The following is a 72089-nucleotide window of genomic DNA, read 5'->3' as shown; positions in this document are numbered from 1 at the left end:
AGTTACTTTCACACTGAAATATGCGTTTTTAATACTGGTATAGCGGTCTAACAATACAAAGTGTTATGAACAAAGTAACATACAGATTCAAAAAAATATTAAGTGTATAGAGCCAACTCTAATCGTTTATATTGCGTTTCAACAAATAAACAAGGTAATTCATAGAAAAGAATGGCATGTTAAAAAAATGTAGTCATGATTCAGTGATACACTACCCTCTGAGGGTCACTCTAACGTAAGTAACATTTTTGTTAGCACGTATTTGAAACACGTTTAGGTCAATTTAATGTGTGTATGCTTGTGCGATTAGCTAAATAACCGAACAAGAAACAGTTATTAAGTTTAGCAATAATAAAGTACCCTGTGTCGTTTCAATCCGGTTTCAATGAGAAATTATTTATTGTTAAATCTGAATAAACAAATTACAAATTCATAACATCACCTCCACTCTTTTATTGGATCTCTTATATTCATGACATTCCTTGATAATGAACCAAATTGTGCATCCAATAGCAATCGCCTGAGAATAGAGTTACAATAGATTGTTAAGATAACATATTTATCTGATCTGGTAGTGATGCCAATGACTTTCATCGAATGCGCCATCTTCGAATTACAAAAAGAATTATGCGTTTCTTACCCATAGTAACACACGCAACAAATCGAACGGAAATTCATAACATCCACGAGCATGAGGTTTTATCATTGCTAAATTCCACCACAACATAGCAAATATTATGTTGAAGATTAAATCTTTTATTGCTTCCCTCCTAAAAGAAACAATAAAACACTAGTTATTTTGATGATTCACAATTCAAATTCATTTATTATTATACATCTGTCACCGTAACGCCATAAGTTACAGCGTGCTGTAATTTTACGGGGTATTTTCATCCTGCCAGATAAGGAAATGCGAATTCCAAATATGAAATGAATACACGCGTAAGCGTCCTCTAATAATAAAAACAAACATGGCTACCACCAGGGTTTGACTGAACTCCACAAAAAGAAGTTCGCTTGTTCTGTTCTAAACTTTTTGCATTCTCATAATATATTCTTGAGGGAAAAGATGCGCGTCGGTAGATACTCCCGATGTACTCTCTTCGTTCAACCTTTAAGGTATTCTATTAACCTCTTATTATCCTGAAAAAAATTGCTGGGAACTCGTCGTACCGAATTTCTGCCATGCATACATCTGGGGAACGCCATCGTAAGAATGTGATGGTAATTTGAGGAGATATTATATAAATGACAGCCTAGCGTCTTCCACGGAGAATTTGGAGAATGCCGTAGTGAGAACATGGTGAAAACACAGTAAAGAATTACCAGGCAAACTTTTTCCACTTCCGTTTACTAATTTGTTTTATAACGGGATGATCGATGAGTTCAAAGAGATTATTATCAACAATAACTTGCAGCTGCAAAAAAAGAAATATGACATGTAATATCACAGTCTATTATATAATAACATATAATAACAAAGCCTGGTACCGCGATACAAAACATAGATTAGTAGAAAATGAGCTATTGATTAGGTTGTACCATTGTACACTAGTATGTGGTAAATAATGATCAAGTTATTATCAAATGTATAAGTCGAAACTAATAACTCAAATATTTCATACCGGGCTTCGTGCATAACCTGAAACGAAATCGAAAATATTTAGATTGTTAATAACACCAACATCCAACATAACTTAATAAACCAATCAACACTGATTCGTACACATACAGTAGTGGAGTACAAAATTTCATTTAAAATATAGCTACTTGATAGCTACTTACAAATTACGAAACAACGAATGGTTTAGCCACGTTACCTTTTAGTCCACCCACTCGCCAAACTAAACCTCTATACATTCACAATACTGAATAGGTATTCCAATAGAAAATGATATAGTTTGGGTGAATTGAATCACTTAAAATTTAGTCACAAAGTTGGGACCCATTCTATGTTTGAACTTAATAGATAAATAGATTTTCATAGATTGCATTATTTTTTCCTTCGATATGCTAAAACCAGGACTATAAGACGCATTATCAATGAAAAATTACACCCTAAAAATAAATACTAAAATAAAGTAACAAAACACAGAGATGTTATAGAGAATATATTGAAATGTTTTTTTTAGTATGTAACTAAAAATTATCACTCACCTTTCTTATTTTTCCTTTCCGGTTCCAATATATCTAGCTGATATTTCTGACAACGTTTATCAGAATCCTTCACATGCAGCTTGTTCAATGCACGTTTTGCCTACGTACATAACATTTCATCACGGTAAATTACAACGGTAAAAAAACTGAAAATAACGTATCTATCGCCACGCATAACGATATATATATATAGTCCTTACCAGTTTCAAAACAAATATTGGAAATTTGCTTTCATTGGCATTTGACATTTGACTACGCTGCCACTTAATTATTTGTAATCAGTGCGTGTGAAGCAAGATTTAATACGACAATAACATATAGTTTTAGACACTGTTTACAATTTGTCAAACACAATAACTGATAAATATCTAAGGAGCACAATGTCGGCTGCACATGACTAATATTTATTTCTATAAAGTTACGCTGTCGTGTGTTAGTGTTCGAGTAATTGGTGTTAATGTACAAATTTAAATTGACTTAAGATTGGGCATCACTATAAGATAAATCTAAAGGAAACTTAAAGACACAAATAGCTTACCATGTGTACCATATTCGCATTTAACATAAAAGTAATACATGACTCGTTGTTTTCATCAATTATGTCTACGTTGGCCCCGTTGTCTAGCAGCAGCCTGCAAACCTTAGTGTGATCTGTGAAATAAAAAAAAGAGTAGTTGCAAAAAAAATTCTCGTTATGCGAGTTTATTTTTTTATTGCAACTGGGTACAAGAAATACAATTTATATCTACATAAAATGCACCAACTCAAAGCCAAAACAAATCAAAACGAAGAAATCAATTAGCTTATCCCTGCTGGTCACGATATTGAAGTATCCATGCCAATCACTTACCCACCCCTAGAGATAACTATTATACAGATCCACCTACTTTTAATGGCTGCAAGCATCAATGGTGTTCGACCATGTTTATCTTGCGCATCGATTTTTTCTGTTTTCAACAGTGTAATTATGTTGTCATATTCACCATTATATGCTGCCCGATGGAGTGAATCTGGTTCCTTATCTATATGGAATTCTATGTACATAGAAAACTGTTAGGAATCAGGCGATTATCTACGACGTGACATTTTAAAATTACTCGTTGTAGTAAAAACAAAATGAAATTTCATACACATTTTGCGTCCATTGACATCTGCCCGTGTATGAAAATCAAAATCTATCAATATTTCAAATGACAATTGTGCATGAAACTAAAACGGCGCATGCAGTGATGCCTTTCGCAATTTTAATCCACCGTTCTATACAATTTCTTGTAGAGTTATTTATGTATTGCATTAATAAATGATACTGAATGCGAATTTAAATGGTATTAATGAACAAAATAGAAAATCCGTCGATTTGTTTCATTTGTAAATGAAAACAAATCATTGGTTGCATGTTTAACAAATCCACAACCATCTTCTATATGCGTTGTGTTGACTCAAAAATGTAATGCATATATTTCAAAAACTTGACGATATGCATACATTTTGAAATATTTTAGTTATTATGATATCAGAATAATGTATTTGCCATTTATTACTTATTAATAAATTACCTGGATTGGTTATTGTTGACCTCGTTGACTGCCAGTACCAGTCTGCTATGTTTACTATTGCAAGTATCGGTGTAATTGAATGGGTTTCATAAATAAGTACATTCAACATGTGTTATAATGCTTCTTACTATTTGATTTAAAAAATAGTCTAATTATATATTTTTTTTTAAAGTTGACCTTACTTTTCAAATTTTAAAACTGTCATCTAATGGGAGTTGAATTCAATGTGCGACATTACTCAACATAAGAATTGATTTACAACATCGTTAATGGTAGAGATGTATTTACCTGACTGTATCTTTGTTTCGTTTTGTCTTTCTTCTTCCGGTTCGTTATTATCGTCATCCGGTGATACTTTACTACCTTTCATCATGCTGTTGCTTCTATTGATTCTAGAAAACAATTTCTTTTTGTGTTATAGTCATAGCAACGTGGTTAATCTACATAAATATGAACGAGAATATTGAAATGTTTAATATTTATTTATTGTTTACTTGTAGATGAGTTTACGGATGCGACATTGTGCGCGGATGACAGATTTGTAAATTACTGGTATGACAGATGACTAAGAACCTGAATTTGATTTCAGGAAGGCTACTGTATGCCGATATTGTCTCGAATATTGTAAACAAATTATAACTACATCAACGCCTCAGTAATGATGGGGATTTATGTTAGTAAGGCATGGACTTTATCATCATTTATTATCATTGTTCTGTGTGACGTATGTGTATTTTCATTATTGTCTTTATCTAGATTGTAAATCGCGAATGCTGTATTAACCCCGATATGTTTATCAGATGAACTACCAGGAATTTTAGATCGACTTTTTACTCGACCGAGAAAAGCCGGAGATTGGTGTTGCGACAAATTGTATTTTATGCATGTGTCAGGTGGGCAATTTAGATCACAATCGACACCTGAGCTTGGGTATCGGCTAATATTTCAACGCAAACGGGGTCACTCAACATTCGCACGCTAGCAGCAGCAACTAGACTGTACAAATTGTATAACAATCGGAAATTTAATGTTAAACTTTGTTATCGTCTCTTGCATTTGCGCTACCGAACATGTCCAACGATATTTATAGTTTCAGTAAGATAAATGTACTCCAAACAACATAAATGGGAAATATAAAACGCCAGGCGATTTATGGGAACAAATACGTTTCAGCAATCTTTGTACTCATATATTTTAGCCCCGATTGAACCCCGAACAATGCTACAATTCCAAACCTGGAATAGACACATAGACAATGTTGGTGTTATATACACAGTAATGTAATCCATTTTATTGTAATACTACTCACCTCAAATTCGCACTTTATATGAAACAACGTAGGATCATCAGTTGCGTAAAGTCTGCGCGCATTCGACCATTGTGCCCCAGCCTGAATATGTTTTCTTGGTACAGACACGTGCATTTAAAAAAAAAAATGTTTGTCTGTTGCCATAGTGAGAGCAGCCATAATACATGCTGATTGGCTATTACGGGGCACCTATGAATGCCAATAAAAACATTACATGGAGTAATATACATTACTGCAGAAAATAGCAATGGAATTTAATATAACAAGACCATCAAGTAGATTAGGCTTTATGGTTTGCTTTGTGCTTTAACATTATCAACATTGCGTTTTACAATGTCAATTGCTGAAGGCCAATTCAAAAATAGATGGGCTTGGCATTTTACAAATATTGGGAATACGTGATAATAAGATGATGCCCATTATTGATCATTATTGATTTTCAACAGCTAATCTATTATACATTAGTCGGTGAATACACGACCTATGGTCAAGCCCTCGTAACACCTGCAGAGGAAGGAGGAACTGACCCGGACAAATGTTCCTGAAAAATGACTCGGAACATATTTTGCATTGGTCAAAGTAGCGTTACTTAAACTCGCGTATCTACAATAAGCGGGTATTGTTATGGTTGTCTAATTATGTATCTAATTAATTCATACATGTGAGCAAATCTTAGTATCCTTCTCTAATCACCAACATTTTTTCATAACCGTGTGTGTACACGAATTCAATCAAAGAGAAACAAGATCTTCCAACGTGATTATTATTCAAGGTCGTATGATCAAATGTCTAGTCGGTAAAGGGGCATTGCAAGTTGATACGTGTGCATATGATTTAATGATGTTATGTTTATTCAGACTGGAATGACGCATGTCAATCAAACTGACATGCACCATTTTATACTAAGATAGCATCCATTATAACATTATTTTTGCTTCTGTGAAGAAGAAACTCGCATACTGTGCATTCTGCTAAATAATGAATTATAGACTATGGGGTGAGATGATTTTTAAGCTCGTCTTGTTCTCTGCATCGTGTGACTACCTGAAATGTATTTAGAAATGGAGATTTACTTCTGTTATAATTATTGCAGTTCCCAGACTGGGAAGTGGGGCATTATTTAGTATTTTAATGAAAAAGCCATTGCTTTTTTCCAAAAATCGTCTGCTTCTTATGTCGCTAACTATCGGCGCACTCGATTGGCCTATCCAACCGCCCAAATTACAGATTACCGGGCAGCAGCCAATCAGAAACATTGTATCATTCGGCGCGGCTTCAGTGTTGTCGTCGCATATCTCAACACAGTGAACGTGAAACCATCATTTCCGTCTCGGAAAGTTCGCCTCATCGTAGGTGTTTTGTTCATTGTTCTGGCGTAATCGAAAATCTAAAGCCTTTCACAGAGAAACAATGGAGCACAGTTTTAAACAGCGTTAACCCACAACACAAATGGAATAGCTGTACAACACGACAATGTTCCTGCCAAAACACCTCATGCTTTACCCATCCAGAGTAAGAAGAGGACAAGAGAAAGATATTTGCCTACACCTGCTGCAGCACTGGTGAGATTCAATGGCCAGAGGAAATCATCACCAGAGACATTTGCTGGTTCTTTGCCACTTGAGATGAGTCAGTACAATTATATTCTCCACTCTAACAAAGAAAAGGATGCAGCCTTCTATGTTGCTAAATCCTCACAGGAACGGCTGCTGCCATCATGGACAGGATTTAATCAACTGCTTTCATCCAATGTCCCTCATGAGGGAACAATAGCATACTTGCCAGTGATAGATACCAGCCCGACAGATTTTAACACTGTCCACACAGTACTACACCGAAGTCTGGAGATAGCACATCAGTTGGAACTTCCAGCCATTGTGATAGTGGTTGACCAGGCCATTTATTGCAAAGCACGAACGATTCGCTGGCAAGAACCAACATTTCAGGAGAAGATAGTCATTCGTCTCGGGTCTTTCCACACGACAATGACAGCTCTTGCTTGTATTGGAAAGCTATTTCAGGATGCAGGGTTGCAAGACATGCTTATTGAAGCAGGTGTAGTAGCTACAGGTTCGGTCACTGGTGTTATGAATGGTTACAACTACAATAGAAGTATGAGATGTCACAAACTAATGGCTGAAGCACTTCATCGCTTGCACTGGCAGAGCTTCATGTGTACCTTTGAAGAAGAGAAGCAACACCAGTACAGGGAAGTGGTGTCATCTCTACAACAGTCATTTCCAAGTGAGTTCACCAACAAAATTCAAGGAGAGATGTTCCAAGCATTGATCAATGAGTATGAGAATTTCATTGAAAAAGGAAAGAAGGACGCTACATTCAACTTGTGGTCTCCTTATCTTGACATGGTAGAAAATGTTCTCCTGTTCTTACGTGCCACTCGAGAAGGGAATTGGCCACTCCATCTGGCTTCGATCAGAGCCCTGCTTCCGTGGATGTTTGCATATGACAGGACAAATTATGTATGCTACCTGCCAGTTTATTGGATTGAGATGACCCAACTTCCTACCACCCATCATTACATTCATGATGAGGTGATGAAGGATCACTTTGGAGTCCAACGCCAACACGATTAGGATTCGCACAGGTGGCATGCGACATGAGCATTGAACAGACAGTGAACAGGGACACAAAGGCAAGAGGAGGAGTAAAGGGATTTTCAAACAATCCAGGAGCTACCAAACGTTGGGTCAGAGGTCACCACGAAAGAGCCCTCATCACAAGTCAATGTGAAGAGATGGCTGGTAAAAGCAAGAAGTGCTCAAAAAGAGAAGATCTAACAAAAAGCAGGATGACAAGGGACCAGCAAGATGTAGCCAACATCATGAGTACCATCAACAACATGACAAATCACTTTGTGGTAGATCGAGAGACAGATGCTGATGATCTTGTACACCTCTCTTAAGGAATTGTTGCACAAGTCAGTGTGCGCACAGATCTCCTAGTAGCAGGACATAAGTGGGATGAAGCATTCATCAACTTTGCCAAAACCAGACTACAAGGAAATACTGATCTTAACAAGACAATTAACAAGATGAAGCTTAAGACTTTTGCCAGTTCCAACAAGCCAAAATTCAACATGAAAGGGAAAGAAGTGGTACTGAAGAGTGCCCGCGAGTTACTAGCAAGGCTTATTATCATCGGTCGTGTGCATAAAGTTGATCAACGAAAGATGCTAAGTTACTCATTAAGCCCGTACCCTCCAGCCATTTGTAAACAAGATGGATGTTTAGTCAAGAGCAACAAGGCTACCCTTCTTCACCAAGTGGAATCTAAAAGTTCACTAGAGTCACCCCCAACCTTGGATCCACCACAAGAGTCTGTATGGGTCATTGATGGATGGCAAGTAAGGTGCCTGCTACCATAGAAGAGTTTGCCAAGCAAATTCTGAAGGATGCAGTGTGCCTTGCCAGAAGCACCAAATCTAATGTTGTCCACTTTGTTACTGACACATATCCATCTGTCAGCATAAAAGGTGCAGAAAGACAAAAAGCGTGCTGTAAGAGGGTCCCAGCGGATTAAGATTGCAAACCAGGATCAACTAGTTCCAATGCAATGGAAGAAATTTTTGGCAAATAGCTTTAACAAGCAACACTTTACCAAGTTTTTATGTGAGATGTGGTGTGCTTGTGGTGCAGCTGAATTCAACGGAGTTGATGTATACCTCACTCATTCTAAACAATGCCACAAGTTATCGTGTTGTAGAGGTACCACTGTCAGTGAAGCAATTCCAGAGCTGTACACTACTCAAGAAGAGGCTGACACAAGGATGATGTTGCATGCAAAGTACATCAGCAACATGGGTATGAATGATATCATCATAAAGAGCCCAGATACAGATGTATTCATCATCAGCATTGCCGTGTCTGCCCAACTTGATGGTTCCACGTTGTATTTTCACACTGAAAAGCAAGATAAGGAGTGGACAATTGACTTGAAGGCGATACAGCATCATCTAGGAGATGACATCAGCAATGCAACCGTAGGCCTCCACAGATTTATGGGTAATGATTCCGTGAGTGCTGTCTATGGACGGGGAAAGACCAAACCTTTCTCACTGATGTCCAAGACTCCAAAGTTTATCAAGGCTTTGCAGGAGCTTGGAAAATCATTCACACTTACAGATGACTTGAATACTACTCTGGAGGAATTTGTTTGTAAGTTGTACGGAATGACCAAAATCATTTTGGTGAATGAAGCAAGATATGCTCTGTTTTCCATGACTACTAAGCAAGAAGACATCATGCCCCCAAACAAAGATGCCCCCATGAAACATATCCAGAGAGCCAATTATCAAACCGCTATTTAGAGACGTGCTTAGAAAGCCAGTTGTATGTTCCTTCACCAGTTGGTCAAGCTGGAAGCTGGTTAACGAAGGGCTTGGAATAAACTGGATGAATATGGAACCAGCTTAACAGAGCATTCTCGAACTGACTTCATGCAAGTGCAGAAAGTCGAAATGTAAAGTCCCAGGAGCAGATGATCAGTGTTGTGCATCTATGGGCCTTCCCATGATGAGCCAATCATTGACAAAGTAGATGACGAGAACTTTGAAGAGGAGGACTTATTTCAAAATGTATAGGTGGGTAGCAGAAATTTTTGTATCTTTCCTGTATAGAAAAATAAACTTACTTAAATTTTTCCATAATTAATAACATGTATGCCACTGTGATTTATGCTTATTGATTTATCACACTTCCATGCATGTTTTGGTACAGGGAGGAAATTAAAAATTGACACAAATATTGTGTGACTTTAAAAGGCACATAAAAAGTGTTCTACTTCATACACGTATTTTAATATTTACATCTTAAAATTATCAGGTTTTATGCTGAGCAACCAGCTTAATGCTGAATACGTATTAACCAGTAAAAGTCTTTATGAAAGTTCATATCCTACTGAATCATGCATGCATAATGCAGTATATATTAAAACCAAACGTATGTTGTAAATAGTTTTTACTCTTAGTCTCTTTTTGTTTTTGTAACATAACGAGAATGACAGAGGCCTTACAGCTCTAAGTGGACTTCAACGTGTCCCATAATTTGAGAACCATGACACTTGACAGAAGCCCAACAGCACCCAGTAGACTACAACATGCCCCATGATAGCCAAACCCTAACTCTTCTCACTAGAATGGATTTTCCTTGAACATCGCTAGAGAAATGAATTTGTATGTAATTTAGTCACTTTGCTGAGTTGTCAAATTCTGTCAATTTAGGTCAAAAGATAAGTTTGTGAGTCACATGTATTTGTTTTACACGTATGACCCCATACATGACCTTTGACCTTGTGACTCCAACATCATATCAGATTACTGTCATTTCTACTTTCAATCCAAGTTTGAAGTTGATCCATTAAACAGTTTCTCAGTTATTTGGAAAAAAGGCAATTTTCATGTATGTAATAACCTTGACCTTTGACCTTGTGACCCAAAATCCTGTCCTTGACAAAAAGTGGAAGTTGGTCAACAAAAACCAGGATGTAATCAGGTAGTGGTCCAAGTAAAATATACACAAGCATAGAAAATAGCAAATACTACCACATAAGGTCTCTAAACTAGAAATAATACGCACAAAGTTCCGTATCACATATACTTATTTGTTTGGCAACGACTGCTATAGTTTACATAGAGGCTACCCCACGTGCATGATCAAAATTACAATGATGGTGATATTATTTATGGTTAAAACCACCATGCATTGCGCAGATCTAAATACGTGCAAGTCACATGTCGTACAATCATTATCAATGAACTTACATGACCCACTGTAACAACGTTCTAGTGCCAACTGAAAACGAAAATTGGGAAAACGAGGATAGACAGCTTCCCAAATAGGGTACTACATATTGTGCTCTACTTTAATGACATTAGCTCAATACGGAGCATGTATAAAAATGTTTGAGATAAAAAAATTGAGAAATTATATCGATCATTCTAACCATCCACTTAGCTACAATCTCACAATTAACTTACACATCCTTATAATCTTAGTTGCGTCACAGCTGCTAGAAAGTATTATATAAATGGCTATACAAATTACGTGAAAAGAAACTCACCGGCATCACAAGCTCACAAGGTAAGTGGGAGGTTATTTGTGCATGAAATGTCATTGACACTGTATTGACCTCTCCGATGAAATACTAAAGCTCGAAAAAAATATGAGTTATGTGTCTATGTTAATTTAAATGTCTATAATCCCAAGCCACCTTAATCTGTGTTAGGGATACAAGCCAGCTTAGGTAGACATTATATCTATAGTGAGTCAATTTCCATTTTTTTTTACTTTGCATAATGGTTGGCAGCAGTGGTGAATATATATTTTAAATCACGGTGGGTTTGGCTATAGTGTTTGTCTCACCGACTGAAACGTTATTTTCCTGCCATGTATTAAGTATTGTCCTCATATTTCATGCCCTGAATAATAACCCAAGCACATAAATTTACAATGTACATAAAAACTATCTACTAAGTTTCAAATTGCTGAAATGTTATCTTATCAATTATATGTATATCTGTTTAGGTCAAATATGTGGTATATTGCTTTTATGTGGCGGCTGCGCTAAGCTGTCTAGCTGAAAATAATAAATACACATTTATTATGCATCAAGCAATTCACTATACTGCAGGCTGAATAGAGAAATTTGACATTTCATTATGTTGGCATATCGAACTCATCACCCAGACGACATATGCATGACATCCCAGCTTCTTTGTTGTTATATCCCAGCTCTGAGGGCGATGTTTGGGGTCATGACCCTAAATCTGACCTCATTATCACACACTATTAGAAATGTTCTGGAATATTACGGTGGAATTGATCTGTGGAATTCCCAAAATGGTGAACCCATATGTCTTAACCTTGTGCCAAACTTTGAAGTCTACAGCAATTGAGCACTCTTTGGGTAAGCTGACTTATGGAAATCTTGGTGAACCTATTTGCTGAGAGATGTCTTGGCTAGCAGTTAATATGCCGATAAACGGGTTAGCTCCGCCTCTGATTGAACGCCAACATAGACTTTGTTCCTATATCACTGGTGTACGATGCCATTTCGAGTGATTTACTGCATAACTAACCACTTATGACCACAATATTTATATCTGGACAGGTATTTGTGTCGACCTTCAACTGTGTACTAAGGTAACAGTAACTGTTGTTGAAACATTGTAATTAATAGTTTAGTTTTTCCATAGAGTACAATAAATAAAACTGAATATTTGTGTCTAGAATATTTTTCCGCTTCTATTATAACATGAGAGTTATCTCACCCTCGGTAATCCGCTTTTAACAGTGTAGCATAGTTATAACCCTCTACGACGACCTCCAGTCACAATCCCATTCAAATTTGCTACTGACCAAATAAACAGGACATTTTAATGAATGGTCTATTATTTTCTCTCATACAGCTTATGAAAAAACAATATAATTCTAGTAAATGTGTTTGGGAAACCGCCAGTGTGGAAAATGTGCTGTAGGCAAGTTTATAATTATTTCCAATTTCAATTGTTATAGTTATTTTGTAATTCGTCCATACAGAAAGGCTGCTATCAGCACCACCTACGCATGTAGAGTGCGCCATCACAGGTCATGTTAGAATCGTGTTAAAACGCTTGTTTATGATAGGCATATACTGCTTTAGAGACTCATTGATGTAAGTCAACCATCTTTAGAACTTTTTTTAACATCTTTATTTTAGACATGTATGTTACATTGTGTTACTGAAAATATGTAATATTTCTACAGTCATTTATGTAGTGACATCGTTGCCTGATGGATACAAATAGTTTCACAGTTACTTTCACAGTGTCTGTATTGCTTTTATGTTATAGAATTCACAGTGTTTTAAATAAATCTGACGTAAACCGAAGCACTTGGAGGGGTGATTATTTGAGCATGGTTGACACTAGTATGGGTATATTAGACGCAGTTTGACCCTAGAACAGTGAATTATCGTAATCAATACTGCAGTAAATATGTTGATGTCTCCAGTGTACAGTGGCAGTAAACACAACAGATACTGATGTTTAGATAATGTGACCTCTACATGGTATGCTAGGCTGAACATGTGTACTGTATAGGTACACCAGTGTGAACAGAAACCATCTGTATATAATACCACACATAGATTATCAGGACGGTTAGTGGTAAACTCAGATGTTACTTGTGTGTACCGTTAATAACCCAAAGAACTCAGAAACATTGTGAATGTACTCTTATGAACAGAACTGGCAGAATATAGTAAAGTCCAACTCGATGGAATAGATATGACAGAATATGGTGACAATAAAACTTAAGTATATTCCGAACAGTATGATGAACAAGATAACAAAAATAAGCAGAAAGGTGATTCTGTCGATGAACGCAGATATAAAGTACGCCATCAACGCTAAAGAAAGCTAACACCTAAAGCACTAGCAAATGCCATCAGTGATTGCGAAAAAAACTTGTTAGCTATCTGGAGTATTCAAACCACACGAAGCGAATCCACATTTTTATGAATGAACTAGGTACCCTTGCCCACCAGTATGAATGCACATACGTAGATGTAATGAACCTATATGACCAAGACCATTCAGAGGAAGCACGCAAAGACGCAGATTATACAGAACCACGTTTCCATATAACATAAACAACTTATTGAAATGGAAATAGTGGCAAGGCAGAGAACTCCAAGAATTAAACTCGAACCTCAACTCGGTCTTGTCAAGGGCATCGTCAAGGTTAAGCAATACCCGCACACAAGCATTTGCTGATGTAGAGGCGGCAGCACAGGAGGCTGAGTATGAAATAACCATAGCCAAACAGCAAGCGGGGCAAGCAGTTATGGAAGCCAGTTTCAGAGCCAATTTGAAAATAATAGAAGCAAAGAAAAAGGCAGCAGTCACACAGGCAAGCGCAGAAGCATTTCAGAAAGTAGTGGAAAAAGGAGCAACACAACATATGTTCACATTACCTCGGGAGACATCCAATGATCATGCCTTACGTTTTAGTACATCTAACGAACATAACCTCAAACCTCAAGCTTCACCATATTTCAACCAACAACTAAGACCTCCATCACCAACTACACTTACCGGGTATGATACAATTTCTCCACTCCAAACAGCCATGGGATGCAAGTATGGTACAGAATAACATATCACAACAGCAATTCAGAACAGCAGGCGAAATTGCCCTCACACCTTCCCAGTGAATACATCAAAATATTAGCTCGTCAACGCCTACCAGTTCAAGAACCTGAGGTGTATGGTGGTGATCCTAACATGTTTCTGACTTGACGAAAAACCTTTGAATATATGGTCCAGACGGCGTGTGTGCCAACAACTGAAAAACTGTCTCTTCTCAGTACAGTAAATACACCAAAGGATAACCTAAGATCTCAGTAGACAGATTTAGAAGAACTTGTTGTTCTCAGCATATTGAACACACCACATGTTCTGAACCCCATAGTTGAAAAACTACTAGAGTTCATCCTGAACAAATGTAGAGAGAAGATATCCTGTTACAAGCAAAGCAATGGGACATTCCCACCATCCTCTATCTATGCAGACACAGAACAACACAGAACGACACAGAACGACACAGAACGACACAGATGTCCATGTCTATGTTACAAAAATGCTAGACAACGAAAAGCAGTGTGATTACCATCAGAATACAAACGCTTCTTAGACTACATGCAAAACGGTACCCACATCAACAGAAAGGGCAATTTAGATACGATCCAAGTAGACTACCACACAACTATCGGACAACAATGAGTCGCTTCAAAAATCTTCTGAAGCAGCTAGAACGAAAACCAGATATGATGGAATGATACCTCCAATTCATGGAAAAGGTAATAGAACGTCAACACGCCAGTCCTGTCCCTGATACAGAATTAGCTCCTGACAACGCTTGGTATTTACTTCACTTTGGGGTAAACCACTCTAGGAAAGCTCAGACCAGAGTAGTGTTCGGCTCCAGTGAAGGTGTAATTGAACTTCCCTGAACGATGCATTGCTTTAAGGGCCAGACCAGATGAACAGTCTCATTGGTGCCTTGTTGAGGTGTTCTGTAGTAGTTATGGGTGACATAGAACAGATGTTTCTTAGTCATCACTACAATTTTAAAAACATGTTCATCTTGTCCCGGTTCGGTTTTTTTTTACATTCTGCCAATGTATTTCTATATAATCAAAATGGATATTTCTCAACAAATTGTTCTCCATTTCTGGCTGATTAATTGTTTAGGTTTTTTACAGAAATTAGAAAAAACAAAGGGAGCCAAATCCGTCAGTTCCGCATTTCGTTAAATTTGTGATAGTGTACTTTTGATGTACTTAACAATTCTAAATTTAGTGTATAAATACCAATGATATATCTAGTTGAGTTTGAGATTAAGAAGAGTACTGAATCTGTTTCCTCTGCTCCATACTTATATATATGCTTCCCACACTCTCCTGTCTTTGAGCTGATTTGATATGCCAGGACATGCGGTACATATGCAGTCTCTTTAAACGACTATTGTAGAGAACTACTGGCCTGAACATACAAACAAGTTAGCAGATATAATGAGCCTGAGATTGAATACGATAAAACTGTTACAAAGACGTTATCAGATGGCATCAATTTTTAATTGTCTGTTTTAAATATCTGGTTTCATAGATGAATCACTTGTTTATGACTCGGAATTATATATGGCATGTACCACATGTGAAGCAGAAAGTAATCACTCTTTTCTTGAGCATGTAGTTCATATATCTTTCTCCTACTGAATTGACCATTTAGTGTACTGCAATCGTTAACTGATTTGTTTTCTTCTTGTGGATTGTTTCGTTGTAAATTTCTACATAATGTCTGCTGTTCAAGACTAAGGTTTGAGTATGTTATATCCACTTAAATAACGACGTTCGTCGAATGTAAACGCTAAATGCATACTCTGACAAGCTGGCATTTACGTAAGTAGTATAGCAATTTTAACAGCTCGATAATCGCTGGTATGTACTTTGTGTGAGGTTCGGTCAAACCCTGGGGTCAGCAATGTTACGCTCACGCACGTAATCGTTCCTTATTTGGAATTTACGTTTTCTAATATGTAGGATGAAAATGCCCAGTGCAATATCGCACAATTACGACACGCTGTAACTTTTGGCGTAACAGTGACAGATTTTTAATTATACATAATAATCTATTATTATATATTCAAGGCACAAACTTGACTACTGGCAGTACTATGATCTATGCGCATAGTATTATATCTTCTCTTACTAATTCAGTGTTTGAACATTATTTATGTATTTGAATTGCAATCAGGCAATCGTTGTCAGTTGTTAATTTACATTACAATTTCAGTCAAAAACTGGTCCCGATTTGTAAATAATGTGATACTATTTGTCCCAACAATTACGATTCATATTGTATACGTACTCTATGTTACTTCTCTTGCTTTTTGTTTTTGCTTTTAAATTCCAATGGTTTATCTTGTCGTATCAACCTTTATATAGGACATTTACGCTTCATGACAAAGTGGGTCATCGGCTTGCCATTGAGGGACATTCGATATTATTGACAAAAGATAACTTTAGTTGACTCAGCCGTGATAAAAAAAAGCATATCCATATTTTGGTATGCTCGTTCTGGGTCTAGATGCAGTTTACGAGCAGATTTCAACAGAATGGCATAATATAATGTGATATAATATAATTCATTCAAAACCGCCGATACTTGGCAATCCAATTTCCGGTTCGCAATATTGAGTTATTTCTGTGTAATCTAAAACAATTGCAAAGTGAGCATACTGGACCAAGCTGACATTATCCCATAAACATACTATAGTTATCATTTAAAACACGTTCGCTTATTCACAGCTGATATTGGTTGTAACAAGTAAAAGGCGCGTAGTTTTTGTTCCCGTGTGATATAACAGGTTTATCACTTTCTTGTTCAATTTGTCCGACTATAAGATGTATCTAACGATCATTGTAGTGGTGATGATGCTGTGTAGCACCACTGTTAAAGGAGCATCGGTTCATGTATGTATTATTTTTACGACTCTTTATACAAAATGATACTTGTCCCTTTTAATTCAATAACATGACGCATATGTAAAAGCAGTCCCCTCATTCGTGTTCTCCTTGTCACATAACTTGATTATCTTGTTATATATTTACTACCGTACATCGTTGGGAACGGCGAGCCTCGGGCACACAGTCATGGACAAGCTAGAAAGGGTTAAAGTTATGGTACATAATATATTATGCCACGTATTGCATGTAGTTACCATGTCAGCAAATAATCTGACCCATTGTTTACAGTGGTATTATATGCACTGCTTGTAGAATATTCAAAATAATATAGTTTTAAATCATTGAGATATATAGTGATTCTGTATGATGTTAACGCTTTTGTATGGGATATAACGTACTGGCGTAGCCAACATAGATGAGTTGGTCAGTGTTTCTATTTTGTGTAGTCGATTTAAATTGATAGGTGACAGTGTAGGTCGCATACAGTGAATCGAATGAATACTTCTACAACTGTAATGTGCAACTGTGGCGTTGTAATTCCCAAGTCTGAGTGATTGTCGTTGAAGTCAATAGCCTGTATTGCAGCTACTGTGTCAAACTATACTGACAACTTACTCTACTGTCTACCAATTCTTAAAAGACGATACAATTAATGAAGGGTAATTTTGGCGTTACGTGGTTAACTCTAGTTAGGTATCTATATCTAATAGATTGTTTAATACTTATCATTGTGAACTACAGGGCCTAAGGGTTATTGGTAACAAGTCTTCCATTAGTAGTTAGTGTAGTGAGTCAGGTCAGGGAATTAATATTAATACCGGTAGTACCCAGTCCTAATTATAGGTAACAAATGACTCATTGGTCATTAGTGCAGTGAGTTAGGTCAGGTTCTCTGGGATTAATAAAACCCGGTACTCATTAACAAATGCCAGAACAGAGCCTCAGGGATTAATAATACCCAGTATTAGTATATTAAAGTAACAAAAGTCTGATTTGTACATGAAGTTAGTGCAGTGAGTTAGGTCAGGTTCTGTAGGTATAATAATGCCCAGTCCTAGATATAGGTAACAAAAGTCCCATTGCTAGTTAGTGCAGTGAGTCAGGTTAGGTTGCCTGGGTATAATAATGTCCAGTCCTAGATATAGGTAACAAAGGTCCCATTGCTAGTTAGTGCAGTGAGTTAGGTCAGGTTCCCTGGGTATAATAATGCCCAGTCCTAGATAAAGGTAACGAAAGTCCCATTGCTAGTTAGTGCAGCGAGTCAGGTCAGGTTCCCTGGGTATAATAATGCCTAGTCCTAGATATAGATAACAAAAGTCCCATTGCTAGTTAATGCAGTGAGTTAGGTCAGGTTCCCTGGGTATAATAATGCCTAGTCCTGGATATAGGTAAAAAAAGTCCCATTGGTAGTTAGTGCAGTGAGTCAGGACAGGTTCCCTGGGTATAATAATGCCCAGTCCAAGATATAGTTAACAAAAGTCCCATTGCTAGTTAGTGCAGTGAGTCAGATCAGATTCCCTCGGTATAATAATGCCCAGACCTAGATATAGGTAACAAAAGTTTCATTGCTAGTTAGTACAGTGAGTTAGGTCAGGTTCTCTGGGATTAATAATAAGTAACAAAAGTTCCATTGCTAGTTAGTGCAGTGAGTTAGGTCAGGTTCTCTGGGATTAATAATACCCAGTATTAGTTATAAGTAACAAAAGTTTCATTGCTAGTTAGTGCAGTGAGTCAAGTCAAGTCCTCTGAAACTAATATACCCAGTTCTAGTTATAGGTAACCTGTGTCCCATTGGTCATCAGTGCAATGGTTATGGCCATGGCCTCAGGATTAATACATGTAAAACCTATTTCTAGTTATAGATAACAAATGTCTCAATGCTTGTTAGTGCAGTGATTCAGGTCAGGGCCTCAGGATTAATAAAATCCAGTCCAAGTTCAGTGTTCTCCCCAGACCCCATGTCAAACACTGTATCTAATTTGCATAATTTTCTCATTGAATATTGTGATACATAACTGTGTTAGTATAAAATTAGTTAACAATCTATCTACAATTAATTAAAGACGAGACAGTCTGATATTTTATATCATTTTACTCCATTGTCTTTTATGTATTTATCAAGTCAAATAAAGTTTGAAATAGAACAGCAAAACAAGCAGCCTATCGACTGAGATAGCTCCGCTGTTAGCAAGGCACATTTCAATTAAAGAACTGAGGATATCATAGAAGAAAATGAACAATATGTATAGTATGTATAGCAATCGGACTTGCTGTTTCAACAAGAATTCAAAAATATCACTTTTTACTAAAAATGACAAAAATATTCATCAAAATTGGACAATTCAAGATATCATCATGAAATGAACAAATCTGAGGGAGGTTTACCTGAGGTACATATATGTATAGTACCAAAGCAATCAGACTTGCGGTTTTTAACAAGAAGTTGAAAATATCACTTTTTACCAAAAACTACAAAAATATTCATCAAAACTAGAGAATTAAAGATATCATCACAAAATGAACAAATCTGAGAGAGGTCCACGTGTAGTACCTATATATGTAATATCAAAGCAATCGGACTTGCGGTTTTTAACAAGAAGTCAAAAATATCACTTTTTACCAAAAATATTCACCAAAATTAGAGAATTTAAGATATCATTATGAAATGAACAAATCTGAGAGAGATCCACATATAGTACCTATATACGTAATATCAAAGCAATCAGACTTGCGGTTTTTAACAAGAAGTCGAAAATATCACCTTTTATCAAAAATTACAAAAATATTGACCAAAATTAGAAAATTAAAGATATCATCACAAAATGAACAAATCTGAGAGAGGTCCATATGTAGTACCTATATATGTAATATCAAAGCAATCAGACTTGCGGTTTTTAACAAGAAGTCAAAAATATCACTTTTTACCAAAAATATTCACCAAAATTAGAGAATTTAAGATATCATTATGAAATGAACAAATCTGAGAGAGATCCATATGTAGTACCTATATATGTAATATCAAAGCAATCGGACAGCGTTTTTTAACAAGAAGTCGAAAATATCACTTTTTACCAAAAATGACAAAAATATTCACCAAAATTAGAGAATTTAAGATATTATTATGAAATGAACAAATCTGAGAGAGGTCCACATATAGTACCTATATATGTAATATCAAAGCAATCGGACTAGAGGTTTTTAACAAGAAGTCGAAAATATCACTTTTTACCAAAAATGACAAAAATATTCACCAAAATTAGAAAATTTGAGGTTTTGACACTCTGCTATGCACCGTTCCACTAATGCCTAGCTGTGTCGACTTTGTCGACAGGGGAGCTAAAAAGCAATAGAAATAGTTAATATGTTATAGCCAGTCAGTAAATATATTGTTATCCATGGAGATAACTGTTTATCATTATTTTGTGTGCAACAAGTACAGTCAGTTTTAGTGCCCATGTCACTGTCGGTTCATGAGACATTAGGGCAAACATTTTTTTTGTGAGATTGCGAGTTATCAAAATAGGATGAAAATAATAAATCAATAATGACAAAATTTCAAACTAAAGTCAACGATTTTTCATTGATCTATACCTTAAGTGTAATGCTATGATCACCCTAACCTTGTCAGCTGAACCGTAACATTCTTGCATTGAACAAATTTAGAATGTTTTGTTAATTAAAATCGGGGTTTTTTCTTGAAAAAAAACTGCAAGAGCGAGCACTGCAATTCAGCGGCACCACCATGTAGGAGAGATGGGGTTTTCCCTATCAGGGTGTGGAACATTCTCTGGCTTCCTTGGGGCCAAAATTACTGTCAGACAGGTCAAAGTTGAAGACTGAAGCCACTTGTGATCCCTTGTCATTCAGAATTGTGTGGTTGCCAGAAAATTTGCCCTTAGGGTAAGGGGCACATGGCCATGGCATGAGGGCGATGCGCCCCTGTTTCTTGTTTTAAAAAAATCCTGAAAATGATTCATTGGCGATTATCTTAGAACCACTAATAAACAGACTGGCAATCCAGGTATTTCTTTTGATCTAACGTGTGTCGCGAGTTAATGTTTTAATCTTAGAAAGAACTGGGGATGATAAAAAAAATGTCCACAAAGTCATGTGATAACATATGACTTTATGAGGAACTATCAATGGTGTTTCAACAGGAAGTGATGCAAAAGGTCAGACCGAAGTTTCATATTTTATCTTACATTTTGCCCTGATGTATCATATTTTCAAGAGTTTTTTAATACATGATCGGCGAAATACTGTAACATAATACCAGCTCTGTTGTAGACATGGTGACGTCCTATCCTAGAAAAATCGACTAACTATCAGAAAAAATGTTACGGTAAAAGTTGTTCATTTTTCTTTATTATACATTCAAGAACATTACTATAAAGATGGTTTATACATTCAAATAATCATTACTTTCCTAAAATATGGTCAATTTTGGCTATAAAATATATTATTTGGCAACTCAACTTAAAACTCAATGTGTGTACTTGCCATTCGGCAAAATTTGGCAAAGCATGAGCCACCAGCGTAGCCAAGACACACATTCGTTGGGCAGATTGGCACCTCCAAACAACAGTGTTGCCAGTCAGTTTTTTTCTTTGGCGATCTCGCCTGCAGTTGAATAATGTTTGCTTCGATTTATGTACAGTTTTATTTTCAATGGGACTTAATTTCACTTATTTTTTTTTAAATTAAAGCAAAAACTGCAAATAACAGCAGTGTACCAAATCAGTATATTTTCCAGACGTATGCAGCATTTGTGATTTGTGAGACTTGTTTTGTCACATTGTTGCTGTTGCAATGGGCAAATTATTAATATTCTAGTATTTGATTTGGATTTAGAGGGGCTACACCCTTGAAAGAACTTATCACAGGGTCACAACAATACCATGATGCTTTAGAGGTCTGGGGAGAACACTGTTGTTATAAATGTAGGTAAAAATGTCCAATTTGTTGTTAGTGCAGTGAGTCAGGTTAGGTTCTAGGGGAATAATAATACCTTATTATTAGTTTTATAGTTAGTGCAGTGAGTCGGGTCAGGTCGTCTTCGATTACCAGGTAATAATACCTAGTCCTACCGGTCACTGGTAGTGGTTGTCGCATCAGACTCATGATTTGTAGACCCAAGTTCAAATCCTACTAAGGCTGAACACGGAAAGCCCAATTCCACTGGCCAAGATTTATTCACTAACGAATGCGACTTTGGGGGAACTTTGATTAAGGTCTGCCAGGATAGCGCATTAAATTGCCATTTGATAGGAAAATGGCCGCACAGCCCTGTCATGTACCGTAGTCCCAAACTTGAATATGACTTCTGTGGTAAAAATGCACTATGTGTCAGCACTTGCAATTTGCACATAAAAAAAGTCAGGATAGTCAAGAGTGACATTCAATGTCCGGAACTGTTGCCTGGCACAAAAAAAAATATTAAAAATAATAATAATACCTAGTCCTAATTATGAGTAACAAATGTCTTATTGGTTGTTAGTGCGGTGAGTCAGGTTAGGTTATAAGGGAATAATTATACCTTATTATTTGTTTCATAGTTAAGGCAGTGATTCATAATATCCAGTTGTAGTTATACAAATATAGGGAAGAAATGTGTTAACTCCATATTTGATTTTGCAAAAAGTTGTGGGATAGAAAATTGAACTGTATAGGGCATTTGGGGGGCTCACATCTTTTCCATAGAGCCCTCCGTTAAAATAAGCTTTTTACCTCTCCTGTTTTCAAGCAATGTGCAAGTTATTTTTAAAAATTTTATGGTTATATTGTTCAGTTTAATTTTCAATCCCACAATTCCAATATCGAAATCCAATCCAATATTGAGTTAACACATTTCTTCTCTATAGGAAGCCATTGTCCCATTGATCATCAGTGCAGTGAGTCAGGCCAAGGTAGTTAGATACCAATAGATTGAATGGTAAACTTGATTTTCAAAGGATTTTTTTAGTAATATTTTTTATTCACTTATGGTATATGTATAAATGATAGTTTAAACATTCATCTATCACAGCAAGTATTTGGAAATGAAATTAAGAAAGCATTTCTGTGAATTCATGGCGTCCCAAAATTCAGTAGGAATTCCAAGTGGTTACTCACATTCTGGAGCTACATTTATATCCACAATGCAGCAATAATAAAGATGGTTTTGTATTGTAAAACTTATTAAACAAATTAAAATGTAATACAAAGATTGAAATAACCATGAATGGTTTTTATTAGTGAGATTAATAACAAAATGTTATGTCTTTTCTAACTGACTACAGTATTGCCTAGGCTGTTTTATTGACTATTGACACACCTTTGTCATTTACAGAATTGTATAATATATTATACAAATTGTTCCATCTCGTCATGTTATAGAGAAAAAATACGATAAAATAAGAAAGTGACCAACATGTTTTATACAAGAATACTATTCAGGTTATGAATATAAATTACTAACATCAAGACCTCATTAATTACTTAAATCTTGCATATTAAAACATTTTAATTTCAAGAAAATAAATAGCTGCTAAAATATGGATTTTCCAGAATGGATGCTACAACTTGACAACACCAGCGAATTCTGGAAAGTCGTAATATACGGAATATTTTACAGAAATGCATCTCAAATGGAAGAAACACAAACGGAAAAATAGCATATCGCTCGGTGGCTCTGTTGTTGTCCGCCTGCTCAACGTCCGCATATAGATTATTTAAATTCAAGCTGGACATGTACATGAAGTTTAAACCATCACTTTCTGGATCAGATGAACTATATACATGTCTATAAATTACTGTTTTAAGAAATCGATGCACATTCAAAATTGGAATTGAACACAACATGATGATGATGATGATAAAATCAAATGGACGACTCAAGACGCCACAGCAGTCTGAGCAGGCACACTAAACAAGTCATAGTGCGATAGCTAGCAAGTAAATATCAATATTAGTATTGACTCGTCATATACTTACCTAGCAGCTTCGCCGAACAGTTTCGATGCACTAATACCATTTCAATCGGCGACGGATATGCTATGCAATTGATTTTTAAAAGTACGACAGTTGAATTTAGCTCCGTGATATGGCTGTTAGGACAGCTGATTGTAATACCCCCTAAGTTAGCGTCACTGTGTCTGTGTCAAAATTATTACAATTCGGTCGGAAAAGATGCGCAAGCAAAGAAAACTTAAATTAAACATAACAAATTACTCCAAATTATACACAAACTGTCCAGAATTATTTAGAATTATGAGATTTATTGATTTGTGAAGAAAAATAATAGCAAAAAGCAAGAGAACGTTGGTTTTAATTTTCCCGGGTACCAAAATAGTGGCAAATACCAAAATAGTGGCTTAACACACGTACATATGCCTTGTCTCAACGCAGCCCGAATCAAGGACTGTGCACGCCATCACTATAATACTTTGTTTAGCATAACTGAGCATTATCAGCCAATATACCCGTAATTCATATGCAAATTTTGTATGTGGACCAATCAAATCGATGGATTAACACCATCAATATACTGGTATAATATAATGGTTTTTATTATCAGCATTGACATTTTGAATTGTCATTCAATTTAACTGTGTTGTAACAGTTTCTGAGATATAGTCCAAGTATTCACTCTAGTTTCCAACTTACATTATTCGTCTTTTGCAGTCAGTGATGGACACGTATATTAAATAACTAGTCTGAATCTACATTTTTCTCCAAAAAAAGGGTCCCAATAACTAATAATTTTTGGTATTATTATGTTAATTCCATAGATAGTGAGGATACTATTTCATATTGTTTCTCTCCAGGAGAATACTGTGGATGTAATGAGAATATTTGCTTTACAAAATATTTAACCAGCATGGAAAGGAGAAGCACTGTTACACTTCGACAGTTTGAAGAAAACGATCAACGAAGGGTGATATATGTATTTAAGGACAGTATAATGGGTTTATTCAAGCCAACCTACCAACGACATCTGAGTTATCGAAGATTTATTAACGTCTTCCTGCTAACCCTGTGTCTTTATTTATCGTTGTATGTATACAATTTAGTTCAATTGTGTGTTGTAAGAGTTGCAATAATACCAACCGCATACATCATATCAATGTATATAATATTCAAACAATATATTCGCTATAGACTTGCCTCAGATTTGAAAGATATTAACACTACTTACATTGACAGTGGGGGTGGTAACTTTTGGGTGGATGTTTATGATGGTCAAATCGTTGGTACAGTCGCTTTAGTTCTTAAGGAATTTGAAGGACGTGGAATGCAGCCAGAACTCACAACGATGTATGTACAAAAGGAATATCGACGTCTCGGGATCGGGGCTAAACTACTGAACAAAGCGATACAGTTTGCAAACGACCATCAATTTAGTTGTGTATTCCTTGAAACAGGTGAAGATCAACCAGAAGCCCGAAAACTGTACATAAAAACTGGTTTTGTTAAAATTAGAGATTATGTAAATAAATTCAATGTTTTAATGTCAACAGTAATGACTACATACGTTTTAAATTTGAAACCAGTTGTTGATGATGCCGTAACAGCAACTCCAGATACATCTAGCATAAAACAAAAGTGATACATTTTTTACATTTACATTTACATTATCCTTAATAATTACCCCATGGTCCCATATGTACATCATCAAATATTTGCATTTAAAGATAAAAACATGTAGTAAAGGCAGCCTGGGAAATGTTTAAAATAATTACAAATTCTGTATCATGACAAAATTGTAGATTTATTTGTTGTAACTTGTGTTTCTTATAGATATTGTGTTTAATTGCCACAAAATAGTGTGTACAATTATGCATGTTATTTCGCAGGACGAGCGAATAGTGCCTTTTGTGGCAGCCTTGGGCAAGCCAAAGTTAGGGGTCAGTGAATATTTCCTAAATTCAGTTCTTTCTATGTTTATTTCAGATTTCCTCTGTATAAATTTTTACTGTATGAATATCTTTTAAGTGTAAATCTTGTTTATTTACCCTTTTAGGGCACACTCTCAAAAGGCAAGTAGTTAAAATTATTGTAAACTGTATTTTACTGAGCGGATTGTTATGTACAGTAATTTGCTTCTTGACTGTTTGTGTTAATTTCCATTGATTCGTTACTTGACATGTCATGTTGCGATTGGAATAAATCAGGTGCAAGTCATGCTTGGGTACAATTATTTGTTTCATTCGTTGCCAATGAACGCATGGGTAAGAAACAACACTTAGCTGACCGAATTTTTGGTTAAAAATTGATGCGTCTCACATATTTTAGAGAGACATGACTGTTACCCATAATGAAGTGAATGCATTTTGATAATGTTGTATAATTATGCGGACTTTATAGCAGGTAGTAGCTAAACTTTACTGTTTCTGTTTACACTCTAAGCACACTTTATGATAACGTCATGCATGTATATGTTAAACAAAATGTGTTTTGTTTTCCTATTGGTTGCCTAGTATTTCTATTATTTATGAGATTAATTGAACACAAAAGAAATATCGACGTCTTTGGGTAAAGGCGACAAAGGACACAAGGACGAAAATTTTATATAAAAACGATTTAGATGAAAAAAGAGACGTTATTTTTTCAATTAAAATATCAATTATTACGTATATTTGGTATAGGGAATTAAACTAATTATCAATGATTTACAGGACAAACAGAAGGTATACCTTATAAACCAATAGTTACGAGTTTTCTATTTCTGACCTAAACTACGATGAATACTATAACGTTGAAAAAGCTTCTGCAAAAAAATTATTTGCACACTGCATAGAGTAAATATGTATTAATTTTTATAATTTCAAAAGTTATATTTTACGCAACCCCAGCGATCGCACATTTTTAAACTGTAAAAACGCAGATAAAGAAAAAATCAGATTTAATTTAATTTATAAAATAATTCTGTTTGGAGAATATTAGTTGATATTTCAAATCAGTGCGCGATTCTAACTGACACGTGACCCCGTTTTTGTTTGTAATCAGATTTGTGCATGACAAATTCCAAATAGGCCACGCATCCAACTGTACACATCGCTCAGAATTCATAAATAGGACCAAAATGTTCAATTTTCTTATGTTATTCTACTAATATCATCAAAGTAATGGCAAGGCATTGGCAAAATTTGAAAGAGCAACTGGTATTTGTTATAAATTAAATTACTTTTTCTGTCGTCTATTTTCTCTAGCTAAAATGTTGGATTGCTGGAGCCTTTATCCATTTTCTATTTTATACATTAGATACCAGCTTATTTCCCATCATACATACTAGAAGTACAGTTACTGTGGCTACGAGGTCACGTGGTTGAGAAATGTCATCAAATAATGTATTGTACAATCAAGATTTTCGAAAAAATAATATTGTTGCCAGGACAACATCTAGACCATATTTGATGCTTTCATTTTTAACATACCACTGCAATCCGAACGGATAATTCTCTATCTGATGTACGCCACCAAGCGGCCACTTTGCCACTTTATATATCACTGTATTTATGTGATCTATTTCTGAACTTTAACCGGAATAGGCATACATGTTTCAGGACAAGAAAGAAGTGGATTGCTAAGTATAGGCGTGATTAGTTCAATTCAGATAAACCGTTACATAAAACATTATACACCATGTTATATATCTAACAAGAACTGTGGCATTTTCAAGTGCTAAATGACGTACATTATAATTGTCAGTGCTTTAGCAACATTTCATGTACTACATGGTCTACCACATACATCATAACGTTCATAACAGACATAATATTAAACATATATAATTCAAATAAGGCGTACTGCCTCTTTAATCTGTAATGTCGAAGATATAGCGTCTTTACTAGGGACACCCTAAAGTGCGTTCCTGCGTTCTTGTACATATTTTTACCTAAATAAAAAAAAAATATTGTATACATGGTGTACGATTCAATGGCAATTATGTTTTGACCACTGACCTGCGAGACGACAAAGCGACGGAACATTTGGAAGCCTGTATTCTTTTCTTTTCAGTTTTTCTGGGCATTTCTATTTTAGATGTGAGCAAGTGTGCATATTTACATGTTTTCATTATATATTCAGCAATCATGACAATCTTTATAAGTGAGTTTCTAACACGTTTGTCAAGAAAATCTATATTTGCATAGTGTCAGGCACAGTCAGTTCGCATCGGTATAGCTGGGTGTATATGATCGATAGAGGGAAGTTGTGCAACCAAATTTGCCAAGTTCGCAGTTTTTCGCCGATAAAAAAAATAACCAAGGCTTTCAGCATTTTTGTAATAAGGACAATATTCTCTATCAATAATCTGCCCGAAACAGGAACGTTTCTACCAATTCTTGTGTTTTTTCGACGTCTTTCGACACTACGTAGGCAGGTACGGGGACAAAATGACTAAATATTAAAACAGCGTAAAAACGTTAAAAAAAACGATAAAATAAAATAAAATAAAATGAAAAAAATAAAAATAAAATAAAATAAAAAAAAACATAGCCCGTACACTACATCTGATTTTAATCAGATTGGGGGACCAAAGACCTTTATTTTAATTTATTAATAATTGTAACGTAATAAATCAAGTCTGAACATACATGTATTTGGATAAACTGACGTCTTTCGTCAACAGTGAAATCCTATCGCGATGCAATAATAGTGAATGAATGAATGTTAAAGTTACATTTAGTTTTTGACTTTGTTATATTATAAAGTTAACGTTTGGAAATTTGTCTGGATAACGAGAAATTAAAATTTTTACTGAGAAATGAATGTCTTTCTGCAAAGCCGAATGTTCTCGAACATTCTCAGGTCTTTACAAAGACACGAATGCGCATATGAATAAATAACTAATAGAATGCGTGTCAGACTCTATTCGACATGCTTCGTGCGGCACACTGAAAACACATACCCATACATGCATTTTCAGTTTCATATACTTTTATAGCACTTCTCGTGCAATATTCTACCATCTAAATTCAAATCCACTCAACCTTGTTCTTTTAGCAATGCAACTTTAACGAACATAAAATCGCCCTGTATTTAACTACACTTTTTCGTTTATGCAATTTATTACGGTGAAAATAATTACTGTTAATTTAGTGCTCTTTACATCTTGAGAATCCACTGCTTCTACTATTTGTTATCACAGATGATGATGGAAATTCTGCACTTTTTAGTGGCAGGTTTTCACAATGCGCAAATAATCCTGTAAAATTACGTAGTTATTTAATTACTTTACAAATTAAAAAAACAGGAAGGCTGGAAAACCGGGTCTTCGGTGAAAGCTTGTCAGAATATACGGCATATTGAAGTAGTATAGCTACAATCAGTGAGTATTCATCTAAGTATGCAACACTGTCACAAAGCACAATACTAGTGATAGAAAAGATTTATTAATTTATCATGAAATGAAAGATGTTTATGAAAAAAACATGCATGCGTAACTGAACATGTAATATAACGAGAAGTATTTATCAAATCATGTTTGTCCATTCCATAAACATGCAGACAGTTGCATAATTAAAATCCAATATAAAACCTAATTTGTGATTAAGTTCTTAACAATAATCAAGTAGAAATTGAATTTAATTTTTAGTATAATTTGTCAGGCATGCGAAAACAAACCAGCTATAATAATACTTGGAAGCTTCTAGATCTCAATAATCACACACGTGCTGTTTAGTATACGTAAATACAATATTATACCGTTATTTAATTGTATTCATTTATTTTATTAATTTAGGCAAATATGGGCAAGAACGCAGGAACGCACTTTAGGGTCTCCCTTTTTACTAGCATTATTCGGTCTTTAGAAATCACACAAACGTAAAATTAATTAGCCGGGTAGTGAACCATTTAACATATTTTGGCGTTAATTTGACGTGCAGGTTTGCGCTTGTGCTTTATTCCTTGGTGTAACTACGTTTAATACTAGTGTGAAATGTAGCAACAATAACAACAATTGCGCTCAAAAGAAATCATTTTCAAAACTTCTGTTGTGAAGGTATTGTGTGGTTTCAGGTTCTAATACACAGAATCAACCACAGTATATCGGTTGGCTAGTTTTAGCCATCAAATATCCACGCACTGTATTGACGCGTCCGAGCTTTATGGTTAATGCGTCCGCACTCTATTGTTTCCTCGGCTACCTTTGTGCTTTTCTAAATAGGAAGATGAGAAAAAATAGATTTCTCTGCTAAATAAACATTGACAATTATTATAAAACGCCAAGTACGATATAGAACTCCACTCTATGTTAGAGAACGCATCATATGTTAGTGAAAACTGAAAAAGCCATAATTGTGCGTACCTTGGTACACAAGTCGGAAACGAAGTGATCCGATTGAAGGTATAAACAAGAACGCTGCATATTTAAAGGTGTTGACTGAACACCGTCGAAAACATCTGTATTTCATAGATACAATGAAAAAATGGACACTAATAGCGTTTAACTACACCACAAACTAAACAACAATTCATCGGTTTCATTGATTCATTGCTGCAAAGCAAATACTAGTATGCCAATCGGTTTTACCGTTAGCAAATTGGCTTATACACTGAACAGGGGACATGGAACTCATTTGTACCAGTTCATAATATCACAGACGTCATTTCGTCACTGTCAGCTTCCCTACCCGACTGGAATAGTCTCTCCCCATCGAGGACTTTATAAATATTGGTCTGCCAGTAACATACGACCCCCGAACTTGTTATTTATTACCAACACACACGATAAAACTCGAACATGATGTGTTTACACATTGTGTATGCAACTGCTTGTATATTAATGTTCTAGCATGTGTCCCATTGTCAACGCAGAACGAGCACTCAAGAGAAATTTGCGGAAAAAAATAGGAAAGTGCAAAATAACTAAAAAACAAAACAAAACATACTGTATAATGCCATTCCATCTACCGTACATACAAACAAGATGTGTGATCTGTGGTGATCGACAGGTTTTGAGTATATTGCGGGTCTCTTCATCAACTATGAAGTGTTCCACCAACTCCTGACCGAGATTTGGCCATTAGTACCTAAAAAGCTTTGCTCATTAAACTATCAAGACCACTCATAAATAAATGCAGTCCGATATCACGGAGATTACCGTGTTATAACCTCTCGGTATTTTAATGGTGTATTATCATCTAATAAGACCTTAGATGATAATCTTGCTGGGAGATCCTGTTTCTCTTTGGCAGTACTCCGCATACTCCGCATGCCATTTTGATTGATAGGAGACATCCAGTCACGACTCCCTTCATTCGAATCGACGGGTGACATTTTATATGGATAACCCTCCATCAACAAGACATGCGTATTTATAATCTCTTTTGACCTTATATGATAACCTTGTATAAACTGTAAGAAATGTTAGCTTGATAATTCGTAATGTGGTATAGAAAGGTAGAAAAGTTTATTTTATTGAGAAACATTTACATAAAAAATGGGAACACTGGAATTTAATTTAAATTGATTTTTTGACGGCGCTGTCGGATAAAGTGGAGAAAGACAGTAATCAGGTAGACTGGCGCAGTCGGGGCGATTAATTTGTTTTTGTAGTTTAAATAAAATAAAAATTTTCGCGAAATGGAGGTGTTAGCGCGAAATCCCCTGTAACTGCGAAAACACCCCGACTGGTTTATTCTGCATGGCCCTCTATCGACACTGCAGGAACCCGTCGATTTTTCAACGGGTAATTATGTTAATGAGTGTTCTAATTGACAATCATCTAATCGAATCACAACGTCTCTTCAACTGACCTCTGACCGAGAAGACGTCGGCTGATTGTAGCAGCCGATTTTTTTTTCAATTCTACGACAGTACGAGTTACATTTTTACACATTGTGATGAATAAGAAACGACGACTACGACAAACTCGAATTTCAACGTGCCGACATGTTGGGTCTGCAGTGTGACCTTTACCAAGTTGACCTCATTATGCACGTATTTCCGCGCCCACTTCATTATAATATGTGCTCATGAATATTTAATAGCCATGAATTTCCTGCAGAATAAACCAGTCGGGGTGATTTCGCGCTAACACCTCCATTTGGCGATTTTTTTTATTTTATTTAAACTACAAAAAAAAAAAAAAATTATCGCCCTGACTGCGCCAGTCTAGTAATCAGGCAGTAAATTCATTTTGTGATCGATCTATATCGAATTAATGAATATGCGGAAATGTGTTACTTTTGTTTAACTTACAAAATTCGTATTCTATGAAATATATTTACTGAACCTTGTACTTAATCATTGTGTTGATTGAGTGTATCACGATTCTCGTCATGAACTACGAAGTGCCCACGTGCATGTCAGCGTGCCTGTCATATGTCAGCCGCGTTAATATCCAAATACTTCGATGGCCGCACTAATCGCATACGACGTTAAACGGGTAAACTCATACGCTTTATTTTACATATGCGCTCTTAAATGTAGAGCATATCAATGAATTTGCAAACTATACAGTACGTCGATAATAGGATTATGAACGAAGGGAGAAAGTAAAATCACACTGTCCAATACAAAGAATACACGTTCGAAATAAACATTCTCAAGTTTAACGAAACAAAATCTGGCTTTGGACAATACTTTCAACATAGAAGCCCTTGGCAATTTACTTGACATAATAGACTTCAAGCTTGACACTTTTCATTTGAGTGGTACGAAAAATTCTAGTGTCTTTTTATTGAGCAGGCACATATATCTCGAATGTTGTCTCAATGTTCGGTATATGGCATAACAAATGGAAACAGTTGAATTTTATATAAGAAACGTTGCAAAAACGCGGTAAAAATACTTAATTTATGTATGAACAAATAATTTAACGTGACGGTATTTAATTTAAAGTGTTAAACATTCATTTTAATGCAACAAATAAGCATACAATGTCTGAAAATTGACAGTTCTGAAAGAAAAGTCATCAAAGTTGAATAAATGGAATGTAATTTTATTTAAAAACGACAAGATTTAGAGGGAAGTAAAGGTTGTCCAAAACTCTACAGACACCATACAATGGTGGACCATTTAAATGTTCAACCTAGAAGTTGTCAACAATATTAAAATTTTAGTAGTGGTATATATTATATGTGAATATTAAAAAAAAAAACATCCAAAGTACTTCCAACTTTAAATGTCATATCAATTAACAATTAATTTATTTTACCTTATACTACTTTTCCACATGATATATTATTTTAAAGTTACGCATTAACGATATTATATATCAAGTATTTTCAATAGAACCGTACAAATACATAGAGGTTTGACATGATTATACTTATTGTGTTATTAAATGGTTCTACACTGAAGATGACATAAGGATGCTGGGGCAAAGCTTTTATCTAGTTTGAAAAATTCAGTTATTAACATTGTGCCGGCATCCAAGTGGGAACAAATTGTGTCCCCTTGCTGACAGAATTTCTACACAAATTAGTTGAAAACAAAAGGTACAAACAAGCCAAATCCTTTTATTTTAAACTCCGATATATTGATAATGAACAATGCATCAAGAATCCTAGATTTAGTGATTATATTCTAATGATCTAGTTGAACTTGAGGAGACTACAGAATCTGCGTCATAAGTAGATCTGTGCTTTGAATTTGACTCCAAGGACCAGCTCTGTATTAGACTATATGACGAGAAAGGTGATTTTAATTCTATTAATATTTTCATGAATTGTCCATACCTTTACTAATATCCCACTCTCTTCTACTTATGGGATATACATCTACTAACTTGCTACGCCCTGGCCTGTGGTAGATATCCAGAGTTTTTTTTCAAACAGACAATTTTTATTCTTCCACAATAATAGATCAGGGATTTTGTAGACTAACCTTAACTTCAACAGATTAAATATGAGGTACCGCTTTGGGAAGATAATCCTATATTTATATAAGAGGATTATACAAGTTATTTTGGTACATCAACGTGCTGCACACCGTTGTATACTAGATGAAATATTATTTGTATGCGAGCCTCAAATCATGGGATTAAAATTTGTAGTCACAAAAAATACGAGAATTGTATTTTTTCACATGAGCAATTAGCAGATCGTATGAGCGAGTCAGGAGGTGGAATCGAATCGAACCGTATGACATGTGGCTTGCACGTGTCCATGTCTGAAATCATGTAGTCACTATAGCAAACATAAACAAAGTATCATACCATAGGTGAATAAGTTGACCCCTGAACATTGACTTGGGTACATTTATTACTGGCATGATCGCACAAATACAGTATTAAAAGCGACGGAGTAAGCTGGTTTGGTGATCGAGTGGACTAACAATGTGTGGATGTACAAAGCCTTATGAGCAATGTTTCATATTTGAAGATGGTAATATTGACCGTTCCTCCCAAATCGAAAGCAGTATACAATGAATCGTTTGAATAGACAAAAATGAGATTTACTACTCCCACGGGCATAGTTTCGTCACCACAAGCCTCCCATATCATATATAATTAAGGCAGTTATAAACACTTTGTTTATAAGCTTGTATGATCCATATTCTCCCAGCTATTCCATGTGTCCAGTTATATCTAAACCAGAATCAACAACAATGAATTGTGGTGATCGACTAATTTGCATCTTTTGTTTGAGTGCATTACGGTTCTCTACATCAACTATGAGGTGTTCCACCAACCTCCGTCCAAGCGTGTGCCATTAATTCCTGCACGCCTTGCTCATCAAAATATCACCACTCATCAATAAATACGGTCCGATATCACAGAGATCATCGTGTGTCAACCACTTGGTATGTTGATGGCTGTATCATTATCCAAAAAGATCTTAAATGATAACGCTGCTGGGAGATCCTGTTTCTCTTTTACTGAACTCCATTGTAGATTCATTACACTTTGTACCAGATAGACGATCATGTGACCTGCACGTCAGTAAAATATAACACCATCATGTAAATTCCATTTTGTACGTCTAAAAGTAGAGAATCATGTCGTTACTATGACATCCATTAGACCAAATATAAGTTCAAAATTCGCTCAGTGTTATCTCAGCCTAATTAAACATATTGGCAATTTGATTCATGTGTTCAGTCATGAGTAATAACAGTGATGCATTAGTATGTTTATTACTGATATGACTGAAGTGCAGTTTTAAAAACAATGTGATGAGCTGGTTTGGTGACCGAATGAACTCAGATTGTGTGGAATTCCGTTGCTTCAAGTCCCGCTTTATGAAGAATCGTTTCCATTTGAAGATGGTAATAATGGTTGTTTATCTCAAATCAGTGAAATTACAATGAAACAGTCTCAATAACGTGTGTTGTAGGTGTAAAAAAAATACGGAGGACATATACAAAGTGCGGAGCAAACTTTTAGAAAAGGTCAGAAGGCGGATGGGAAAACAATACGGACAAAAAGTTCAGATGGTGACAAAATGCCATGACAGACCTCATGACCTAAAAAAAAAGTCATGGCAATTTTTAGACAGAATAAAATCAGGAGCTGGCGGACTTGAAAAGTAACCGTTTAAAACACCTACTTTGAGTCGAGAACAAAATTAATAGCAGAAGCCGACTTTCCTTAAAGTCTCTACTAAATGACCTAAAAATAACCAACTGCAAAGTCGAACCTTAGACTGTGGAGCGTTCTTGTGAACTCCCCTCAATGTCATTGTTTCCATTACATTTGCCGACCATTTTCTCTGAAGATAATACCCGACGTGAATATTCAACTTTTTATTTATTACAACCAAGTCTAAACAACAACAGAAAATTAAGATTAAAGTCAGTTCAGTATTAGAAACAAGAAGTCCACGGCATGATTCACTATGTACCCCGGACCACCCGTCTTGAAGATCATCGAAAATGAAAAAGATTAATGAGAAATTGTTTAGGTACAGTGGAAAAATCACGGTGAATGGAAGACATTGTTTGTAAAGTCGGTAATGCTGCATGGGTAGGCGGGCAATTGAATAAAATGTCAAAAACAGTGACCGAGAAAGTTTGGACTATTGCCTGAAAAAAATGTAAAGCCAGAAACATCTGTAATTTGCTAGATCCAATGACAAAATGGACACTAATATAATGGTATTTATGAAAAAAAAATTAATTGAATCCTTGCAGCAAGAAAGCAAAATGCCACTCGGCGTTACCTTCAGCAAAATGATACATGCCAATTTGAGTGACATGCGTTCATGCAATCATTCGTACGAGTTCATGGTATCACGCCAAGTACTTGCTTCTCTGCCAGCGTCCCTAAACGACACTTATATATACGATATATATATATATATATATATATATATATATATATATATATATATATATATATATATATATATATATATATATATATATATATACAACCATCCAACCGAATATCGTAGACGTTCTGGGTATGATTGCACAGAAGATTGAAGAATGAAAAATAATATCAATGAGCGTAGATTTGTGTCCAAAACGGAATTGAGCACATTTTTGTAATTTGAGGCCAATTTAAATCTTTTTCAAATACATTACTTAACAATTCACTAAATGTTATGATCAGTCATGATAAACACATTTGCATGAGGAGTGCTACCACCGTTTGCCTATGAACAGTGCCTGTATGCGTACGGAGTCTTGCTAAACAAAACATCACAATCTCTCGTAAATACGTCATCATGTGATACTAATCTTAAAGTGCCCCGATGGACGTATAGTGGTCTCAATAGTTATTTTTTCTTTGATTAGACTCATATGCAATATCACTGTACTTTGTTCTGCATATAAGACAGGTTATACCATTAACAATAGGTATGGCAGATACTCTAGAATGCCTAAGTGCATACGACTACGAAATGCGACACATTTGTTATTCATACTTGATAAAGGACATTTGCTACTTAAAATGTGCTTGAAGCACGACACACCATTTCACTTCGATTGGCAAATTACATCTCATGAACACCCATCATATCATTAGGTTAAATCCGCACGTAACGTATTGGAATTCTTCGTTATCAATTAGACATGAATTGTTTACCTTTAAATGACATTAAATGATAACCTTGTTGGAAGATCCTGTTTCTCTTTGAGTAAATTTGTATACAGATTCGTTTTATTCAGAGTAAGAATCAAATGCTTGTCATTGGAATAAGTCGAGTTAGATACGCATAACAAACCCAAGTTGCATTTTCGTTGGAGTATCATGATCAAAGTACCGAAGTCTCGCGCAGATGAGAAACAAGGTTATACATAGAATAACATTTTATTTCATTTCTTCTCTCCAATCAATGATCCCACTTACAATTCTTTGAGAATCATACAAATCTAAAGGAAAAAAGAATTAATTTTATTTTTTTCTGCCTCATAAAAACTCGAGAAACAGTCTGGCCCTACTATTATTCGGCTATTTGCGACGATGATTTTCATAGTATTGTACAATAAACGGATAGACAAGAGCATATGATTTCTACAGGACGCTTAACTTTCTAACTAGGAATCGTGCTAACATAGCACCTGATCAGAATATAAAATAATATAAAATCATACCTCATATGTGCTTTTCTACAGTCCTATTCTACTGTGATGTCACTGTTCTTTCTTGCACTAATCGACTGCATTCAACTGTGTAATCGAGTGCAAATATCATACGATTTTCGATAATACGGGAAGTGATATAAGTATTGCTATGGCAACAAACTGAAGTTTGGATGAATAAATGAATATGCATGTACACTGTCTATCTTTGAAGCTTGAGATAGGACGACGCATTCACAATACACGTCCTATTATATTAGGTCAATAAACTATGGTTCGTATGTGTTTATATTCCATAATCCCTTCCAAAAGTCACATTTTACGAGCTACGTCACATTTGACTGACTGCGCACTGCATTCAGACACTCGGCCTACATAAAACAAAATATAACCACAAATTCCTGGTTAAATGAACAATTTAATGAAACCGTGATACACAACAAGTAATATAATTACTTTGATGAAAAAAATAGAAGCACTTTACGTCGGTATGCGACCGTCAACAAATCATGGTATATCGTGCGAAATACAATTTATTGGCCTTTGTTTCGTACAAGGTGGACCTGACCCACGTAGTCGTGTAGTTTGATGATTACCCCCCCCCCCCTCTCTGGTTAAAAGTATTCACATAGAACATAACTCATCCCATTATTTTATTATATGCTCAATAATTACAGGCGATATCGATTTTGAAGAGCAGAAAAATGTTGCGTTTCAGTTGTTTGATCTGGTCTGCTGTGGTAGGTTGGTGGAACCTCAGATGCATAATATGAATTATCACTTGTTTACATCACACGCATATATAATAACTCGTACCTTAGTATGCTCTTGAAACCAATCAGGAAGTATGATAGCGATCACTATGACAACAGAATAACATGTCTATCTAAACACACTTGTCTGTGCCATAGTACAGCTGCCACATCATAGTACAACTAGTTAAAGTTCCACTGAACATTATGCACCTCACGAAGTTATACTCGTATAGAACCAGAATAGTCGCCAACTGATTTACAGACAGTTTGTCGGGTGGGTAGAATTGACTGCACATAATATTATTAGTATGAGGACAATTTATGACTTACGATTTAGAATCATTGTGTTAAAAACATCAGTGAGTACATTTGCTGTGGTTTGGTCATTGCTACGTATTGTAACATTCCGAGTATAAACGATCTAGAAATGTTCATGTGTTTTAACCTCGCATCGTCCCGGTAGTAAATCAAAAGTATGTGTGTGTTTCACCCAGAAACAGATCTGCCTGTTTAACACTTCAAGCTACAACTCTATCAACGTTGCGTCGAAAGCGCAAGCAATGAACTGTGATGTTATATAATTAATTTTAGGACTTGTAAAATGAAAAATGTTAGCAAATAGTTTGCACCTGGTCAACCTTGTTGCTGTAAATGTCAGACATTAACATAAGTGTGTTTACTCAACTCACAATAACAGAGTCAGTCAATCCGGTTTAGTACTGTGTTCCCTTATCATTACTAATATACCTATCTTCCATATCAATATAACAGATCATGGAGGTCAATGTGTAATAAGGTCACACGATTTTTTTCTAACTTCTTTTCACCAACCTGCGTTTTGAGGCACGCATGGCAACCTCTCGTAATAGCAGTCGACATTCCTATTCAGCAAGGTTCTTTGGTATTTATAGAACTATTCATCTGTTCTGTGAACGTAAAGTTCAATTTTGCATTGCAATTGGAATTCCCCCTTATGTTTTGATATTTAACGTCGCGTCTTGAACAATATCTTCGCTGTACGATCTTCTCGGCCACAAATTCAGCCTTATATTATACATTATTAAAACATTTTTTGGAGGTCAACATTGATTATGTGACGAGGTTTATGGGTTCACCCATCAACAATGACAATATACACAGTAGCCATCCAGAAGTAAGTAATTGTACAGACCATACACATAGTTTAGGTCATACTAAGTTTAACGAGTATCGAGTACCACTGCATCCATATTAACTAGTCAAAAAGTATATATAAAAGTTCATACAATATAAATTATACATATATTCATTGGGAGTTCTTATCAACTAATATTTTCCAGTTACGTCAGAAGGGCGCGACTTATCAAATGGTTTATTTTATTTTTTAATGAGATTGATGAATACTAATACAATCAAGTACAATATATGCACAAATAAAATGTTTATTTGCTAGATTCATTGCAAACAACATGGAAAATCGTCTGCCCACCGGCACATGTAAACGGTCTGGAAATAAGCCAACTACAGAAAATGAAACTCAACTACCAGATGAAGAAATCGCTGATGCTGATCTGGGTGAGTACTATGCTATCCTAATATATGTTATAGAATGTTGAACATCTGCATTTGAACAGTATTACAAATGGTACCACGCTAAAACACGGAGGCATAACCGGGACATTTTCTAGTACGAGATCGCCTACGCACAACGTGTATATCCCAATTTATTATTGATTGTGATAATTAGAAAAATTGGCAATTGAATCAAATCACTGTGTAGCAGTCATTCAAAAATTATATTGTGCTATTAACATAAAGTATAATTCGAAAGTTTAGGATCCTTCACTCATTTTGTTCCAATTTAAATTTCCACCATCTATAACAAGTTGATCTTAATATAGCCCATGTAACAGTTGAAACTGTAGTAATTCTCCACTCCCTCCGTTGATACATAGTAACACGTAGAGGTCCAGAATCAGAAACGACGCAACTTCATTATGCAGCATTTAATGGTGACTGCGACGAAATAAAAAGATCGTTGGCAACCGAAAATATCGATGGAAAAGATGCAGATGGTAGAACGCCGTTGATGCTTGCAGCTCTTAACAGTATGTAGACGTTTAGAATCCAGTATATCTCGTAACTGTGATTCAACTTATTTACTTATTTATCAAATAGTTTCAAAAACAACGGATACTGTTCTAATATACCACATAAGTCGTACTATATTTTTTAGAACAGAATAAGGCTTGTATGCTGCTTCTACGTGAAGGTGCACAAGTAACAGTTACAGACAAACACGGCGAGTCTTGTTTTATTTTTATGTTGGACGCAAAAATGACAAATGTGGTAAGGATTATAATATTAATATTAATATTATGAGGTTATTAAGAGGATATCGAAAAGTATGCACGAAGACAGTACAGCGATGGTATCGACCGACGCGCAGCGGAGGGCAATGCGACGGCGTGATGTCTGAGTGCACACTTTGCGGTATCCTCGTGATAACCTTCCTTCCATGATACTTCATGGAAATGCCGACATCTAAAAGGTTTAGAACAGATTTAGCGAACTTCTGTGTGTGTAGTTCAGTCAAGCCTGGGCGCTGCCATATTTGGTTGTACTAATAAAGAACGCTCACACGCGTAATTGCTCCATAATTGGAAGTTCCTAATATGATAGAAAGAAAAAAACAGTACAATACCACAACAATTCGGCACACTGTAACATTTGGCCTTACGGTGAAAGAAATTAGCCTTTTCTGTTCGTATTTTAACAAACAATATATCAATCACATTATAAGTGATCGATATTGTTTGCAGATTGAACTACATTGTGTATACGTTATGTGTTCGCATTTGTTTGTCACGTGAATCCTTAGTTTCATATCCCAACTGATAGGACATTACCTAGTCGCGTACTATGTATTTCTAAGAATTTCCATACTTTGTATGCAGGCAAGTCTAGCATTAGATCGACTGCATGAAAAAGATTCTCTTGAAGGAAAGCAGACATATGATTTGAAAATATTGGAAAAAGGAGAAACCAATGGTAGGTGATTATGTAGAGAAACACATTCGATTTCTGTCAAATACATTTTCTATACAGCATGATTAGCATTTGCATTGTTAAATTGTTTATATATTAAATACTAAACACACCATCAAGCTAAACTTGTCAAGGAGATGAATATAGCTGCAAGCAGCAATGATCGACTAGGGCGAATATGCTATTGTACCCACGTTGATGGGTACGGGTTGATGAGTATGTCAGTGGTTGCTATGGATATACCAATTAACAAACAAAAAAATGAATGTATTATCCAAGCAGAAACTGTAATTGTCAGGCACTCATGACTATATATATCATTTTAAAGTAAAGCATTTTACTATGAAATGTATTGTTATCAATGTGTTTATGTAGAATAACATTTATTTTCAGCTGAGACGCCATATACAAGAAGCCCGGTAAGATTTCGTTTACATATTAGTTTCCACTCATTAAATTTAATGTGAATTACGTATGACACATTAGAGGCAATTGGCAACTACACGTGTTGTCAAATCTAGATTTGTAGCTATATTCATAGAATATTTAAATCAGTGGTTTATGCTATTATTATGTTTATGCAGTGTATTATTTTTGCAGTTGCAAGCTGTTGTTGATAATACCCTTTTAGAAGTCATTGATCATCCCGTTTTTCGAAAATTTATTGAAATCAAGTGGCAAAAGTTTGCAAGGTAATACTATAATTTGAATTCAAATTTTCAACATATATATATTAAAATTTAAATTGAAATTGTATTTCACCAGTAAAATAAGGAAATTAAATAATTACTAATGTGCAGAAAAGCATATATTTGTGTGATAAATAAAATAATGTTTTGTAGATAAATTTTAGATAATTTTTAGACCATAGAGTTTGTTTGCTATACATTATGGAATTCTACAATAATTAAAGATGTTCTTCGTGTATTGGATGTATATTTGGTACAAATTTCAGTAGGTTTCTCGGATAAAATCACCAATGAAACCGCTGCTTTATTACACAAGAAACAGTTTCTGATTTTGCATTTTGTTGACAATCAATTTGTCGATTTATTGTTTACTGTTGAGCAATTGAACTGGGAGGTCTGAACCGATTTTCGGTGAAGACATATAATCACAGTATACACACAGAGTAGTCACCTGCAAACATTTGACGATGAAAATTATGTTGTTCTGCCATGGTAGTTTTTACATGTCTTTTTTGGGGGGGGGTTAAATGAATAGATCATTTTCCGTTTAGAACAGAAGAATTATTAGAATATTTATTGTATTATTTTTTTAAGATGGGCTGCAAAAAAAGATTTACTATGGAACTTATTATTTGTTGTGCTGTGGTCGATGCTAGCTGTGGTGAAGCCTCATGCCCGTGGATGTTATGAGTTTCCGCTCGACTTGTTGCGTGTGCTTCTATGGGTAGGAAACTAGCTATATTAATAACAATGTCAAATGGAACATAGCCGTAAATGCACTTTGACTGTATAATATATCGACTGTATTGTTGGATGAAAAAATACAACAATATCGTTTCTATTGGCTTTGTTTATCCGATTTTATAAAAATGAATTCATCTTTTACATCTTTTATTGTAATTCTATTTTAGGTCATGGCTATTTTGTGCACAATTTGGTTCATTGTTCAAGAATACCGGGAATATAAGGAATCAAGGGAAAAAAGAAAGGTGATTTTATGATGGATCTAAATAACTATTGGCAGTGGAAGTGGTTCCTTGTCATTATGGCGATTAACTTTATGCTGATTAGGCCAATTATCCAGTATATCATTGTATTACATACATCTCGCTCAGAAACAAAAAAAAAAAACAATTGGCAGCTCTCCAATGTTTCAAAATTGCCATGTATGTTATTTTGTTATTCTTTTTGTTATAATTTGTGTTTTGATTCAATTACAGAATTTGACCAAATTGCTAAAGTGTATAAGGAAGAGTGCTGAAAAGTATGAGGAAAAAGTAGAGTGCAAACGCAATTCCTGGGAAGGGCGACCATCAAACTTTTATGGCTATTGGTAGGTTGAACTTTTATGGCTATTGGTAGGTTGAACTTTTATGGCTATTAGTAGGTTGAACTTTTATGATAATTGGTAGGTTGACCATATATTAAAATGTTATGGATAACACCTTCCTGTCACATCAATTCACATTTTTAAACATTTACATTTTTGATCATAGTAATAATTAACAGCATATTTGGGAATAATTGGGGGTGAAAATAAACATTAAACTGCTTACATTGGCGAGGGGCATTTGCCTTATCTCAAGTTCTTAATGTGCATGTATTATAACTTTCATCAAAGAATTGTTTCCTGCTGTTTGGCATGAACTCCAGGTTATTTATTTGCTATTATTTAGACAGTGTGCTATAGCGTAGCAAGATATGCCTCTGAAACGTATTGTTTATCAATAACAGTATATAAGTTTATACAAAAATATTAGAAATTATTATTCATTGTTGCGCGTGTCGACTATTCAGCTTCCTACCTATTAAAGAATAACGTGATTAATATTGGCAATGGCGAAGTTCATTTTTTGTTCATGCCAAATAATTTGAAACAGAATCACCAAAGTCAAACTTAATCATTATTATTATTCATCTTTTTTCCAGGAATTACTACGACTGGTTTGTGTATTTTCTCCTGACGGTGGTGGTTTTAACTCATTTGATAGATATCGGTATTGCATCGGATGAACTATGTCATCCACGATCAAATGATACAACTCAATACGAAGATGATGCAGACCACTGGGAGAATGAAAGCTTGGCAGGGAAGATACATTTAGGATGGTTTGCATTCACAATTATTTTTGTCTGGTTTCGATTGTACAAATCAATCAGAGCATTCACGCATTTGGGTAAGTTTCAAACTATATATTCGAAACTATTTTCACATTCATTCAAATACTATCACTTTGGTAAGTTTGGGTATATATACGCAGTTACATGACACGGTGTGTACGTGTCATCTTACCTTTAATGATGGAATAGTTATCATCTTCAGTACTTTTTTTCGTGATTGCAGAAATGACGTATCGATGGTTTTGGGATTAGCTCTTTCAACTCTTCCAGAATCAATGATTAATCGGAGCAGAATAATATGTGAATGTGTCATTTTGTGGGTACCTTATAACATCCTTATAGTAAGCACTTATACTGGATACTTTTATTTTGAAACAATATATTCAACACTCTGCTTCCAATTGCAGGTCCTTTTATTCTTGTGGTTTATATTGTACTTGGAGATGCGGGAAAATTCCTAATCTTGGCTTTAATGTTTTATTTACCATTTAGTAAGTAGTTCAGTAGCACTCGTAATTATTTTTTAATTGAATAACGCAGAACAAGTCTTACTAGTTTTTAGAAATTCTAAATACGATGTCTTTAGAAAAAATGAGTGTATATTTAGTGTCATCGATTAACACCATTATAAGGCAACAATAAAAAGAATTTAAATGCGTCCATTCAAACTATTAGTATTCATTATTTTTCAATGAAATTCGACTAAAACTGAATCTGGGAATTCTACTTTTACTACTAACTACTAAACTACTAAGCAACATTTTTACAACACTTGTAATATTTTATGTTTTATTTCGCCATGTGAGGTAAAACGTAGATACATAAACGAAAACACATTTTTGATAAACTTGAAATCTGTATACTATCCACTTTTTGTAGCCATTTCACCACAATCAGACGCAGGAAATAAATATGCAAATAGTATTCTAGATTCTTTAAATTGCCTTCTACAATTAAATATTATAAATTTTTAAATCCACTTTCCTAGCGTGTGCGTTTTGGATGATATTTGGTGGTATCCCATTTTACGAGTCAGTTATTGCTACAATGTTCACTCTATTCCGTATGGCACTAGTGGATGACTATAATTATGAGGTACGATATTTATTTTGTCTACAATCATCATTAGTAGAATTATTAATCTTATATGTGTGTACCACATACTGCACTAGGAAAAAACTCATCTAGCAGTAGTGTGTTATTTGTATAGAACCTATGGTTAGTATGTTATTTCCATTTTATAGCTGACTCCATTCTCTGATAGTTGGACACCATATCGACTTGATATTTATGCCATTGTATATTACTTCTGATTTATAAATGCTGAAATCGAATGTCTAATAACGCTAGCTACTTAGAATTGCCTATTTTTTAAAGTAATATTGATCATTTAATCACAGGGACTGAGAGATGCGAACCGTGTTATGGCGGATATCATGGTTGGATTATACCTTTTAATTGCAGCGGTAATATATCTGAGTATATTCATTGCAATGTTGAGTTACAGATTTTCCAGGTAAGAAAGCGCCATGATTGGAAAGGACAGTACTAATCTGAATACATTTAAATGTAGATTATTTGGTAGGGCTATGTAATTACGTGTTTGAGTGTAGTGCATAAACAGGAATTATATTATATCGTCCTGCTGTATCGAAATTCGGTCAATTTGGTCTAGTACTTATGGGATACATAAGCAACAACCATGCTGGAAGAACTTTACTTTTTTTAAATTAAATGATCAAACGTTCATAGGCATAGAGATGTAATTGGAATGGATGACACATAGGAGTATCTAGCCTGATGACTTGGAAATGAATCAGTGCTGATATAGTGTGGATATCGTTGTTTGTATATGATTTACTGATATATGAGTGATTCCAGAGTACTATGATGGCTTAATTGTCGTGTTATTAAACCTACGCCAGGTACCAGTGAACGTTACGTTCAGAACCTTTTCGACTGAACAAAGACACACACACAGATCGAGATCGTGTCAACTTCTCTAGACTTAGTCGCCCGTCTAGAACTCTCCAAGACAGAATGCCTCGGGGAAAAGTTCCCCAAGACTCTCTCGCTCGTGGAGCACTCTCAAGACTGACCCAGACTCTATTTATTTACTTCCCAAACTTTAACCTATCACAAGGAAATTTAAAAGCTTAAGGCGTAGCTTTAAAAAAAATCAACTCGCATGTAGCCAATCACACGAAGTACTTAACACGTCATATATACTTGATTAATTGTCCGCTATATCAAAAGACTACTGTCAGAAATAACGGTCGGTTAGCAAAGTTCATATCGTAATTAGTTCCATTCACTGACTCAAGTTCCGTCCAGGACCTCGTATACACCAAAATGATGACAGGTTATGGGGAAAGTGTTGAAATATATAAACCAGCACTTCACATGAAACCAGTCATCAAATCGGATAAGTGACGGATCTCTAAACACATGGAAATAAATCATGACAGTACCCTAACAATAATCGTGTTTGCTATTGAAATCAGGTATAAATCCCGAATATATTCAAACGCACAGCAACACCAATGTACGAGACTGCGTAAAGTATAACTGATATAGTTTTTATTTGAGCGACCATATACGTTATTTTGTTTTCCAGCATGTATGACAATGGTAAATCCAATGCAATGATACAACGATCCAAAATTATTCTTGGCTTCGAGGAGAAATTAACTGATAAAGAAAGAAAACACCTTCGTAAAGAATGTGCTCATGCCGAAGACTATAGCGTCAACGGGGATGGAAAAGAAGATATGATACAGATTACATACAAAGAAGAGGTAGTTTGTATATGGTTTATACTGACATTTGAGTAACACAAATGTTAGAAATTAGCAAAAAAGCAATTTCCCGCGAGTCACTTAATGTCAATAAAATAATTCAATTAAGTTGGTGAATCACTTATATTCAATCTTAACATGGTGAATGTTAACTAAACAATATTGACAGTGAAAATCCCTTTTCTGTTCAAATAGCACTGTTAAAAAATACTATTTTAAATGTTTCATTTCAATGTCACTTGTGTGCAATGCGCATTGCTGAGCCATAAACTACCCAGTTGCAATTTACAACGCAAAGACATACATATTTACTTCAGAAATGTAGATTAACATATAATAGTATATGGCAACGATTGATTGGGAAATTATACAAATTCAATTCTAAGAGATTATAAACTGTTCCGCCTCTTGCCAAACAATTGCTTTTCGTAACTATGGGTTCATCAAGTGCCCTGCAATGTGCGCAAAGTTATATTTTAAGACTGCAATGAAGGTTACAAATTGCAAATGTCTTTAAATTTATCCTTGAAAGACACAAATGTGAAGCTACCAATGAGCTTTACATCTGTTGATACAGACAGGTAGCTGGAGACTGTAAATGGTTTTCATTCATTCATGTACCAACATCCGCTATGTCCTTCAATATATTAAAACAAAACATGTAAAATAGCATGACCATTTAAGCTTCTGCCTGAAATAGCTAGACCGAATGGATAATAAAAGGTAGTCAATCAAATGACAGACAGTGGAAATCCAAATAAGAACACTACTTGATTAACACGTGCCCCAAGTGTAGAGAAATAAATTATTCGTTTGGATACTTTAAAAGCAAATTATGCAAAAATAATATTTTTTAATGGAATACTTCACTGTATCCAAATATTGCACCTGAATCTTTACATTTCCTTCCATTCAAGGGACAAGAAAAGAAATGGTATCTTCTGAAATCGTCGACAACGAGAAATACCTGTCTGGAAGTACTGAATAGTCTAAGTCAATAACGAAGAAATTGAATGGGTGCAGAGAATAACAAACGATCTTTGGAGAAGAGAAGACAGTCAAGAAACTATTACGTGTCAGATAATACAATGTCCTTTATAAAAACTGGATTATATTGTTCAACATAGTTAATTCAATTATCTTTGGCCCTAGCTTTACGTTTGTATGCCATGTGTTTATGTATAAATTTAGTCAAAAGCCACAATGCACAATGTAATAAGTATTAAGATATACGAGGTGGAAAAATCTACGCTTGTTGTAATGATACAAAAATTGTCATTTAATTGCAGTTGTTAAGAATTGTTGCCCACAATAGCTCGCTGTTAGCTTTGCTTGTTATATTATCACATTATTTAGTGAGTTCAGTCAAATCTAACCATTTAAAATATAAGTATTTAGTATCATCAAATTTGACGTATTTTTCACCATCTACTATATATAGCTGATATAATAGAAGTGGTTTTGCTTAAATATTATAATTACTGGGAACATTTAAACAATTTGTTGTATCTGTATAATTATGTTCTGTTTTATTGCAAAATCTTTCATAAACCTTTTAGCCCAACAACGAATTCGTAGTGAATTTGTACGATCTGTATTTGTACATTGTTGTTTGGTCTTTAATAAAATAGTAACTGATTTAAGGTGTTATTTATGTAGTTGTCGTTACTTTTACTCATTTCCCCTATAATGTAGAAATTGAATAACTTATATAACTTTTGCAACTTGTACTATCTCCTGGTATTTCTTTTAAAAACATAGTACGTGGATACTACAATATATTGATATGTAATGTAATATACAGGGAAGAATCTCTTTGTAGAAAGGGCAAAAGTGGATGTTTGTTAACTGAAAATAGGTGATACTAGTGTATGTAGTACTTATTACAGCCGCGGATATCGCATCATCTTCAAAAGTGTTTTTTTGGTATTGTGATTAATCAAAATTCCATGGTCATGTTGATTTCCTGGTTAATATGCACATGTGCTGTTGGTCGTGGAGTTTATGGATTGCTTCGTAGATTATTGGGAAATTTTAATCTAGACATACATACCTGTATGACAGGTTATGTGTTTAAAAAAAATGTTAAATTGGTCTCAAACTAAATAAATCTGCACAGTCACCAATACGCAATTTGGATATACGTGTTGAAATTAAATAATGCTGTGATCAAGTTGTTGAGGTGCGTAGTGATCACTTATAAATAGGCCACATAGTGAAATGTTTTGCGTAACAGATGAGTCGTCAAATATAGGATCATATTTTACCGAGGATATTGATTCGATTTTGCGAGTCACCCCTAGCATTTGTACGCATTCGTTGTCACGAATCACATGCTTCGATTATAGTCAAATTTGACTACAGTTACTCACAATATGTTATCCGTGCTTGTAATTCAATTCAAAATTGCCGACTGTTGGTCATTTCAGATTTATTTGTACGTGAATATGCCTTTTGTTCGGCATTTTTTTGGTGTGTATTTTCTAGTTTATTTCAAATGTGATGTTGTCTGTAGTCGTAGTTACTAAGGCACATTCTTTAATTGGCGCCTGCATCCTATTTTAGGAAACAAGACATGATGGTGTCACTATTACAAATGTTCAGATTTGATGTCTTTGTGGGTTTCTTATCTCATATTTTAATACATTCACAATAATGCCTAAATTTGAACTGAGTTGTTATATATATATGAATAAATCAAATATGTTCAATTTGTTTAGTGATAACTAAGGAATATGTTCTTTTCGAAATATTGTGTTAATATATTTTTATTATATTAGCATAAAATACTTGAAGGTCAGTTATTGTTAGTTTGTCTTATTAAATGTGTTGTCCAGAAGTTGTGTGTGCCCAAAATGTAGGTATTATTCAGTAATTGAGTGTAGCTGAGTTGGCATTTACACACATTTTTTATTACATATTATCCAGTGGACGTGGACCTGAAAAGAGAAGAGAAGCGGGAGTTGGCTTTGCAGTCAAGACGACTTTGGATGGCAAGTTGGCTGGACCCCCAAAGGGTGAGAATTATCGCCTTATGACGATGAGACTCCCCCTTTCTCGTGGACAGAAGTACGTCACGTGCCTATTCCCCACCATGACCAACCCAGATGAGACCAAGGACAGGTTTTATGAAGACCTGAACACTGTCATCACTGCTGTTTCCCGTGCAGACAAACTCAACATTCTTGGTGATTTTAATGCGAGAGTTTGTCGTGATAGTGGCTCCTGGGAAAGAGTGGTCGGGAAGCATGCAACAGCAACGGTCTACTACTCTTCCAGACCTACGTTGAGCATGGTCTTCTGATCACCAACACAGTCTTCAACCTCTCTACCCGCAACAGGACTTCATAGATGCTTCCCCGCTCAAAGCACTGGCATCTCATTGACTATGTCATCGTAAGGAAGAGGGACAGGCAGGACGTATGAGTCATGAATACCATGTGTTTGACATACCACCACCTTGTTGTCTCCAAGCTCAACCTTTGCATCCAGCTCAGGTCTGCAGGGAGTGAACATCGAGCAGGCTTTTGCCTAAACCTTGGAGCAACGCTTAGACTCCACAGTGCTGGAAGGCCAGGATGTTGACACAGCGTGTGCCGCGCTCCGTGAGATGGTGTACACCACAGCCATGAGTGCCTTGCGCCAGCTACAAGGAAATACATGAGAAATATGATGAGAACTGCAAAGAGATCCAACAGCTGCTAGAGGAAAAGCGTTGTGCCTACAAAGCACATCTTCATGATCCAAAGTCAACATCAAAGAAAGACATGCTGAGCAATGTACGGAGCAACATTCGAGTGAAATTGCGCCAGGTGCAGGATGAGATTCAGGGCTTTGCAGACAGGAATGACATTAAGCGCTTCTACGACAGCTTGAAGGAAGTCTATGGCCCCACCACCTCAGGAAGACTGTCTCCTCTCCTCAGTGCTGATGTTCAACCCTTATCACTGACAAGGAGAAGGTTTTGGAGAGATGTGCGGAACACTTCGACAGCGTCCTGAATAGGCCTTCCACCATCAACAATGATGCTATTGGCTATCGGCTTCCCAGAGTCAATGGTGGAGAAACCATGGACGCCCTGCCCACCTTGGATGAGATTACAGAAAGCAGTCCGACTACTTTCCAGTGGCAAAGCACCTGGTTTGGTTCCATCCCAGTTGAAATCTATAATGAGGGAGGCACGGCCGTGGTTGAGAAACTCCACCAACTGTTTCAGCCTATCTGACAGCACGAGACAGTGACACATGACTTCAAGAACGCCTCCATCATCCGCCTCTACAAGCACAAAGGAAACTGCCAAAATCAAGTCTACAACAATCATCACTGAATTTTACTGCTGTCCATTGCTAGCAAGATCCTGCCTAGAGTTCTGCTCAACTGCCTCTTCATGCACTTGTAGAAAGGCCTCCTACATGAGATCCAGTGTGGCTTACGGAAAGAGCGTGGGACTATGGTGTTTGCTGCCCGACAGCTACAGGAGAAGTGTCAAGGACAGAACGCCGAAACTCCACCTATGTCGATCTGACCAAGGCCTTCGAGAGAGGGTCTTTGTAGAATAATGGCGAAGTACGGATGCCCCAGAAAGTTCATCACCATCGTGCAACAGCTACACGACGGCATTCTGGCAAGAGACCAGGACAACGGAGAGATGACTCCTCCATTCCCTGTCTCCAACAGAGTGAAACAAGGCTGCATCCTTGCTCCCACCTTGTTCCGCCTCATGTTCTCAGCCATGCTGACAGATGCATTCAGAGACACTGACATGGGCATCGTCATCAACTAAAAGATGGATGGTTCAATGTTCAACCTCAGGAGGCTTCAAGCAAAAATCAAGGTTACAACTGACACCATCAATGACCTCCTGTTTTCCGATAACTGTGCCCTCAACTCTGCCACTGAATCGGACATGCAACACATTTCTATGGGTTATCTTGCAAAAAACAGTTGTGGTTTCTTATTTACAGGTGTTTGAACTGAGTCAGATGTGCTGTTGTTTGTATTTGAAAAGTCGCACACCAAAGGAGACTTTTGATGAAATGCAGGAAACTTATGGTGATAATGCCCCATTCTATGACCTTGTAAAACGCTGGCATCGTGTATAAAAACATGGCCGGAAGTATGTGGAAACTGCTTCCAGACCTGGTCGTCCCTCTTCTGCCATTGATGAGGCATCTGTCCGTCAAGTTGACGCAGCCATTTTTGAAGATCGACGCATTACTGTTCGTCAAATAGCCCAATGGGTCAAGATTAGTACAGGGTATGTGGTATCATTCATGAACATTTGCATATGCATAAGGTGTCTGCCAGATGGATTTTTCACACCTTTCCAGATGCAAGAACACGTCCAATGCTCGAGGATGAATTTGGAGATGTGCCAAGAAGACTGATTACACAGGATGAAACTTGGGTCCATCACTATGAGATCAAAGCCCAGTCAATGCGGTGGACGCACTTGGAATTACCATTTCCAAAGTAGGCAAGGGTGCAGCCCTCCGTGGGCAAGGACATGCTCACAGTCTTCTAGGACCAGGACAGTGTAGTGATGACAGATTTCCTGGCAAAGGGTACTACAATTACAGGAGCCTCTTACATTTCACTTTTGATAAAATTAAGAGAAGCTATCAAAATCAAGAGGCGGGGCAAGATCAGCAAAGGTATCCTCCTCCTTCATGACAACACTCCGGTTCACAATTCGCATGTCACCAGATCAGAAGCATGGGCGTGTGGCTATGAAATCCACCCCCATTCCTCCTACTTTCCTGACCTTTCACCCGCTGACTTTCATCTTTGAAAGGAAAGCGTTTCCCAGATGATGCAGCCTTGACTTCTGACATGGTTGGAGGACCAACCTGGGGGTGTTCTACAAAAACGGTGTCCAGAGCTGCATTAAACAATGGGAGAAATGAATAACACTGGGGGGTTCCTATGTAGAGAATGACTAATAACTGTGCCTAGTTTTATTAATCTCCTGCTATGTGAAATGGGTCAGGGGCATTACTTATTGAACACGGCTCGTATTTAACATGAATATCGATGTACCTAAAGGACACCGGCTTCCTAACTGGCCAACTTTTCTTGCATAGAATGGGTAATTATAAGTGCATATCACATATTTGCTATTCCTGTGCCAAACGCCAAATACACACATTGACTAACATTTACTGAGATACTTCACTTGTTCTAACAATATGTGGGTGTAACGATTTGAACTTACACCTCGTATAACATATAGTTAAATAGCTTTATTATAATCAAATTACAACTACTGAAGACAGGTGATTAGTTCAGGTGAAATGTTATTAAATACACCGACCTATACCTTTGGACATAAAACGATAACTTGACGTTGACATAGTAGAGGTCGGCGTACACATAATGCTTCTTCAATTGACAAGTGAGATTACATGTGTGGTAGTTAATTAATACCAAATCCAAATAAAATACTTATTAACAGACGGCAACAGCATATAGCAATGTCAACGACATGGGCGGAATCGATCATATGATTGAGCTATGTATAATTATCGAAAAAGCTCTATTGCAAAACAACTGTAATTTTACAAGAAAGAAACAATGTCTAACTTGAGTATTAAACATCACATTTATTTAAACATTTAAGTATTTTTTTACAATGTTCAGAATTGATATAGCTCACTTGTTTATTCTGACAAATATGTGAGTATTCACACAGTAAAACATTACTTTTCAAACATACACGAAAACACTATTGCTATTTTTAGACGCCAAATTGATTAGAATGCATTAATTGTTATAGACGTAATACCCCTCGATGTACGTGGAAAATTAGATTCCCGGAAAGGTCTTTTCACCAGCTTCTCTTTCGTGCAGATGTTCTATTATACTTTTCAACTAGATCTTTGATTCTCATCGTCCGATGTTCCAGAAGATTCAGCATCGTGGTTTTCACTTGAGAGAAATATCGTTTAATTATTGATATGATAACCAGATGGTTTTTTTTGTCTTTATATTGTTATGATCATTTGTTCACAGCAAACAAATTTAGTATAATCTAAATACTACAATTCCATGTAAAATAATAGCTGTTCTATACCCACCATGTACACTTGACTGTTCGTTTCAATTTATTTTTCAAGTCATTCAAGTCCAGAAAATAGAGTGTCTTCTTTCTCCCCTTGAAAGAGAAATATCGTGTCTTTAGTATATAACCGAGAATATAACTTTGATATAGCATAAACGGTGCTTACCCAATCTGTAAGGTGTGTTCTAGAATTGGTTTTCCAGTTACTATTGGTCGTTCCAGTCATTAACTGTTGTGGTATCCATTCAATATAGCTATACCAGAAAAAGAATAAATGAGCACACTCTCTGACATATTTTTGAATATATTTTAAAGGATGTTGGTAAAAAATATTTAAATATCTTTCCAATTTCACCATACCTTTTCTTTGAATGTAACCTCGATTACATCTTCTCTCTCTTCCTCGTCGACGCTATATTCGTCTGCATAGGGATTTTCGTATTCGCGAATATCTTTGCTGAATTCCTCTCGTTTTTCGTCAGATAATTTGTCCTCCATGATTAGAATAATCTTCGATCTTTGCATCATTGCATTTGAACTAGCTTTGTCATATATGCTGTGAACAAATGTTATAATATATGTTACAATTGGAGGAATTAATTGTAGTAATCAAGTAGAACATATATCGGATATACCTTTATCAGTTCATTACATCGTAGCAGCTGATCGTCATCAGCCAATCTACAAGCAGTGCAATGAAATCTTAATCAAATTGATGACACAAACAGTGAACATAACGTCATTTTATTGTTAACAGCACGTCTGTTGTCTTTCCCATACAAATGCGTCAATATCAAGTAATTTAACCATATTTTGTTGGTATGGCAAACCCTCAGAAATGTGACATGATAAAAGTAACAGGATTAACGACACTTCAGTAGTGTATATCTACGTATTAATTGTGTTTTATATATTACCTTGCATTCTAATACTAATCTCAGCTAAGGTAGAGGGAAATTCATTTTTTTAATTAAAGGAAGTAACATTTCAGAGGCTGTGGTGGACCAGAGAGAGGCTGTTTGGTTTGGTTAATTTATTCAGTAGTTGTATAACGCTTTTTCCACCAAAACAACAAAGTATCAATGCGTAAACGACTTCCGAAGTCAGAAGTGGCAAAGACGATCTTTCTGCGTGTTAGATGTGAAGTGATGGTCTCTCAGATACCATTCTCAAGGAACATCTTAAACACCCCTGGTTTCTTTGAGACTAGTATTACGCTTAACGTCATCACGGCGCGTAACGCTCAGATAGCAGGCTCGGTGAATATAGATGTATCTTCTCCACTTGCATGTATTTTTAAAGTGTAAAGCTAGCATGCTAATTATGAAATCGTAATACATTTCGTTGTAAGTTTTCTTGTGGTCAAAGATAGACAACTAACTAGCTCAGTAAGTTTAGCATCGGTGCATCTTTTCCACATAGCATGCGATCGTAAATCCAAAAGGAAAGCACGGGTCACGGTTAAACTATTCCTCGTTAATTCATGTCACCACCATGGTTAATATTTCGTAGAAGACTAATTCCAAAACAAAATTATTAGGAAAGGTTTGGCTAAAGTTGACCAACTCAGTCATTTCAATTTTCATAGAGATTATGCCACTAAAGTGTACAAATTAGTAAACTACTCTTCCTTTCTGACGTATCTTACCTGGAAAACCTGTAAGACAACATGGCAATGAGCAGATTCAGGTATATTATAGCTGCTATAGCCAGATAGGTCCCAACCAAAAGATCTGCCATAACACGATGTATATCCCGCAATTCCTGCAGTGGGACATTGATTTTATATTAATGGGCGAGGAGATATAGTATCATGTGTAAACGTGGCGACGATCGATTGATTTTCAGAAGGTATGCATCTGCCGCATATAGTAAACTTGTCTCTGTTCAAAATGATGGTGAATGATGTTGTTTGCTAATACAACTCATCTTTGATAAATTTAATTCTCAAAAGAAACTGTTCAAAATCAAATATAATCAGAGATTTTGAATGACAAATACTGCGAGAGTTTTTTCTTGAATGCCGTGCAAGGTCACAAAAAAGACTTAATTGATGTTCCTATTTATATCGACTATTATGATAATTATTAATATAATAGACGATGTATATATCAACATAAATTCAGTACCAAGTTTCCGATGTTAAGTCATTTGTTGCAGACATACACAAGTCATGGTATTATGAAAATTCCAAAATTAAATTAATGAATTCGAGTTGGATTTTAAAAAACTCACCCTATAATTATAGTCATCCACTAGTGCCATGCGGAACAGAGTGAATATAGTTGCACTAACTGACTCGTAAAATTCAGTACCCCCAAATATCATCCAAAATGAGCACGCTGAGAAGGTATAAAAAGCAACATTATTATTATTGCGATTAGATAATTAAAACTCACTACAAAATATGGATATTCTACAGTTTGAATGTTTCATCAAACAAAAAGTAGATAAACTATTACGTTTCCGACACTCAAAGACACAAAAAAGATTCATGATTTGAAAACCAGTTCAAGTACCCCAACGTTATTTCCTCAAACGAAAGTGTCTTAGACGCGCCCATCCCATTTATTCTGCGTTACCAAACACATCGTTGATTCAAAATAATATCCATTTTCTATTTAATATTTAGGTAGGATGAAATATTAATAAGCGACTTACTATACGGTAAAAAAAACACTAAGGCAAGCCCTATAAATTTAATAATATCTATGATAATACCATAGATTACAGCGATGAAAGGACCTTGAATAAAAATAGTATATTAATATTATTGTAGCAGACAGTTATAACCAGTGGTGAAACAAATAGTATTGTCAATATTTGAAAAATTTAGATTGAATCGTACCATTCCTAATATCAAATTTGGACAAGTGTGTGCCCTTTTTTGTATTAGACACGTGAATGTGAGCGAATTAGGCTTCCGTCTGAAAAGAGATATTTTGTGTTTCGAAAAGTATGGGATCATTTTCTTTCATTATTGTCCTAGTCAAGATTGACATAGTCACTCATACATTACGACAACACAGTCACATGCAGTTGTCAATTGGAACGTATTTGCCTTCAGCCATTAACGTCAGTTTGATATTAAGAAGGCGATATAAGATGATGTGAATAATGGAATGGCGTATTGTAGCGTCGATGTTGATAATATTCATGATTGTATCCAGAATGGTAAAGTAATGCATAACATGTTATATTAGTACCACGTGTTTTGTATATTCTTGAACTCATCATTGTCGATATGATATGAAGAGAATAACTGAGTCGAGTTATTTAGTTTAAATCTTACCCAAGGGTGTGAAAGGTCTGATTGGCTTGAATAATCGAAACCAAACAAAAAGAATTGTGAATGCAAACCATCCCAAATGCATCTTCCCTGCCACGCTTTCATTTTCCCAGTGGTCGGCGTCATCTTCATCTTCATTCGTGTCATTGTGCTGTGGGTGACATAGTTCATCTGATGCAATGCCAATATCTACCAAATGAGTTAAAACTACCACCATCAGGAGAAAATACACAAACCAATCGAAGTAATTCCTGAAAACAATATGTTGAATAATTGTTCATTTGTATATAGTAGAATTCGGTAATTAGTTGTATGTGACACATGGAAATATATTCTATCGTGAAACACGTTTGTATATCGCACTCTGGTGATCCTTGTCAACTGTTTGGTACACGGTAAATTAATTATGTTATTCTTCCATATACTATTTACAAACTTATAACTCACTACATGCATGCAGTTTAGCGTTTAGGTACATTACACAAAAATGTTATTTTTAGTAATGAGAATAGCATGACTCTGGTTCAACCACAATAACATCAATCACAGAAACATTACTATAATATAAACAGGCAGTGGGATGCGGAGTAACATCAGGCAATTACGCCTCGTAATAAAAGCAGACGCGTACTTCTTACTCTATAACGCACTGACATTGTTCGAGTCAGTTTAAATAACAACCAGCAGAGACGAATACATTGGTGAAAACAATATAATTACAGGCACACTACGAACTTGTACACATGCAACAAACGGGATTTGAACTTGCGACACGGCAAATGTAACTAGCCATTGTAAACAGTCCAATGTTAGTCCAATGGCTAACGTTTGCGATGATCGAATATTTCGGTGATTTAGTTAAACATTAAAAAAATTAAATGTTAAAAAATGTGTACTGCTGTGACAGTAAGATATCATCAATCGTGTTTTTTGTATAATCTTTCAATAGATGGCCAACTTACCAATAATCATAAAAGTATGGCGGGAACCTATTCTTGATACTTGGTTCTGGTTTAAAAGTTTCTTGTTTTTCATACATATCAAGACTCTTATGTATACGCTTTAGCAATACAGCCAAATTCTGCGATGTATATTTGAAGAAAACACATATTATCACGAAATGAATGTATTCATTAGTCGTGTCAATCCAATGATGGTACGCTGTTATACTATAGTTACTTTCACACTGAAATATGCGTTTTTAATACTGGTATAGCGGTCTAACAATACAAAGTGTTATGAACAAAGTAACATACAGATTCAAAAAAATATTAAGTGTATAGAGCCAACTCTAATCGTTTATATTGCGTTTCAACAAATAAACAAGGTAATTCATAGAAAAGAATGGCATGTTAAAAAAATGTAGTCATGATTCAGTGATACACTACCCTCTGAGGGTCACTCTAACGTAAGTAACATTTTTGTTAGCACGTATTTGAAACACGTTTAGGTCAATTTAATGTGTGTATGCTTGTGCGATTAGCTAAATAAACGAACAAGAAACAGTTATTAAGTTTAGCAATAATAAAGTACCCTGTGTCGTTTCAATCCGGTTTCAATGAGAAATTATTTATTGTTAAATCTGAATAAACAAATTACAAATTCATAACATCACCTCCACTCTTTTATTGGATCTCTTATATTCATGACATTCCTTGATAATGAACCAAATTGTGCATCCAATAGCAATCGCCTGAGAATAGAGTTACAATAGATTGTTAAGATAACATATTTATCTGATCTGGTAATGATGCCAATGACTTTCATCGAATGCGCCATCTTCGAATTACAAAAAGAATTATGCGTTTCTTACCCATAGTAACACACGCAACAAGTCGAACGGAAATTCATAACATCCACGAGCATGAGGTTTTATCATTGCTAAATTCCACCACAACATAGCAAATATTATGTTGAAGATTAAATCTTTTATTGCTTCCCTCCTAAAAGAAACAATAAAACACTAGTTATTTTGATGATTCACAATTCAAATTCATTTATTATTATACATCTGTCACCGTAACGCCATAAGTTACAGCGTGCTGTAATTTTACGGGGTATTTTCATCCTGCCATATAAGGAAATGCGAATTCCAAATATGAAATGAATACACGCGTAAGCGTCCTCTAATAATAAAAACAAACATGGCTACCACCAGGGTTTGACTGGACTCCACAAAAAGAAGTTCGCTTGTTCTGTTCTAAACTTTTTGCATTCTCATAATGTATTCTTGAGGGAAAAGATGCGCGTCGGTAGATACTCCCGATGTACTCTCTTCGTTCAACCTTTAAGGTATTCTAATAACCTCTTATTATCCTGAAAAAAATTGCTGGGAACTCTGTCGTCGTACCGAACTTCTGCCATGCATACATCTGGGGAACGCCATCGTAAGAATGTGATGGTAATTTGAGGAGATATTATATAAATGACAGCCTAGCGTCTTCCACGGAGAATTTGGAGAACGCCGTAGTGAGAACATGGTGAAAACACAGTAAAGAATTACCAGGCAAACTTTTTCCACTTCCGTTTACTAATTTGTTTTATAACGGGATGATCGATGCGTTCAAAGAGATTATTATCAACAATAACTTGCAGCTGCAAAAAAAGAAATATGACATGTAATATCACAGTCTATTATATAATAACATGTAATAACAAAGCCTGGTACCGCGATACAAAACATAGATTAGTAGAAAATGAGCTATTGATTAGGTTGTACCATTGTACACTAGTATGTGGTAAATAATGATCAAGTTATTATCAAATGTATAAGTCGAAACTAATAACTCAAATATTTCATACCGGGCTTCGTGCATAACCTGAAACGAAATCGAAAATATTTAGCTTGTTAATAACACCAACATCCAACATAACTTAATAAACCAATCAACACTGATTCGTACACATACAGTAATGGAGTACAAAATTTCATTTAAAATATAGCTACTTGATAGCTACTTACAAATTACGAAACAACGAATGGTTTAGCCACGTTACCTTTTAGTCCACCCACTCGCCAAACTAAACCTCTATACATTCACAATACTGAATAGGTATTCCAATAGAAAATGATATAGTTTGGGTGAATTGAATCACTTAAAATTTAGTCACAAAGTTGGGACCCATTCTATGTTTGAACTTAATAGATAAATAGATTGTCATAGATTGTATTATTATTCCTTCGATATGCTAAAACCAGGACTATAAGACGCATTATCAATGAAAAATTACACCCTAAAAATAAATACTAAAATAAAGTAACAAAACACAGAGATGTTATAGAGAATATATTGAAATGTTTTTTTTAGTATGTAACTAAAAATTATCACTCACCTTTCTTATTTTTCCTTTCCGGTTCCAATATATCTAGCTGATATTTCTGACAACGTTTATCAGAATCCTTCACATGCAGCTTGTCCAATGCACGTTTTGCCTACGTACATAACATTTCATCACTGTAAATTACAACGGTAAAAAAACTGAAAATAACGTATCTATCGCCACGCATAACGATATATATATATAGTCCTTACCAGTTTCAAAACAAATATTGGAAATTTGCTTTCATTGGCATTTGACATTTGACTACGCTGCCACTTAATTATTTGTAATCAGTGCGTGTGAAGCAAGATTTAATACGACAATAACATATAGTTTTAGACACTGTTTACAATTTGTCAAACACAATAACTGATAAATATCTAAGGAGCACAATGTCGGCTGCACATGACTAATATTTATTTCTATAAAGTTACGCTGTCGTGTGTTAGTATTCGAGTAATTGGTGTTAATGTACAAATTTAAATTGACTTAAGATTGGGCATCACTATAAGATAAATCTAAAGGAAACTTAAAGACACAAATAGCTTACCATGTGTACCATATTCGCATTTAACATAAAAGTAATACATGACTCGTTGTTTTCATCAATTATGTCTACGTTGGCCCCTTTGTCTAGCAGCAGCCTGCAAACCTTGGTGTGATCTGTGAAATAAAAAAAAAGAGTAGTTGCAAAAAAAAATTCTCGTTATGCGAGTTTATTTTTTTTATTGCAACTGGGTACAAGAAATACAATTTATATCTACATAAAATGCACCAACTCAAAGCCAAAACAAATCAAAACGAAGAAATCAATTAGCTTATCCCTGCTGGTCACGATATTGAAGTATCCATGCCAATCACTTACCCACCCCTAGAGATAACTATTATACAGATCCACCTACTTTTAATGGCTGCAAGCATCAATGGTGTTCGACCATGTTTATCTTGCGCATCGATTTTTTCTGTTTTCAACAGTGTAATTATGTTGTCATATTCACCATTATATGCTGCCCGATGGAGTGAATCTGGTTCCTTATCTATATGGAATGCTATGTACATAGAAAACTGTTAAAATCAGGCGATTATCTACGACGTGACATTTTAAAATTACTCGTTGTAGTAAAAACAAAATGAAATTTCATACACATTTTGCGTCCATTGACATCTGCCCGTGTATGAAAATCAAAATCTATCAATATTTCAAATGACAATTGTGCATGAAACTAAAACGGCGCATGCAGTGATGCCTTTCGCAATTTTAATCCACCGTTCTATACAATTTCTTGTAGAGTTATTTATGTATTGCATTAATAAATGATACTGAATGCGAATTTAAATGGTATTAATGAACAAAATAGAAAATCCGGCGATTTGTTTCATTTGTAAATGAAAACAAATCATTGGTTGCATGTTTAACAAATCCACAACCATCTTCTATATGCGTTGTGTTGACTCACAAATGTAATGCATATATTTCAAAAACCTTTTCCCATTGACGGTATGCATACATTTTGAAATATTTTAGTTATTATGATATCAGAATAATGTATTTGCCATTTATTACTTATTAATAAATTACCTGGATTGGTTATTGTTGACCTCGTTGACTGCCAGTACCAGTCTGCTATGTTTACTATTGCAAGTATCGGTGTAATTGAATGGGTTTCATAAATAAGTACATTCAACATGTGTTATAATGCTTCTTACTATTTGATTTAAAAAATAGTCTAATTATATATATTTTTTTTTAAAGTTGACCTTACTTTTCAAATTTTAAAACTGTCATCTAATGGGAGTTGAATTCAATGTGCGACATTACTCAACATAAGAAATGATTTACAACATCGTTAATGGTAGAGATGTATTTACCTGACTGTATCTTTGTTTCGTTTTGTCTTTCTTCTTCCGGTTCGTTATTATCGTCATCCGGTGATACTTTATTACCTTTCATCATGCTGTTGCTGCTATTGATTCTAGAAAACAATTTCTTTTTGTGTTATAGTCATAGCAACGTGGTTAATCTACATAAATATAAACGAGAATATTGTAATGTTTAATATTTATTTATTGTTTACTTGTAGATGAGTTGACGGATGCGACATTGTGCGCGGATGACAGATTTGTAAATTACTGGTATGACAGATGACTAAGAACCTGAATTTGATTTCAGGAAGGCTACTGTATGCCGATATTGTCTCGAATATTGTAAACAAATTATAACTACATCAACGCCTCAGTAAGGATGGGGATTTATGTTAGTAAGGCATGGACTTTATCATCATTTATTATTATTGTTCTGTGTGACGTATGTGTATTTTCATTATTGTCTTTATCTAGATTGTAAATCGCGAATGCTGTATTAACCCCGATATGTTTATCAGATGAACTACCAGGAATTTTAGATCGACTTTTTACTCGACCGAGAAAAGCCGGAGATTGGTGTAGATTGTATTTTATACATGTGTCAGGTGGGCAATTTAGATCACAATCGACACCTGAGCTTGGGTATCGGCTAATATTTCAACGCAAACGGGGTCACTCAACATTCGCACGCTAGCAGCAGCAAATAGACTGTACAAATTGTATAACAATCGAAAAATTTAATGTTAAACTTTGTTATCGTCTCTTGCATTTGCGCTACCGAACATGTCCAACAATATTTATAGTTTCAGTAAGATAAATGTACTCCAAACAACATAAATGGGAAATATAAAACGCCAGGCGATTTATGGGAACAAATACGTTTCAGCAATCTTTGTACTCATTTATTTTAGCCCCGATTGAACCCCGAACAATGCTACAATTCCAAACCTGGAATAGACACATAGACAATGTTGGTGTTATATACACAGTAATGTAATCCATTTTATTGTAATACTACTCACCTCAAATTCGCACTTTATATGAAACAACGTAGGATCATCAGTTGCGTAAAGTCTGCGCGCATTCGACCATTGTGCCCCAGCCTGAATATGTTTTCTTGGTACAGACACGTGCATTTAAAAAAAATGTTTGTCTGTTGCCATAGTGAGAGCAGTCATAATACATGCTGATTGGCTATTACGGGGCACCTATGAATGCCAATAAAAACATTACATGGAGTAATGTGCATTACTGCAGAAAATAGCAATGGAATTTAATATAACAAGACCATCAAGTAGATTAGGCTTTATGCTTTGCTTTGTGCTTTAACATTATCAACATTGCGTTTTACAATGTCAATTGCTGAAGGCCAATTCAAAAATAGATGGGCTTGGCATTTTACAAATATTGGGAATACGTAATAATAAGATGATGCCCATTATTGATCATTATTGATTTTCAACAGCTAATCTATTATACATTAGTCGGTGAATACACGACCTATGGTCAAGCCCTCATAACACCTGCAGAGGAAGGAGGAACTGACCCGGACAAATGTTCCTGAAAAATGACTCGGAACATATTTTGCATTGGTCAAAGTAGCGTTACTTAAACTCGCGTATCTACAATAAGCGGGTATTGTTATGGTTGTCTAATTATGTATCTAATTAATTCATACATGTGAGCAAATCTTAGTATCCTTCTCTAATCACCAACATTTTTTCATAACCGTGTGTGTACACGAATTCAATCAAAGAGAAACAAGATCTTCCAACGTGATTATTATTCAAGGTCGTATGATCAAATGTCTAGTCGGTAAAGGGTCATTGCAAGTTGGTACGTGTGCATATGATTTACTGATGTTATGTTTATTCAGACTGGAATGACGCATGTCAATCAAACTGACATGCACCATTTTATACTAAGATAGCATCCATTATAACATTATTTTTGCTTCTGTGAAGAAGAAACTCGCATACTGTGCATTCTGCTAAATAATGAATTATAGACTATGGGGTGAGATGATTTTTAAGCTCGTCTTGTTCTCTGCATCGTGTGACTACCTGAAATGTTTTTAAAAATGAAGATTTACTTCTGTTATAATTATTGCAGTTCACAGACTGGGAAGTGGGGCATTATTTAGTATTTTAATGAAAAAACCATTGCTTTTTTCCAAAAATCGTCTGCTTCATATGTCGCTAACTATCGGCGCACTCGATTGGCCTATCCAACCGCCCAAATTACAGATTACCGGGCAGCAGCCAATCAGAAACATTGTATCATTCGGCGCGGCTTCAGTGTTGTCGTCGCATATCTCAACACAGTGAACGTGAAACCATCATTTCCGTCTCGGGAAGTTCGCCTCATCGTAGGTGTTTTGTTCATTGTTCTGGCGTAATCGAAAATCTAAAGCCTTTCACAGAGAAATGATGGAGCACAGTTTTAAACAGCGTTAACCCACAACACAAATGGAATAGCTGTACAACACGACAATGTTCCTGCCATAACACCTCATGCTTTACCCATCCAGAGTAAGAAGAGGACAAGAGAAAGATATTTGCCTACACCTGCTGCAGCACTGGTGAGATTCAATGGCCAGAGGAAATCATCACCAGAGACATTTGCTGGTTCTGTGCCACTTGAGATGAGTCAGTACAATTATATTCTCCATTCTAACAAAGAAAAGGATGCAGCCTTCTATGTTGCTAAATCCTCACAGGAACGGCTGCTGCCATCATGGACAGGATTTAATCAACTGCTTTCATCCAATGTCCCTCATAAGGCAACAATAGCATACTTGCCAGTGATAGATACCAGCCCGACAGATTTTAACACTGTCCACACAGTACTACACCGAAGTCTGGAGATAGCACATCAGTTGGAACTTCCAGCCATTGTGATAGTGGTTGACCAGGCCATTTATTGCAAAGCATGAACGATTCGCTGGCAAGAACCAACATTTCAGGAGAAGATAGTCATTCGTCTCGGGTCTTTCCACACGACAATGACAGCTCTTGCTTGTATTGGAAAGCTATTTCAGGATGCAGGGTTGCAAGACATGCTTATTGAAGCAGGTGTAGTAGCTACAGGTTCGGTCACTGGTGTTATGAATGGCCACAACTGCAATAGAAGTATGAGATGTCACAAACTAATGGCTGAAGCACTTCATCGCTTGCACTGACAGAGCTTCATGTGTACCTTTGAAGAAGAGAAGCAACACCAGTACAGGGAAGTGGTGTCATCTCTACAACAGTCATTTCCAAGTGAGTTCACCAACAAAATTCAAGGAGAGATGTTCCAAGCATTGATCAATGAGTATGAGAATTTCATTGAAAAAGGAAAGAAGGACACTACATTCAACTTGTGGTCTCCATATCTTGACATGGTAGAAAATGTTCTCCTGTTCTTACGTGCCACTCGAGAAGGGAATTGGCCACTCCATCTGGCTTTGATCAGAGCCCTGCTTCCGTGGATGTTTGCATATGACAGGACAAATTATGTACGCTACCTGCCAGTTTATTGGATTGAGATGACCCAACTTCCTACCACCCATCATTACATTCATGATGAGGTGATGAAGGGTCACTTTGGAGTCCAACGCCAACACGATTAGGATTCGCACAGGTGGCATGCGACATGAGCATTGAACAGACAGTGAACAGGGACACAAAGGCAAGAGGAGGAGTAAAGGGATTTTCAAACAATCCAGGAGCTACCAAACGTTGGGTCAGAGGTCACCACGAAAGAGCCCTCATCACAAGTCAATGTGAAGAGATGGCTGGTAAAAGCAAGAAGTGCTCAAAAAGAGAAGATCTAACAAAAAGCAGGATGACAAGGGACCAGCAAGATGTAGCCAACATCATGAGTACCATCAACAACATGACAAATCCCTTTGTGGTAGATCGAGAGACAGATGCTGATGATCTTGTACACCTCTCTTAAGGAATTGTTGCACAAGTCAGTGTGCGCACAGATCTCCTAGAAGCAGGACATAAGTGGGATGAAGCATTCATAAACTTTGCCAAAACCAGACTACAAGGAGATACTGATCTTAACAAGACAATTAACAAGATGAAGCTTAAGACTTTTGCCAGTTCCAACAAGCCAAAATTCAACATGAAAGGGAAAGAAGTTCTACTGAAGAGTGCCCGTGAGTTACTAGCAAGGCTTATTATCATCGGTCGTGTGCATAAAGTTGATCAACGAAAGATGCTAAGTTACTCATTAAGTCCGTACCCTCCAGCCATTTGTAAACAAGATGGATGTTTAGTCAAGAGCAACAAGGCTACCTTTCTTCACCAAGTGGAATCTAAAAGTTCACTAGAGTCACCCCCAACCTTGGATCCACCACAAGAGTCTGTATGGGTCATTGATGGATGGCAAGTAAGGTGCCTGCTACCATAGAAGAGTTTGCCAAGCAAATTCTGAAGGATGCAATGGAAGAAATTTTTGGCAAATAGCTTTAACAAGCAACACTTTACCAAGTTTTTATGTGAGATGTGGTGTGCTTGTGGTGCAGATGAATTCAACGGAGTTGATGTATACCTCACTCATTCTAAACAATGCCACAAGTTATCGTGTTGTAGAGGTACCACTGTCAGTGAAGCAATTCCAGAGCTGTACACTACTCAAGAAGAGGCTGACACAAGGATGATGTTGCATGCAAAGTACATCAGCAACATGGGTATGAATGATATCATCATAAAGAGCCCAGATACAGATGTATTCATCATCAGCATTGCCGTGTCTGCCCAACTTGACGGTTCCACGTTGTATTTTCACACTGAAAAGCAAGATAAGGAGTGGACAATTGACTTGAAGGCGATACAGCATCATCTAGGAGATGACATCAGCAATGCAACCGTAGGCCTCCACAGATTTATGGGTAATGATTCCGTGAGTGCTGTCTATGGACGGGGAAAGACCAAACCTTTCTCACTGATGTCCAAGACTCCAAAGTTTATCAAGGCTTTTCAGGAGCTTGGAAAATCATTCACACTTACAGATGACTTGATTACTACTCTGGAGGAATTTGTTTGTAAGTTGTACGGAATGACCAAAATCATTTTGGTGAATGAAGCAAGATATGCTCTGTTTTCCATGACTACTAGGCAAGAAGACATCATGCCCCCAAACAAAGATGCCCTCATGAAACATATCCAGAGAGCCAATTATCAAACCGCTATTTAGAGACGTGCTTAGAAAGCCAGTTGAATGTTCCTTCACCAGTTGGTCAAGCTGGAAGCTGGTTAACGAAGGGCTTGGAATAAACTGGATGAATATGGAACCAGCTTAACAGAGCATTCTCGAACTGACTTCATGCAAGTGCAGAAAGTCGAAATGTAAAGTCCCAGGAGCAGATGATCAGTGTTGTGCATCTATGGGCCTTCCCTGTACGGAACTATGCGAGTGCAAGAACTGTGATAACATGATTACACTAGATGATGAGCCAATTATTGACAAAGTAGATGACGAGAACTTTGAAGAGGAGGACTTATTTCAAAATGTATAGGTGGGTAGCCGAAATTTTTGTATCTTTCCTGTATAGAAAAATAAACTTACTTAAATTTTTCCATAATTAATAACATGTATGCCACTGTGATTTATGCTTATTGATTTATCACACTTCCATGCATGTTTTGGTACAGGGAGGAAATTAAAAATTGACACAAATACTGTGTGACTTTAAAAGGCACATAAAAAGTGTTCTACTTCATACACGTATTTTAATATTTACATCTTAAAATTACCAGGTTTTATGCTGAGCAACCAGCTTAATGCTGAATACGTATTAACCAGTAAAAGTCTTTATGAATGTTCATATCCTACTGAATCATGCATGCATAATGCAGTATATATTAAAACCAAACGTATGTTGTAAATAGTTTTTACTCTTAGTCTCTTTTTGTTTTTGTAACATAACGAGAATGACAGAGGCCTTACAGCTCTAAGTGGACTTCAACGTGCCCCATAATTTGAGAACCATGACACTTGACAGAAGCCCAACAGCACCCAGTAGACTACAACATGCCCCATGATAGCCAAACCCTAACTCTTCTCACTAGAATGTATTTTCCTTGAACATCGCTAGAGAAATGAATTTGTATGTAATTTAGTCACTTTGCTGAGTTGTCAAATTCTGTCAATTTAGGTCAAAAGATAAGTTTGTGAGTCACATGTATTTGTTTTACACGTATGACCCCATACATGACCTTTAACCTTGGGACTCCAACATCATATATCAGATTACTGTCTTTTCTACTTTCAATCCAAGTTTGAAGTTGATCCATTAAACAGTTTCTCAGTTATTTGGAAAAAAAGGCAATTTTCATGACCTTTGACCTTATGACCCCAAAATCCTGTCGGGTCATCATCTCTCCTATATCCATATGGCTAGCGTTTGTTTAGCAATTATGCGCCCTTTTGTGGAATGAACTTCACTCTCAATTCGTCACTCAATCAATATCAATGTTTTTAAAAGAAGTCTGACAACTCATCAACAGCTTCTCATTCAACTCCAATTTTAATCGTAAAGTTATTTTTAAAGTATTTTGAAAACTTTTTATTTTAATTTTAATGTGATTTATATTCATGTATTGTACAGCGGTGTATGACGCAGTGAACATCGCTTAAGAAAATGTTATTATTATTATTATTATATAGAATTCCTTGTTTTATACCACAGTTGTTCCTCGATCATCAGAGCCATGGACAATTAATTTAACACGTGTCAAGGGATTTACCAAGGATACATCAGACGGTTTATTTGAAACTTTAAACACCAGCCAGTGCTGATATGGGCCAAGCATTTGTATTTTTTGGCGTGCATGCATTCATATGTCTGGAGATGTACTTCAATAGAGCAAATACGGTAACTTGATATGATTCGCGTTGAGTTGACTCAAAGCAATTAGTACCCACTATTTTCTTTTGTATAAATTCAGTGATACTTACTGTAGTTGAGACATTCGTATTTTAAATAAAGAAATGTTCCTTCTGTATGTTAAGGTGATTTTGATACGGATTACACAAATTGGGACTGGGGTTGCTTTGACAAAAAGTGGAAGTTGGTCAACAAAAACCAAGATGTAATCAGGTAGTGGTCCAAGTAAAATATACACAAGCATAGAAAATAGCAAATACTACCACATAAGGTCTCTAAACTAGAAATAATACGCACAAAGTTCCGTATCACATATACTTATTTGTTTGGCAACGACTGCTATAGTTTACATAGAGGCTACCCCACGTGCATGATCAAAATTACAATGATGGTGATATTATTTATGGTTAAAACAACCATGCATTGCGCAGATCTAAATACGTGCAAGTCACATGTCGTACAATCATTATGAATGAACTTACATGACCCACTGTAACAACGTTCTAGTGCCAACTGAAAACGAAAATTGGGAAAACGAGGATATACAGCTTCCCAAATAGGGTACTACATATTGTGCTCTACTTTAATGACATTAGCTCAATACGGAGCATGTATAAAAATGTTTGAGATAAAAAAATTGAGAAATTATATCGATCATTCTAACCATCCACTTAGCTACAATCTCACAATTAACTTACACATCCTTATAATCTTAGTTGCGTCACAGCTGCTAGAAAGTATTATATAAATGGCTATACAAATTACGTGAAAAGAAACTCGCCGGCATCACAAGCTCACAAGGTAAGTGGGAGGTGATTTGTGCATGAAATGTCATTGACACTGTATTGACCTCTCCGATGAAATACTAGTGCTCGAAAAAAATATGATTTACGTGTCTATGTTAATTTAAATGTCTATAATCCCAAGCCACCTTAATCTGTGTTAGGGATACAAGCCAGCTTAGGTAGACATTATATCTATAGTGAGTCAATTTCCATTTTTTTTACTTTGCATAATGGTTGGCAGCAGTGGTGAATATATATTTTAAATCACTGTGGGTTTGGCTATAGTGTTTGTCTCACCGACTGAAACGTTATTTTCCTGCCATGTATTAAGTATTGTCCTCATATAACCCAATGCGTGGGGTTATTTCATGCCCTGAATAATAACCCAAGCACATAAATTTACAATGTACATAAAAACTAGCTACTAAGTTTCAAATTGGTGAAATGTTATCTTATCAATTATATGTATATATGTTTAGGTCAAATATATGGTATATTGCTTTTATATGGCGGCTGCGCTAAGCTGTCTAGCTGAAAATAATAAATACACATTTATTATGCATCAAGCAATTCACTATACTGCAGGCTGAATAGAGAAATTTGACATTTCATTATGTTGGCATATCGAACTCATCACCCAGACGACATATGCATGACATCCCAGCTTCTTTGTTGTTATATCCCAGCTCTGAGGGCGATGTTTGGGGTCATGACCCTAAATCTGACCTCATTATCACACACTATTAGAAATGTTCTGGAATATTACGGTGGAATTGATCTGTGGAATTCCCAAAATGGTGAACCCATATGTCTTAACCTTGTGCCAAACTTTGAAGTCTACAGCAATTGAGCACTCTTTGGGTAAGCTGACTTATGGAAATCTTGGTGAACCTATTTGCTGAGAGGTGTCTTGGCTAGCAGTTAATATGCCGATAAACGGGTTAGCTCCGCCTCTGATTGAACGCCAACATAGACTTTGTTCCTATATCACTGGTGTACGATGCCATTTCGAGTGATTTACTGCATAACTAACCACTTATGACCACAATATTTATATCTGGACAGGTATTTGTGTCGACCTTCAACTGTGTACTAAGGTAACAGTAACTGTTGTTGAAACATTGTAATTAATAGTTTAGTTTTTCCATAGAGTACAATAAATAAAACTGAATATTTGTGTCTAGAATATTTTTCCGCTTCTATTATAACATGAGAGTTATCGCACCCTCGGTAATCCGCTTTTAACAGTGTAGCATAGTTATAACCCTCTACGACGACCTCCAGTCACAATCCCATTCAAATTTGCTACTGACCAAATAAACAGGACATTTTAATGAATGGTCTATTATTTTCTCTCATACAGCTTATGAAAAAACAATATAATTCTAGTAAATGTGTTTGGGAAACCGCCAGTGTGGAAAATGTGCTGTAGGCAAGTTTATAATTATTTCCAATTTCAATTGTTATAGTTATTTTGTAATTCGTCCATACAGAAAGGCTGCTATCAGCACCACCTACGCATGTAGAATGCGCCATCACAGGTCATGTTAGAATCGCGTTAAAACGCTTGTTTATGATAGGCATATACTGCTTTAGAGACTCATTGATGTAAGTCAACCATCTTTAGAACTTTTTTTAACATCTTTATTTTAGACATGTATGTTACATTGTGTTACTGAAAATATGTAATATTTCTACAGTCATTTATGTAGTGACATCGTTGCCTGATGGATACAAATAGTTTCACAGTTACTTTCACAGTGTCTGTATTGCTTTTATGTTATAGAATTCACAGTGTTTTAAATAAATCTGACGTAAACCGAAGCACTTGGAGGGGTGATTATTTGAGCATGGTTGACACTAGTATGGGTATATTAGACGCAGTTTGACCCTAGAACAGTGAATTATCGTAATCAATACTGCAGTAAATATGTTGATGTCTCCAGTGTACAGTGGCAGTAAACACAACAGATACTGATGTTTAGATAA

General features: G+C 35.8%; 2 protein-coding genes and 3 long non-coding RNA genes across 6 annotated transcripts; 2 read left to right on the top strand and 3 right to left on the bottom strand.

Annotated features, from left to right (window-relative positions):
* The first annotated feature begins 16910 nt into the window (after positions 1 to 16910).
* On the top strand, positions 16911 to 26211 carry LOC146731954 (uncharacterized). Of its 2 annotated transcripts, XR_014927012.1 has the most exons (3): positions 16911 to 17055; positions 24855 to 25083; positions 25981 to 26211. It is a non-coding gene; the product is annotated as an uncharacterized LOC146731954 (long non-coding RNA). The 2 variants fall into 2 exon arrangements; XR_014927013.1 differs by lacking the exon at positions 25981 to 26211 and having other exon boundaries at positions 24855 to 25544.
* A 13501-nt stretch (positions 26212 to 39712) lies between these two features.
* LOC146731953 (uncharacterized) lies at positions 39713 to 47908 on the top strand. The gene is made up of 15 exons (XM_085493017.1): positions 39713 to 39818; positions 40199 to 40351; positions 40480 to 40592; positions 41201 to 41294; positions 41685 to 41710; positions 41892 to 41983; positions 42575 to 42704; positions 42892 to 42969; positions 43201 to 43313; positions 43910 to 44157; positions 44509 to 44592; positions 45090 to 45196; positions 45502 to 45617; positions 46719 to 46899; positions 47817 to 47908. The coding sequence occupies exons 1-15, from the start codon at positions 39713 to 39715 to the stop codon at positions 47898 to 47900; spliced, it is 1725 nt and encodes a 574-aa protein (XP_085349143.1). The 3' UTR covers positions 47901 to 47908.
* A 5569-nt stretch (positions 47909 to 53477) lies between these two features.
* Positions 53478 to 54055, bottom strand: LOC146731952 (uncharacterized). The gene is made up of 2 exons (XR_014927070.1): positions 53976 to 54055; positions 53478 to 53826 (listed from the first exon to the last, which is right to left on the bottom strand). It is a non-coding gene; the product is annotated as an uncharacterized LOC146731952 (long non-coding RNA).
* A 255-nt stretch (positions 54056 to 54310) lies between these two features.
* On the bottom strand, positions 54311 to 56287 carry LOC146731951 (uncharacterized). The gene is made up of 3 exons (XM_085493015.1): positions 56195 to 56287; positions 55608 to 55723; positions 54311 to 54515 (listed from the first exon to the last, which is right to left on the bottom strand). Exons 1-3 carry the CDS (start codon positions 56285 to 56287, stop codon positions 54311 to 54313), a joined length of 414 nt encoding a protein of 137 aa, XP_085349141.1.
* Positions 56288 to 60603: 4316 nt separating this feature from the next.
* Positions 60604 to 61208, bottom strand: LOC146731950 (uncharacterized). Its single transcript, XR_014926971.1, has 2 exons — positions 61120 to 61208; positions 60604 to 60681 (listed from the first exon to the last, which is right to left on the bottom strand). It is a non-coding gene; the product is annotated as an uncharacterized LOC146731950 (long non-coding RNA).
* Positions 61209 to 72089: the final 10881 nt, after the last annotated feature.

This window comes from Saccoglossus kowalevskii, chromosome 18 (genome assembly GCF_978046115.1).
Source record: "Saccoglossus kowalevskii chromosome 18, keSacKowa6.1, whole genome shotgun sequence".
Classification (NCBI taxonomy): domain Eukaryota; kingdom Metazoa; phylum Hemichordata; class Enteropneusta; family Harrimaniidae; genus Saccoglossus; species Saccoglossus kowalevskii.
This window is presented reverse-complemented; position numbering and strand designations above follow the sequence as displayed.

Excerpts from the sequence above, each read along its gene's own strand:
- LOC146731951 (XM_085493015.1), bottom strand. The coding sequence starts at position 56,287 with ATGATATTTGGGGGTACTGAATTTTACGAGTCAGTTAGTGCAACTATA. Across the intron at positions 55,724-56,194 it reads TGGATGACTATAATTATAGG|GAATTGCGGGATATACATCG; the intron begins GTGAGTTTTTTA and ends GTCCCACTGCAG. Across the intron at positions 54,516-55,607 it reads TTGTCTTACAGGTTTTCCAG|CATATATGACAAAGCTAGTT; the intron begins GTAAGATACGTC and ends ATTTGTTCACAG.
- LOC146731953 (XM_085493017.1), top strand. The coding sequence starts at position 39,713 with ATGGAAAATCGTCTGCCCACCGGCACATGTAAACGGTCTGGAAATAAG. Across the intron at positions 41,984-42,574 it reads AAGTGGCAAAAGTTTGCAAG|ATGGGCTGCAAAAAAAGATT; the intron begins GTAATACTATAA and ends TATTTTTTTAAG. Across the intron at positions 46,900-47,816 it reads AGATTACATACAAAGAAGAG|GGACAAGAAAAGAAATGGTA; the intron begins GTAGTTTGTATA and ends CTTCCATTCAAG.